Here is a 60,948-nt window from a genome sequence, read left to right as displayed (position 1 = left end):
ACTGCTTCATTACTCAGCTGTACGCTTCTGTCGTGACTGCTTCATTACACAGATGTACGTTACTGTCATGATTGCTTCATCAGACAGATGTACGCTTCTGTCGTGAGGGCTTCATTACTCAGCTGTACGCTACTGTCATTACTGCTTCATTACACAAATGTACGGTCATGACAGATGTACGCTACTGTCATGACTGCTTCATTACACAGATGTACACTGTCATGATTGCTTCATTACACAGCTGTGCACTCTTGTCAAAAAAGCTCAACTAAACCTCACTGTATCACCGACATGAGACTTGTTGCACAGCTGTTTTTTCTGTGTGTTAAGTCACCAATGCCGATTCCCTATGCACCTCAATGTAATAAATTTCCTGCTTTTGAAAAGAAGCTTGATCATTATCACAAGGCTACTGGTAGGGGTGAGTGAGTGATTGTCATATGTTGGGCAGTGTATCAGTTGTATTTCCATTACCTTCATGTTACATCATTATCACAATAGGGACACCACAAAAGGGCTTCATATCTTGTACCCTTGTGGGTACTCAAGAGCGAGACACACCACCACAGGCATACTGACCATCGGTGCCTGAAAGCCAGTGTGGAATTAAGGCTTCACTTTCCTTTAGGCTTGTACATAGCACCACCACCCTCTTGATGTGACTCAGTGTGCAGTCTCAAACTTGTGTTATGGAAAGAGGTCAGAATCAACATATCCCAAAAGATCACTGCCCTCAACATACACCATGTTTCGAGTCCAGACTTGATTTGTCATTGGCTGCCTCACGAGTTGGAATACTGCTCAGTGCAGTGTTGTAAAATAAATACAGATTTTCAGTGTCACTCCACAGAAAACAAAACAAGAAACAACTTTGAAAGTCAATTTTATTGGTGGCCTGACAGGTACCTGACCAATATACGAGTCTTTCAGCACAGAATTCATTAAAAGTTGATTATGTTACATACCCTATGCTTCTCATCATGTACACAATGAGGGTGCTCCCTCATACAACCAGGTCATTCATAATCCCCCCCACCCCCAACCCTGTCACAACTCCATCTGAACATGTCTTGCTGACCTTGGGAATCGATGTCAAGGTCAATTGTCTTGCTTGAAAGTCTGACAAGGATACAGTACAAGTTTTCAATTTACATTTGAACATTTGATATGTTTTATAAATGAATTGTACGTAAGGCTTGTACCCTGTGACAGCATGACAGTTACACCCGTTCACACATACTGCACATAATGCCATAGCAACTACCTGCACACCCTACTCTCTGACTTAAACTGGCCCAATGCATTGTTGCGGTCGAAACCAACCAATGATGTAGGTAGGGAGACTAGAATGATGGGATGAGTATTATCAAAAGTTTAAAAGACTTACAGTAAATGAATGAACCTTGCTATGTGAAATGCCAAAGAAATTACACATCAAAGATACATTTGATTCTATGCTTTAATTTGTTTAAAATGCAAGCACTCAGTAATGGCATTTCAATTAAAAACCCTGCTACTACTTTTGATTTAAAACATAAACTGGTATGTGAACGTTTAGTTTAGGGTCATGATGAAATTGGCCAACAAAAATAAATTACAACAAACAATACTCTGACAACAAAATGTCATGGCTAAGCCGTTTAAATAATTCACCACAAATAAGTGTACAACTATCTTGTCTTAAGTAATATAAACATGCTAAAACACCACAGAGTGTGGGTAAAACTTTGCTGACCATTCTCATCTAAAGGGCTCGACACTGAGGCCATGTTCAAACCATAGAGGGGGGTGGTAGGTTTGACAATAAAACAGAATAGAATAGCTCACTTTCAATGAGCAGCCCCTGAGTCAATAAGATAATCTTCAAATATTGGACAACTATGTACATATATTACATCATAACTCATAGTTAATCAGACCTTATGGGCCCATAGACAGTGAACAGCTCTCTTCTGTAAAGTGAATGGTTCTGTTTCTTCATGTGTTCAGATTTGCCTTTCTCATGCCTGCAATGTTCTCACCCAAATCTTTGAGCACACATTTCTCTTCGCAGTCCATGGCTTTTCATAGCACTGCAAAAGTCACCTTTCTCATGCACGATATAAGGAAAGCATCTTCAAATCTAACCACTCCAAAATCAGTTACCTTGGAGATAACAGATGTTAGTGCTAACAAAACAAATACTCTCTCTGTATCACATGACCTTTGGACATTCCAGAGTTTGTTCCGCCATTTAGTGCTTTCATTGTTCAACGAAGCATACAGCTTGCGAAATCACAGTCAGTGTATGGTCTTTGGTTGTAGTTGAAGATGTCACAATGACGTTGTCGAAGTCACAGTGACGATGCAAAGGATGTCACAGTCACATAGTTTAAAGCATTTGCCCTGACTGTGAACCTTGACTGAAGCAAACAATCACTGTCTCTTTGAGTGGTACTCTTTAAGTAATTCCCTGAACGAAAGAATACAACTTTTTCCAAAGAAACTACAGAGATTGCTTCGTGTTTGCCATTTGATTTTCACCAAGCTACGTTGCTCGTCATGTCATGGCAACATTTAACTTGGCAGTTAGTCAATCTTCTCAACTTTGGCAACAATCTTATCCTGCCACATCGGCAACACTGCATTATCATCACCAATTTCTTCGAAAACAGCACCTTCTCCAAACTCATCACTGTCACGCTTGAAGTAGTACCTGCAAAGGAACAAATACATGAAATGAAAGAATTTCATGGACAAGAAATTTTATCAAGATGATACCTGATCAGTCAACATGTGTCATAAAACAGTTGAATCCTGTTCTTTCTCTGAGTTTAGTTTAACAATATTCCAGCTATTGGTGGTTTCTTTCTCTGGTTAACTTTTAGTATTCCAGCAAATTTAATGATGTAGGACATATCGGCCTCGCATGTACCTGTGGTATCAAACCTAGGACTTCAGCTTGACAAGCAAAGAAAAAGCTGTATATTTGATTGTTTTGAAATGTTCTAATTATTGTTCAGATATGTTGACTCACTTGAAATTTCCCTTTTTCGTGATAAGTGTCTTGAACTGTGAAAGTGTAATGCATCGACCCGGAAACACGTGGCGGTACGGAATAGGCTCCTGTCCGAAGTATATGCCCACAATTGTCTCGCTGGACGAAGCTGCAGAGGTACTAGTGTTCATACTTGTGTTGGGTGCAGGTGGGGGCTTCCTGTAGGTCTTTGGTCTCCTGAAAGCAATAAGACTTCATAAGAATATTGCTTGAGGCCTGATTCAAACTTTATGGTTCTTCATGACACATCTACATGTTTCTTAAAGCAAAATGCAAAAAATGCTTATAAACTTTACATTCCTTTCATGGACTCACATTTGCTAACATCAAAGTCATCACAGACAAAGCCTATAACATTACTCCCTAGTCTTGTTTCATTGTTTTATTCTTGAATGTACAATTCTGTTTGTACGTACTCGAAAGTCTGGCTCCCTCCTGAGATGTCAAGGTCACTGGGAACAGTTTTGGCGGAAGGCATAGTGCGCATCTGGGATGCACTCTGGGATACAACAACTTTGCTCTTATCTCGGGACGTGACACCAGCGAAAGATCTACAAAAGATAAAATAAGTTTAATATCATCTGCTAAAATATATTGTTCTAGGGGCAGATAACTATAACAGTGTTGTCTCCCTTCCACTAGTAAACATTAGTGTACTAATAGCGAGACTGACAAGCCAAATATAAAATCTTACTGATTTTATTCCTAATAATGCATCTTATAATGATTACTACACTGAGAAAACCGGTATTCTAGCAATGTGTGACACTCACTTTGATTTGACTGGGCCTGCAGAGGAAGACCGAACTGTGCCCTCTGCACGTTTGCCACTGCCTGCCATGGCAGATGTCCGTGATTGGTCCTCTAACCGGCGACGAGCCTCTTCCAGCTGAGTAGTTGGGTTCGGGGGTGGGGGAAGTGGCATGGATGAGTCCTGCGCAAATGGTTGATTGGGCAAGATCTGTGCAGACTGGCCAATCGGAGTCCATGACAGCAAAGAGCTTCTTTCAACAGAAGCAGACCGACTTGTTCCATGTCCAACCTTCTTGGAACTAAAATGAACATTTAAAATTTCTTTCACAAAAGTGTCAACACATTTATACGAACATGTAACTCATAACTCTAAAAATATGCTACTAAACTGGAAAAATATACTTCATTTTCTGCAGACTCACCTTTGTTTGTGTGTTTGCAATGAGGCACCAGCTGATTGGTTGAGGCGATGACGTGCATTCTTGTGTGATGACCCCTTATCTACCTCCAGATGACTCATGCCAGGTTCCTGCTGACGTTCAGAGTCCATCATCCACTGCATAACCCTGCAAGAGAGATGCCAACATTTATTGACATGCACATTATTGGACACTACAATTTCAGTATTTACAGCACTGTCATTATGACCTCGTATATACCCTTGAAATCTTGAATAACCTGTATATACACCAATACAGTTACAGTAGACTTAGCCACTGGGTGGGTTATTGAAAAAAGCACCATGGTGTCCTATCCACATGGAAATGTCCATACTTGTAACACAGTTTAAGTAAGTATGACCTAGTATGTACCCTGGAAGTATCAAATAACCTGTATATACACCAATACAGTTACAGTTGAGTCACCTATTGGGTGGGTTTTTGACAAAAGCAGCATTTCTGTCCAAGTGGCTATGGCGCCATGTTGGTGATCACACTCAACACAAGAACTATCAGCTCCACTCATTTGTGAAAAGAACCTGATGGTGACAACTGCTGTATACTGCTTAGTTATCCAACACAAATGGAATAAAGAACAAGACACTGACAGATTCAAGTAGAAAAGAAATACAGGTGTTCAGTGCTATATGGAATATCAATCTTTGAAAAGCAGAAAACTTTATCGTGCCATCTCTTTCTATGCTCTTTGCCATTTGTTGTTTGTCAATAATATATGACAAGAATAAAGCAATTCAGTGTTTGAACATCTAACATAAACTTGGTACTGCCATTTGAAAAAGTAACTGAAAGATTCATGAAGGCTGTAAAAACTCCTTATATCACTCAACCAAAGCTGTCAGTACCTACTTAATATGAAGAACATTCAAGGTACATAGGTGCATTCAGCATGGCATGTTTGGATTACAGACAAAAGAAACTTTCATGCATATTTCAAATGAGGCCTAGAATATAACTGTTACATTTGTCAAAACTGATTAATGACATGCCTTTGAGCCATTGTTAAGAACAAATAAAAATTCTGAAGGTTTTATTATAGGATGTTGCCTGCTTTAATGTTCTTGCTTGTAACTTTTATTGCACAATTTGAACCAAACCAACAATCCAAAAAGTACATAATCTTTAAACATTTGGAACAAAACTAAAAGCTTTTCTGATAACCTCTTTAGAAAAAAATGAGGCATTAAATACAATTAAAAAACTGATGCTAATTTATCTTTTCCTTCAGGTCTGCTCTTCAGCGTTTTAAGTGAAAGGATCTTGTAATCTATTTGAATTTCAACTGATCCTAAACCTTTCCACTAACATGAATCAATGCTTTTAATCTGTCCCCAATTAGGGTTCTTCGTTTGATGTACACAACGTCTCTGAAAATTACTCATAACAGAAATGATCAGGAGAGCGCAACTGAACAAGACCCCATTTTATGCTTTGAAATCAACAGATGAGATTTGTCAGTTGCCCAACAAACTAACACTTTGATATTGCTAACTATCAAAGCTGAAAAATGGATTTTTAGAGCAAAATATCCCCATTAAGTTCACAAATAAAATTAAAAAAATATAAATGGATAATAGAATCTTTGAGCAGCGCGGGACATTTCAGTCTGATATCGGTTCTGGCTTCCTTGATGTGTCTTAGATCTCCTCTCATTAGCTTTTGTGTTGAATTTCAAAAGAGGTATTCACAGAAGCCGCACTCATCAAAGCATCGGCAATTCATCACGTTATTTGGAGCATCATTTCAACCAATAAATCTTCATTAATTATTCTTTTTCCACTCAAAACAAGTATGGCTTTGCAAGCGGTCAAAAGAGTTGCTTTGTAATCCTAGCACCGTCAAAGACAACGACAGCAGTTATATGTTTTACACAATCAAAAAAACATGAAAGTCAGCTCTTTGAAGTCAGTGGCTTCATGTCAAACAATTTGAGCTGTTTGGAAAGAAAATGGCCAATGGTTGACCCTCGTCAGCAATATCAATTACTAAAGCTGAACGGAGCTTATCTACAAAGTACAGCCTCAGACACAGTAATACCGACACCCCTTTGAAGTAGCAATTTATCCTATTTCTAACAACAAAAACAAATTATTAAAACAGAAAAACTAGGAACACATAAAAGGCTGGCCCTATAGAAGTAAATTGATAGAAACGTTTCAAGCTTTCTCTACTCTCTCTGGGATTCATTTCAATATGCTCACTTATTTCAGTTATGAGTCAAACTTGAAAACATAATTACATGGTAATCACTCTCTTTTGACATAATAGACGATTGAGGAGTTCTATTTCTTTATTCTAATCAAGTTGGTTGGCTCACATAGCTTTTGTTACAGCAATCATGAAAGAAGTTGGGCTAGGTAATTCAAGTCTACATTATTCGTACTATTATGCACACAACTACTTTCATGATGATCCTACTCTTATTGCCTATTGAAATAGATTCTTATTTCATTTTTCAATTGTCCCCCCACCCCCTCCCAAGATCAGCTGATAACATAAAATGTCCATTTGCAAAAATTATCATTGTCAAACAATACAGTGCTCATATCATCTGTGCTGTCAGTTTCGCAACTGTGCGACTGTTGAGTCAAAACAAATGATATGCAGATATCATATCCAGAACAGATTATCTATTCCTAACCTCCATTCAACTAGGAAGAAACTTATAATGTTAGTATCTGCTAATCTTTACTAGAAAATGCTTTACGTATAATGTTAGTATTTGCTAATCTTTACTAGAAAATGCTTTACCAATCAAACTTGACATACATAGTTGCTCATGTTTTAATTTACACATCAAAGTTTGTTGGTTGCATAAAGGAAGCATGGACTATTGGAAATGTATCTTATGGTTGGCAACTTAACTTAAAAGCTAATTTACACTTACCCATGGAAACATTTCATATCTGTCTAACCTTAAAATTTGCAAATTGGAACATATACAACTTAAAAAAGTTTAAATGTCTAAATATGGCCACTATTCATTCAGTCCTGCAACTGATGTGCTGTTTAAACAAACTAAAACTACCATTTTCTGTTTCTTGAACACACAAACTTATCATCCTACCCATCGTACAATAGTGAAAGGATACCTTAAGTCAGTCTTGCTGCCAACACATGGCATATTTTGTGTTATTCAAACAAATTAAATGCTATTGTCCTACCAATCATACAATACTGAAGAGTTAAATTAAGTCAGTCTTTCAGCTGACACAAAATTTATTTTGTGGGTTTTTTTTAAAAAACAAATTAAATGCTATTGTCCTACCAATCATACAATGCTGACGGGTTAAGCATGCCCCAAAAAAGTCCAGTTTGCAGCTGCCATGTGTGTAACCTGTCGCTGGCACATTGCAGGATCATGTAACACCCAGTATTCAATAGCTTTAAGGACTGCAAGATTATAGCACACATGTGGTTAGCTTATCTCATCCATTGTTTATGTTGTAGTTCGTAAACAGAGACTAACCTTTCTCAAGACAAACACATGAGGCAGGGTGTGTACAATTATATATAAAACAAGCACACAGGGAATGCACCAGACATAAGAAATACTTCTATGTAGATTCCCTCTTTCAAAGGTCCAACAATTTTTGCTTTTAACGACTGTTTTCCTCTACTCTGAAAGTCTGCAAAGCTTGTTGTAGGGAGCCAGAAAAAGCAGCGTGGAGCTATCATAAAAGTGATACTGTTGGGGGGTGTCCATGGGGGGGGACCCAGGAATGGGGAAACAGATGTGGGGGGAGACTAGGCACAGAGAAGGTGCATACTATCAAATCTGTAGCACCAGCATCGGGCCACTTTGATGTGAGGCCGTAGCCCCTAGAGACCACAACCTGGGGAGGAATGGGATAGGAAGTCTGGAAGTGTGTGGCACACTTGTATATTCAATACCTCAAAGCTGAACTGGGGTGTGTGGGGCACACTGGTACAGTCAACACCTCAATTCTGAGGTGGGGTGTGGGACACAGTGCTATGTTTGTGAACCAAAAAGTTGGATTTTGAAGTTGGTGAAAGACTTGAAAATTCAATGTCAGTTGATGTTGGGTGGCAAACTTTGTTATTATTTGTTATAAGTTTGAAATAATTTCACTTCAGGTAAATGTTAAATGTGTAAATTAGCACTGGACTAATCCACATTCTCTACATTCTATTCTATGCAAGTCTACATTCTATAGAAGTCCACATTCAAATATATATTTAAGAGCAGGAACAACACAATCATACTGATGGACAAACCATTACAAAGATACACTGCCTGATGCTAGTAGAATAGAAGGAATGGATGTCAGATACTTCTATACATACTTTCTACCAATATGCTTGCCCCTCCCGGGGCAGGGAGAAAGGACCCCTGAGAATAACCCCTACCCCCCCAATGTGAGGGAGGTGAAATGGGAGGCACACTTCCCATGACATCACTCTAATCTTCCATGGTGCAAGCTTTATCAGCTCACAAACATTATCAGACAACATCAAAGGCTGGGAGCAGTTTTGTAATCTAATAGCATTAATTGGTTGGTTCAGGGCAATTAATTCTTTCTTCTAAGGTTCCACTGATCATCTTGTTCTCAGATGTTGTAAGAGTGACCCCATGTGCAAAGAACTCTCACTTGCTACACAATTACAGACATTGAAACACCAGAGATGTGGGCTCCCCCATTATGAATCATCCTAGATCAAAGTCCTCGGTTACCACAGGAGCCATAGGCATACAGGGAGAAAAGGGGAAACAACTCTGCACAAAATGCTTCCCCCATCACTGGAGATCCCTTTGTAGATGTCACTGTAACTTCCTTGTGTTTACATCTTCTGAAGGACATGCGGGAAAGATTAACTGTTATCAAGGAATTCTAACAAATGAGTTGTGTTACAAAGAGTTTTCTTACTGGAAAATTCTGTCTGATGAAACCAGATAAGGATTACTGTGATCTTTGTGAAATACATGGAAGCTTGATAGTCTGAGATAGCACGATGCATACATTACCAAATATTGATCACCATTTGTAACTGTGAAATATTACCCTCATCCTCACTGTCTACAATTAACAGTTTTCTTTGCATAGTGTGAACAGATCCTCAGAATTCTTCCTTGAATACACAACATAACCCTTCATTACCCATTAGGTCCATTCAACAAAAAATCTTTTGATGGATGAGAGAATATTTACAATTTGGCCTAAATCATTAATTGTAAAAAATTCTTTGGTCATGTTTTCGATGAAGTTGGGCCATCAACATAAATAATGTAAAACTACCTCCTTGAGAATAACACGAGCCATTAACCTTGGTATATAGTAATTAATATCTTCTCACATCAAACCAATGTTGTGATGGAACATCATGGCTAATTTACAGCTCAAATCTCATTTTCTTTGATGTTAAACAAGCTTAGACTAACACAGAGGTGAAATGGGAGCTAATTTGGTGTTCTGAACTGATCGACCACGCCATAATGATTACATCTTAACTAATTATAGGCAAGGTACATGATCACAGCTGACTTCACATGACCCACAGTCCTCTAATCTGAGGATGCCTAGACTAAACACTGCTGGTTCGCGTCTAGTGTTACTAACAAATGATTTGTGTTTTTTAACTGAGAACTGTAAAATTTGGCTGGCTGAAGCAGAATATGAGACCAAGGAATCTATGGGAAGCAGTGAAATGTGTGTGATACAAGATCCCAGAGCCAGATCAATATTGCTCAGGCAGGGGAATACAATCACAATGTGTAACTGTGTAGCACATTAGCACAACTTGCACCTGATCTCTGCCACAGTCTAAAGTGGGGAGTAGGGAAAGGCTACATGAACATGTAATATCTGTTGTATTTCATATCAATGCACATGATATATGTCAATATACATATTCTCTTATTGCAATGGAGGAGAACCAACAGCATCACAGAATTTCTGTCAGGGGTGTATTTTTATGCTGTTTGCATATGTAACAGAATATTTCTGTCCGCACCAAAATGATTCCTGGAATGCTGTATCATTTATTGAGCAAATATAAATCATGGCTTGTGGATCCTGGTAGACCCCAGGAATAAAAGGAATGTGTTACACACTGATCAATTTTCATCGTTAAGACAAAGAAGGACAGAGACCTTTATGAGTAAAGGTGAGGTCACCATGGTGCAAGATCAGCGATAAGACAGCTAATGTACTTTCCTAAGTGAGGCTAAACACATACAAACCATTTTAGAGAGACAGATTTTTCTATTAACTGCCCATTTGCCAATTTATCTGCCAAACAGAAAATCGTGAAAATCACATTGTCTCTGAAACAAATTCTGTAAATAAATTACTTGAAATGCATTAAAACAACTTACTTTTCAGCGTTAGGTCCAGTCACTATTGGCATACGTAGTAAGGAATCCTTGTCGAACACCATGCTTATTCCACTGTCAATATGACTACTTGCATCAGAGCCTTTTCTAGTTGCACAACTCTTTTTAGATGACCTTCCGCGAGTCTCTATCTCACGATGATGGAACTCTGAGAAGCTCCGAGAACCGTTATTGGGGAAATCACTACCTATACATGCCATACTGTATTTCTGCGCCTCATACTCCATTTGTTGTTTACTGGTCCGTAACTCCCGAGGAGGATGGTGATGATGGTGATGGTGATGTATATGACGATGTGTTCCTTTGTTACAACTCTCATCGCCAACGCCACTATCACATGATGCAACAAAGTCACGATTTTCCCGCTTCCGGCTACGATGCCCGGACACACCACCAGCTGGGAGAGTCTTATTTAACCGAAGCCTGTCAGGTGATTTGTTCCTAGGTGAATGTCTACCTGGTGAGCGGCTTGGTGTATGGTGGTTTGAGTTTGCCCAAATCCGAGAACAGTGTTGATCTAATATACTCTCAGCTGTCTCCTCCTCCACAGTAGACGTAGACATCATTGGAATGATGGAGGTGGCGGTCGTATTCTTCATCATTGAAGTTCCTGCCGTTTCGTCCGCCTAAAGAGGGACAAAAAGTTTTGAAACAATGCCTTACTTTTGCAGAATTTTTCTTCACCATATAAGAAGTTAATACAATTAAAATAAGAGTTTACCATTTCAGATGCATGGAATTAATCTCAAAGCAAGATGGATAATGAATTCTGGAAAATAACTGCAATAAAAATCAAAGATGGCTGCTGACTGTTACACACCTCACTCAAGCACCTCAACTTTTCATCGACCTTGGCTCCTGCCTCCCGTTCTTCAAGGACACACTGCATCCTCTCAATCAACATTTGTGCAAACTGTTGAGGGTCAGTCTCTGCAATGTTGCGATCTTTGGGAGCCCTTTCTGTCCGCTGAAGTGAAATAAAAGATCATATAATATCATTTTCATGAAATCATCAGTACTAGATAACATTACTCTTACTGCATTCCGTTATTTTTATTCATTTCGAGGCATTAATAAACCAAACATTGATTATTTCCAGTCAGAGTGAACCATGCTTATACTATATATTATTCATTCAACGGTCACATGTGAACAAAACAGATAACATTTACAAAAACAAATTATACATTTAGTGTGAACTCTCAACTTACTGGGATAAACTGTGAATGAAGCATGAGGTTCGGCTCTCGGTTCTGTTGTGCCATAGTCTTCATAGCTTTACGCTGACGCTTTACATTGTAGTGAGATGCATCACTGAAAAATAAAAGTTGATGTTTAAAGAGAGATGGCTTAGTCAATCATATTTAAGTCTGATATTGCCTTGCTTAGCTAACTGTGGGGCAAAATTGGTGCTTGCTGTTCAACCTCCTCGATAAAACACACTGACAAAAGCGAACAGTCACATTTGGTGCAAATAATGGAATTGGACACAAACGGTAGTCTGGTTGAACACTTATATTTTTTCTAATTAGTTAATCAGGCAACCATCAATCAAAGAAAGGTTATTTGTTAACATATTACTGGTATGGAAAGTATGTGAATGTTTTTGATGAGAACATAATTCTTTGTGGCTATTCTTGGCTGTGGTCTTTCAATCGTCATGCATTGAATGAATATGGCATTTTGCCATTTTCAGTGATACTTCAGCAATATTGTTAAAGGGCTTCCCATGTTGCACCATGTGGGGAGTCAAACACTGTGACAAATGAATGCTTAAACACCAGTGTACCCCATCCCTCCAGCAAAGAAAAGAAATGCATCACCATCGTACGCAAACGAGAGATGACGACACAAAAAATGTTTTAGAATTGAGCCAATGACAAGAAACAGTATTTTTTATGTCAAGCTGACAGGTTAAACAATTCATCCCCATACTCCACCCCAGCAACATGGTATTTCACAAGTTCAAGGACACACTGAAACCCAACAGTACCATGTATGCTCCACTGAAGCAGCCAAGGTCAGTGACCTCACATGCACACACTATGTTGTCCACCCTGCCCTGTACTTCATCCCCTCATCACTATCAGCCAGTTCTGCTAACCATCAATACAACATTTAAGCTGCTGCAATAAAAGTAATGCCATCCCTATCATCAAAGCAGACTTTTCTTTGATTGCTGCTGTCCACAAAGGTAATGGAGACAAGCCTTGGAGTAATTAGCGATAATGCCTTCCTCAATGTTTATCAATTAAGTGTCTAGCTTAATCCTCCATTGTTTACAGAGTTTTATTACAGGTGCAAAGGGATACAATAGACTGCTGGGGTGTTTTATGCCCCTTATTCCCTATGGTGACTAGAGGCATTCTTTTGATGAAGTAATAGAAGGCAGCAATAAAAGTTCCTCATATTTCCATTTGGATTGTTATATAATTCAAGATGAAAAGAGGGTGTTGTTTAATAACTCATATCAATAGTTGCCATGAACACAAACACGAATACATGAAATGCTTGCTTTACTTAAATGTTTAAATCTCTGGAGTATTCGCTGGTCCAAATCTTTCAACTATCTCTTTACTGTCATAAGCCCTCATTAATAATCTTTGACAGTGTTGGTGCTCCATCTTTGCAATAAGAATGAAAGAAACATGTAGCTAAGCATTAATAACAACTAATACTGATTTTTTTAATCCAGACAAGCATTAATAAGATGTTATAGACAATACTTCTGTAAATGACTAAATTCCAATATTAACAGAGCCTCAGTGCGGGAATCCTTTGTTTTATTTGACACTGTGCAAAACAAACAGTGGTACTAAACTACAAGTACCAGAAAGCCTCAATATTACGCCCTTCCTTGCCTTAGGTTGCAATAATGCTCAATTCATGCAATCCAATCTTCAAACCTAAAATGTATTAGTCAGTTTCTATTTATTCTTAATATGGCCTAGAGCTAATTCCTGGGTTGGTCACCTTTCACTTGTATGACCAGAGCCAGTATTTCCTTGACTTAGGGGCAATATCCACTATATCTCCCTGACTGGGGGGCTATATCTCCAGCAGCCCTGAGTCAGAACAACTGGACAGCCAGCTAACAGTTTCAAGCTTCACTGGAGGTGCCCTTATTGTCCCTTGCTACCATTCAACCCAACTGAGACAGACCCTCTACACAAAGAAAGTCAGCCTGAGGCAAGCCTTCTTAACCTGGAGCAGTCTACCGGGCTAAGTTGGCTGCCCCATATCTTTTGTTACCAGTTTTCTCTCCCAAGCTTGCTTTGCAGGTCCTATCCAGCTCCTATGAATGGAACGAGTCCACAACTCAATGATCAGGGCCTTGTACTAACAGCCAATATGGCTTCCATTTTGAATCCTCTCTCCTCCCCTGGAGATGGTGGACCTTCTATTTGTTTCATCTATCAATCTCAGGATCCAGAACACAGGGCAGGTGCCCTTAAGGTTGTTGTAAACCATGAAAGAGCCTCTAGTCCATCAAATCATGAGACCGAGACAATTATTCTTATACAGTTGAAACTAGTTTCCTTTATGAAATGATAAGGTGTGAAGCAAAAAATATGAATAAATAACCTAAATGTTTAAATAATTAAAAAATCATCTGAAGATCATCACCTATCACTGTATTTAAAACACGTCCATATTAAAGGGAACAGACACGATCATGTTATATCATCATATAACTGTCATTGGGTCATCTTCCACCTGAATTTTAAAGTCAATAGTAGCAATATGTTTAAGACTGAGCACATCAAATGTCCCCCTCCTCACTCCTCATCACATTATCTAGACTGTCAGTGTAATGAAACACTAGTACGGGTCATATCTCCTGACCTCCCCACATTCCTGGATGGACTAGTCGGTTGTGTGAAGATTTGACCAAGTCCACTCCCACAGAGGGGGAGAAACACTTGCATCAGATTTTTTACATTCTTAGCAGAGCATCAAAAGGCTAAGATACAGATAAGCAAACAACTGCAAAAACGCTTGATGGTAGAGCTAGTAGTTTGAAGACAGGGACCTCTCCACAACAATCTGGAAATATTCTTCAAACAGTTGATAGAAATCACCACAAATTGCCAAGTCATGTTATCAGTTTGTGATGGTGAGGGCCCACCTGATTCATCAAAACTATGCCCTTGCGACTCACTGATCAAATGCCGAAGTAAACAAGGAGACCCCTTTCCCATAGCATTCACAAAAGAACATACCTGTCTTTTAGCAATTGATTGCACAAATGTTATGCTGACAAAGTTGCATATCTTTGACAAATTTATCTTTTTGATATGAGCAAATTAACTGAATTTCACAAGATATTAATCACATCAAAACATCTTTTGAAATTTGAGACAAAAACTAATCATTTTTCAAACTGTTTTTCATATTTCCCTTCTTCGAATTCATCCTCCTTTCATTTTGCCGCTCTTTTTTCTTCAGGAGATTGACAAAGAGACACATGGTTTTGTCATCATCTACATTGAGTCTTTGACTGAAGCTGATTTTGAACCATAATGCTTTTCATTTGATTTTTTCAGAAAATCATCTGACAACAAACGGAGAACGCGCACTTCAATGCCAGGATCACTCACCAGTCCGTTGTTTTCAACAACATATTACAAAGAAAGATGAGGCCAGGATGAAGTTAACAAGTTAATGGAAACTTGGATTGGATAAACCTCCAAGGCAAATTAGTCTACTACTTGAAAGCTACTGCTGAACTCTGTTCTCAAGTCATGCTCTTAGACAAACCACAAGAAATCTCATAAAGAAAGACAGCACAAAGAGACATTTACAAGCATTTGTGTTCCATGAAAAGATCAAACCAAAGGAAAGTTTAGCTGAGCAAGAATAAGAAGCAGCAGAGTCAGACATGATATATAGGCCTGAGTTAGAGGACAGTGTTCGCCATACTGCTATCAACACAATCTCTCTGTTGTGGGCCAATCACAGGCCTGCACTGGACCAGGTAGAGCTTTTGAAGATCAAAGCACCATACTATTCATTAGATAAAAAGCTTTCCGCTATGGAAGTGGCTAGGCCTTTTATAAACAAGGCATAAATTGCTTGATGGGGGCTGGCCCAGGCGTTTGAAGTTTGCATGTGTGTTAGGCTCGACTGATTGTCAATGGCAAATTGATCGCCAAAGAGGGTAACATAATGGGGTGCTTCCCAGTGCCTCTGCTTCAAAGACTGTCAGACAAAAGCCTGCTCACATGTGGATACGGATCGTAATCACCCGCCATAGTAATTTAATTACTACAAAGAAACATATAACATGAGTTGTGCTCGTGTTCAGGAGTGGGTTTTCGGTAAAGAACACCTTTTGGATTCATGAACAAAAGGCTACTGAGAAACAGATATGCTGGATGGTAGAAAATACCACAGCTAAAGTTTTTAATTCTGCATAAGGGAGACACGACATATCTGTTTCTGTATCATGTAGGTTTCTGGTTCGGGATATAGGAAACCTCTAAATGCTTGTGTAGCAAACATCAAATAAGTCATGAAAATATGGCATTACATCAATAAATCAAGTTTTGCATTTCAAAGATATCTGTCTGTATCTAGAACATTTCATCTTCATGAAACGACAAAACATATCTTTTTATCAAACATGAAATTCTAAGCTGATTACGTGTTTGTTTCTCTGTAACAATGAAGAATGTTATGGAAGGTTTATGCACATCCCTTGTTCTTACTTCAAACGAAGCTGTCCTCTGGGGTTACAATTAATGGGACATAAAATTGCAAAAAATTTACCTTTAGTTGATACCTTAGTATAATGTTATTCACCATATTTCAATATTATTATTCCTCTGAGAATCTTTAACTGAGAAACATGAATAATGGGATATGTCCTAACAAGGTGATTTTCAAAGCCGATGATAAAAAGAAAAAATCATCTTAAATTCTATTTTCATAAAGTAAACATAAATCATCATGATTAAATACATGCAATAACTTTGTCATTTAATATCCCAGTTTAATAAGTCTCATGACTTATAAGTTCTTAAGAGAGAAAAACACTAAATTGAGCGAAGCAGTTATTCTTGTCAAAATTGGCTTTTCTCCTAACAAATTTACAGTCAAGATGTATGAAAGATGAATTTCTATGAACCTTCAATGCAAAATCCCTCAACTGTTGAATTGTCATTGGGGCTTCCCGTAGCACATGGGAATGAATTCATCTAGTCTGTTCCGCTCGAATGATCAAACACCGACTAGTAAACTAATATCACCCAGCCTTCCACCTCTGCTTCTGATCATTCAACCGCGACATGATTACTGGAGGCCCAGACCATATTTTGTGTTCAACAATGGTTGAATGTGGACATAAAAGTTTGAAGATAAACTAGCACCTCTTTGTTATCCTGGTCAGGCCATCTGTCTGATGTATTCAAAGCACCCATGCAACCATGGGCAACAGTGTACCCAACCTCTTACAAGTCACCTCTGATGAATAATTTTTCATGTTTAATGGCAAAAAGCAAATCTTTGATAGAGAATTCTACTCTTTATGTAAGACTCAGTCTGTGTCATACCTGACTAGGTTCGAGCTTTTAGAGAGGAGTTAAAAGAGCATCCTTAATGTTTCCATGATATATTATTTATTATTCTTTATGTACACTTGAAAGAGAAGACACAGGATCATGGCTGTCTACGATTGATTCCTGCTCATCAAATATCAAACATCCTTCAGACAACAGCAGTGAAAAGATTCATTGCCTTCCAAATCTCAAACATCTGTTCAAATGATAAAAAAGAGAACTCTTTGAAGATGCAAGCGATAATACTCTTTTCAGTCAGAAGATGAAATGACAGAGGTTTTGAAAATATACCATAACAATCTTTCATCTTATTTTTTCAAAAGATTACCAATTTTTTGTACTTATTTGATGTTGATAACAACTTACAATCCATCTTGCTATTTCATAATTCATCAAAATAACAATGTCAGCTATAATCATTTTGAACTTGAGATTAGGCCACACCAATTTTATTTCTTGTTTTACAGATTTTTGTCAACTGAAAACCTAAACACAGGTTGGAAAAAAAAATAATAATGCATTTCCAATCAAAGTATTCTTTCTAAATACACAAAGTATTTTACTTTTGGCAATTTAGTAAGTGAATATAGGTAAAGAGGAAACAATCTTAGAAGTATTTTCTTGTGAGTTTACATTTTTAACCAACAAAAACATTAGGATTTTACTTTTTCAGCGGGGTAAATGTATTTATTTATTTTTTCTTGGTCTTGAAAAAATATGGCAGGTGGATCTGTAAAACAAATATTTTTGGTCTGGTCTGGCCTGTTAATATGTTGAACACAAGCCACAGAGAGACATTAACACAGGTAAATGGCAGCAGGGTAAATAACAAAGTCTGGGTGAAAATGTCTAGTAATCACCAATATTTCAGTGAGTGAGTGAGTGAGTGAGTGAGGAAGAAAGCCAGCAAACATCTATGAATGTATGCAAGAGAGTGTGGAGAACACTTAAATGAAAACAGGTGTCGGGTGATGGGATTTTTTTTAACACGTGTACCCCTCAATCACCTCTATGAAACTGACTAGTGGTTGACGGCATAAGTACTAATCAGCAACATGGGGATAATCAGACAGAATCAAGAGAGCTGGCACCGGAGGCAGTCGTTCACCCATACATGGCTGAATCAGTCCCATTATCCACCTGATCCACTATGATATAATGTGTGACTGAACCATATCTTGCTCTAAGACAATATTGTTATTTTTGTTACTCACATGCTGCTGTCTGTAACTGACATGGTGTCGTCAGTGAGGGCGTCACTTGAGAGAGACTGCAGTTCGCTATCTTGAGCTGAGGCAGGTGCGTATGACACATGGTTTGGGTAGGACGAATGGCGAGAATTACAATACAGAGGGTACCTGCAAAACACGGATATTCTTACACTGAATCAAAATATATAAATACATGTAACAAATGACAAATTTCTCCTCAAAGCATGTGTAACAGCTAAGTGATTACTTGTTTAAATTTAAATTTCACTTCGAGTTGCAGCGAATGTAGTATTCTTACTATGAATGTAACTAATATGAAAGGGGAAGGGAAACACTATAAACAGAAAGGCCAAACAGGCCAACTTTTGATCCCTTTGCAGTCTAATTCGTTATGAATGTGAATTTAAAAATCTCCATTGTCAAGATAATGATCATTCTACTGTCACATGGATGAAGTTCCGTGTTTTCAAAATACTTATATCTCAATTCATGCAAATAATGAAGTTTATAAAAAAGTGCCAAAGCTGTTGATCAACACTTTATGCCAGTCAGCATGGGTGATCAAAGGAGCGCAGCTGTTTGATCATGTGAACAGGACAAAAGCATCTGCCTATATTATTGACAAGACTTCATCATGTGGAACTTGAGAACCAGTTAAGCCTACTAGCGCTGCATATGATCATAAGCTAGGAATTAGTAACTATTGATGAATATCTGACATAAAAGATCAAAAACACACTTCAAAAAGTAATGTATTATGATTAAAATATAAATGTTGTGGACTGAACTGATCAATATTCATACTGCAAGCTTGTGCTTCAGTGCTTTCAAGATCACAAGAGAATGGAGGCCGTTTTGAATCAAAATTCAGTTTCCAGGGACATTTTATTGGAAAGTTGCAAACATAAAGCTGTTTATCTTAAAGCTTCACAGATCACGTTCTGCTGCCTTAACCAACAGTTGTTCATATGCAGCCATCCAGCTGACTGACCGTACACCTTCAAGACGAACGAGCAATTCATACCCGAACCGTTACTGGAGATAATACAGTACTTAATTAACACTCGTGGTAGTTTATTATACAAACATCAATGTTATCATGTTAAACAGTTTCCTTGTGAAAATGTTTCCATCCTATGTAGTTATTTATCTCGAAACATAGGGTGCAGCAAAGATGTAAACCAATTCAGAAATTCTTAAGCAGTGCTCATGCTTGGAAATATTATCAGAGACATGCATGGTCTGCTGCAGGTGGTGGTGGAAATAGCAAGGACATTTGCTCACTTGGCTGATTTTAAAGTCAAATATATTATGGGACAGCTGTAACAGTTCATGTGTGGCATACCCAATCAAAAGGTGAATATCCATGTCAGGATTGTGTGATTTGGGAGCAGGGATGGGATATCCCTGTCCTGCAGGTAAGAATTCATATTGTCTGCACTTAGAGCAGGGATGGGATACATAGAGAGAATGGCAAGGAGGGAATGACAAAATATAACATGTAAATCAGTAACAGACGAGAACAATGCAGTGTGAAAAAAAACCACAAACAAACACAGACGGTTGGAGATACAAAAACACCTAGTTGGTGCAGGTGGCACAAGTTAAAAGAGGGCATATTACACGTTGTGGGATGGGACATAGAATATTGCAAATTTGGAATTTGGTAGGTGGGGACAATACGAATCTCTGAAGGGTTGAGTAGCAAGATACACTGAATAGAACCCTGAGGTGTGACAGCTGGATTGGGTGGGCTGAGGAAAGGCATGACTGGGGGCAGTGGGGCAATAAGGCAGCTACCATTGCCTGATTGCTCAAATTATGTAACAACATATAACGATAATGGCAAAAACATCAATAAGAACCTTACTTATATGAATATCATAAAGTAAAATGAATGCACAGAACAACAGTAAACAGTGTGGACGTTGATGGTGCTCGTGGCTTGAATACTGAAGCTAGCATATTGAAATGAAGAAATAAAACTTCAATCATGTGTTAGTGCTTTGCAGCCTAAGAGAAAAGTAGCAAAAAGCTTTAACATTAAACTGAACAATCAGCACATGTGAAGTAAGTGCATTTGGCAAGAGACTTAAATCGAGTCTACTCACTGCTGTTTAGATGAAGGGCTACAAGAAAGAGGAGCGAGATTTATATACTTGCTATACCCTCTTGTACATCAATTACGAGAACACAAGAACTGCTGCTGAAGTTATTGACCATGAATATTTGGGTTTTTTTCGGCAGTGCTCACATTTTATAAAAACAAATCCATCATATTCATGATACCTGATGATTTTGTTCTAGTTCAGATGATTATTCTGACCAAACGAAGTTATATTTCATTACATATATAGAGCTTTAAACAATTTTCCTAATTTAAAAGTTGAGGAGTAAGGTTTCAGAGAGTTGAAGTTACGTGTGTTTTAATATTTCGTCAGCACTACAGCAGGAAATGTAGAATGTTGTACAATGTTCCACTATGGATGGAAGGAGGAAAACATTACTAGACAGAGCTTTTAAATGGAGATTACTCGATCAGCTTAACTTCAATGTCACCTAGACTGAACACTCACCCTGATATTGTTTCTGTCCTCTTAGCACCAGATGAATCACTTCGGTATGACTTGTGTGAGAGAACCTTATGAAACAAGGGTGGCCCCATAGAGGTGAATTTGCTGGCATCTGTATCTAGTTCCTTGTCCTCAGGTAACGATGGCAGCGGACCTGGCTGGGACATCGGTCGGGCACTGTTAGAGCCGCTGGAGTGACTGGACTTTGGACTATCACCGTATGACTGAACATATTGCACATAAAAATCAGAGTTCAAAAACGCAGGATATGTCACATTTCTCATATATGATTCAACTTCAGTAGCAGCTGTGTCATATATATACTGATCCACTGCCATTTTCTTGTTGATTTTGTCCGAAATTTCTTGTTTCGTTTCTTTCAATAAACACCTCACACCATCATTGCGTACGAAATGCTTGTAGATGGCTTTGACCAGAGAAGGGATATTGGTGCTCTGCGCACTCTTGCGCTTGAGTCCCTGACAAGCGAACCAGAAGTCAACTTCCAGCGCACCACCACCCTCCTTATCCAGGTACTCTTTGAAGAGCTGGACGCCATCACTGTCACTCAGGAGGTGGTTCAAGTTCTCAGCCCATTTCAGGTGGGGTGGGGTGCTGTTCTCGGTAAAGGGAGGGGAATTGGCAGCACTACCTTCTGGCTCGTAGCCATTTGGAGCTTCCATCTCTTCATGGTCCAGTTTTTGTGAAGAGGTACAGCTTGATTTCTCAAGGTTTGATTTTCGCGGCGTTGCAGCTGGGGAATGGCTTACCTCCCCTTTGTTCGAGGCGGCACTTTTGGTACTTTTAGTGGACGATTGACTCCTGTTACTCTTGTTGGACAAATGACTTTTGTGGGAGCCTGAGCTTTGTGTGGACATACCCCCATTTGACTGAAGCTCATTCTCCTCCCCGGGGACTGGGGGTCGTGGGGCAGATTCCGTGAAGTTGTTACCGCCGGAGTCATTGAGAAATTCATACACTTTGCTTGTCATCCTCGCTGGGACTCAGCATCTCCCATGAGGCCCGAGTTTGTCGTGCTGCCACAATGTCTTAGAGCCACATCTGAAATGACAAGATGAATCATTACGTTCCTGCAGTATCGTTGTCGACTTCTGACAGCTTTCAAATCAAATATGACCGATTGTAAAATTGCTTGAGACTCAGAATGACCCCAAGCATTTTCCCTAAAAAATATTTCAATTGTTCAAATTAATCCACTAAATCTGATAGCAAGACATCATCTATTTCACAAGATAATAACGTGAATATCAAATGAATTAAACTTCAAAATCTAATATGACAGTGTCCCCCAAAAATGTTATTCTTCTATTGATCAACACATACTTTGCTCAGGTCTAAGCCAAGTCCACACTCAACATCACCATCGAGTAAGAATGTCTATTTTGGCACAGGCAAAGCTATTTTTTATGTTAGCAAAGGATGAAGCTGACGATGGTCGTGTAGTCACCTTCTCTCAATCAATGCTCAGTCCTGCTATCAAGCAAACAAGCTGATTGGTCACCGCTAACACAGTTCAAGCTTGCTTTTAGCTTCAGATACCATGTTTGTGTGGATGATTTTGGATTTTTGACCAAAACTCTGAGACAACTAAGCAAATAAAAGGAAACCTTTGAAATTCTATTCGTGATGAACTCTGTGTCAACTGACCATGATCTCATTGCCAACTCTTTACTAGACAATGACACGAAATAAATTCGGTATTCATGACTGAGACAAAGGAATTTTATTAATAAACAATAAAATGGCATACAAAGATTCTTTGCTACAAAACTTAAACATAAGTTATATACCTATAGTGATTCAATAACTTCTTTACCTATCACATGCATGCACATGCTCTTTCAATGTTCACTAATTTAACAGCAAATACTTGTCTCACCAACAAACAGGCTGGTTATTTCTGATTGACTATTCCCAGCGGCAATGTATGATTCTAAAATACCATCCTAATGGAATTGCTTTAAATCTTTGTGAAGCACTGCACTTGTGTATCCAGTTGATCTCTTTAAGCCCCGGTTTCACGCGAGTAAACTAACCTTTTTTGAAACAATAAACTCCAACAATACTAAAATCATCCTGACCTCAGACAAGGCAGCCTTTTTCTGATAGTAGAGGGACATGGTTCAACTCAAGGCTGTTTGGATACTACTGACTTCGTGGCTCCACAAACCATTTGATTTATGCTCTAATAGAACTTGCGATCTCAACTAAGAACAGTTAAGAACCCTGAAATCTTTGAGACGAGAGGCCTAGCCTTTAAAAGAAAGTCCTACCAAAGTGAATACCATCAGTAAAAGACGATGTAAAAGACTTCCACCAACCCTACAAGCTTGACCCAAGAAACATTACATTAAAATCTAAGCTAAAAGGGTTAGGTTAGGTTTGTAGCCATTCTCCCTTTGACGTTGTCAGTTCCCAAAGATACATGTGGAGAGAGGCTTTAGGAATATGCTTGCAGTTTGGGCTTTGATGTAAGGAAGAATGTTCTCTACTGTAATGAGAGGGCTCAGTCACCCAAAGCACTTCAAAGAATCTCCAGTATCAAGATCTGTGCTCGGGAATCCTACATACAGCCATATGTTTGCAGCCTTGCCCACATCCTACCAGAAAAAACACAGGCCAACTAAGACGAGTGAACCTCGTGACCTCGGACAAAGGGAGGGAAATCCATCTCTTTCACTGCCATGAAAAGAGGGCATAATTTTGGCTCCCCTTCTTAGTGGCCTTAACTGACATAGGGAGATCTTTTGACAAAAAAGACATGTTGTATACATTCTCATGACAGTAAACTGAAAGCAAATGTTTCTGAAACATGTTCCTTCCATGTAATTGATGCAACACAGACTTTCAACACTTCACAAGATAATTTGCACTTAGGAGTGGTTCAAAATCATCAAAGTATGCTCGGGCTTGATAAGGATTTTTTACAACCATAAAGCAGCCATATTAATTTCCTATCCAACCATGAAACACTTTGACAAAATCTTCCACTGGTGCAAAACAGTCAAGATGAAGAGACTAACAGCTTGCAATGAAAATTAAGGCCATTTGAACTGCTCTGAATTAATTCCAGGTTTTTCAACATTTATCAATACAATGATTCACACATTTTCCATATTTTTACCATGCATACATCTTAATCAGTTCATGAACAATAAAACATCTACGACAAATATGCATCTCAAACATACATCAATAACACAAATTCAGTGACTGTTAGTCTGAGGCTAGTCAAAATCTAGTATAAGTTGTTGTAGCCAAAATCTATAATTCACATTAAACAGTGTGAAATGAAAAGTGGACTAGTTTGTGTAGTTCACTGCGACTGAATGCCTGCAGTGTCACTTTCTTTAAACAAAAGCAAGGCTGACTGACATGTATTTAACCATAATAGCAAGTATTCAGCACCTGACACAGAATTAGCATAGGACAATATTCCACCAAAATGTTAGCGGTAATATATTTATGCCTGTAACCCTGGAGAGGCATCTGTTTGCCACAGAGGTTTAAGCTCAAGAAATGGCACCGATCGATGGTGCCTGTCCCTGCAAACCCCAGCTAACCAGTAACACTACCCATGTCTTCACCAGACACACACATTATTCAATCAGGACTATTCCACTTACTAGCTGCCAACATGCAACCTGTACTCATTAATAGCAGATTTTGTCCTGTTCCATGGAATAACACACGGCAGAGCTAATACAATCTGCTACAAAGCATAACACCACTCTCAGTCTCCTATAGGATATCGATCCCATATTCCATGGTCAGGACAATTAACTTTGTCACTGGTGACCTGTCAACTCTTCCTCAAGGATGTAGCATGCTCCACAGCGATTAGTCTTAGCATTATCTTAGTGTGTATGTCATCTCTTACTGTCACAACACAAGGAGGATATAGCAATTTATAGCATGTGTACATCCAGTGCATGATCATGGACTGTTTACATATAATAACATACCAGTATTCACATCCCAAATCTCCTTACCTTGCACAATATCCTCCCAGGGCATTCTCAAGCATTTCAATCCTATTTTTCAAAAATAGATTTCCACGTAGAAGACAATACGTGACAAACTGACCTTTACAACCGGCAGAAATAATTAATTTCTCTGTGCAAAGTCTACACAAACAATTGAATAGTGAGACAATGGATTTCACACCAAATAAGGAATATAACTTCTGCATGCCTTCCTATGACTAACTAGTGTATGGGTTGATGGAATACAGAGATATGTGAACAAATATAGCTGTATCTGTTCTCACTTGACCAGCCTGCTCACACACACAAGGAATAATACATCAAAGTGCATCCTACGTCCAGTGTGTTAAAATCCAATCACCAGGTCATGTTAATCAAAAGATTACCGACACACTAGTCTTTGATGTCTTGTTACAATTGTTAATATTCCTTTATTCCGCCAGCAGGAGCATCATGTGACAAGTTAACACATGGTCAGTGGATAACGGATGTATCAACCTACACAAAGATCAAGACTATCAAGTTCTCATTACCGACTTGCTATCTCAAATTATACAGATATCTCTGACAAAGATTCACATTCATAAAGGCAATCTTAATGTGTTCTACCTTTTTTGTTTTTCATACATTAATTCCCTACACAGATCGTTCTTTGATATTCAAGACACTAAACTTTATGAACTTTGCTTGTTTTGAAAGGAGAATTTGATATCTGTCTCTTTATGCAGATGCCTGGTCTTGTTGAAGTACGAGAGATTCAGGCCGTCATCTGAATTCATTTCATTTGTTTAGTCCAAGAGATGAAATCCAAGCTAACTTCAAAGGGTCCTACACATTTATTTATACATACATACATAAATCAGATTGAGGTTATTTCCTCAGATGCTTACAAACCAAGTATACCATTCAGCTGCAAGAGTATGTCTATTCATGGACAAGGAACTAAAAAAAACCCCAATGGCCCAGTATATTGAATTATTTTCTCATTGTATTCGTAAATGCAAAACAATCCATATTAGATCCATTCTAATAACTTCTGCAATATTCACACAAATCAATTATTTTTGTTTTGTCTGGGAGAATACAAACTATACAACAGAACATCTGCAGAAAATGACAACCACTGTGACAATATTTGTCATGCATTACGTATTTCTATCTTGCCCCCAAAATACTTATCCTGTTCAGGATGAATTTGAACATTTACAGTAAATGCATTTGTGAACGAACACATGACAAAATATTTGAAAAGGTTAGGAGAAATCTACACATATCGGTGGTTTTAAAAGCATATGCAAGTCAAGGCAGACAAACAATACCAGTGGCCACTCATTAAGGATGCTAAGACTTGATTATCAATTACAATGTAGTTTTACATGCCAGTGTCTGAAAACCACAGACAACAGGAAGTGGAAGTGGGGAGGATGTGGCCACCTAATTGTGTTCATTGAAACACTAAAGGTGTGTCACTGCAGAAGTATGTGTGTCACACTTGTGAACTTGCTGAACTTGTGGACAATGAGACGAGATGTGTGAAACGTGATGATGTGCAGTTTCACTGTGGTATAACTCATATATCACTGCATTCTCTTCCCACAGTGGTTACTTGTCACATCTTCCTACGTAACCTCTGTTCTAATATGACCTTTTCATGGTGCAAGTGTTCAAGACTCATGATTGGAGGCAATCAGATTTAGAAGTGCAATCAGTGATCTTGTTTCAAAAGCAATCATTCGAAAGATCTCGGTAACTTCCGGATGCATCGTGAAAACTAGAACCTCTTCCCGACTGTGATGCTCAAATGTTTCTTGTAGGCAGAACTCAGTCATGTCATTTTTGTTTCTCCACATTGCTTGCATTTGTCAAGTTGAATCTAAGTCGATAAAACACATGTTCTAATTGGACAGAAAAGGGGAGATAAATCTGCTGCCATTTTTTGCCGCTAGGGGATTTTATGAGAACCGAGATATATGGCCGTATTAGAACAGAGGTTCATAGGAAGATATGACAAGTAACCTCTGTGGGAAGAGCATGATATCACTGTGGTGCATAGGGTTTCTATGTGGTATAACCCATACCACTTTGGTGCATAGTCTCCCTGTGGTATAACCCATATCACTCTGGTGCATAGTCTCCCTGTGGTATAACCCATATCACTCTGGTGCATAGTCTCCCTGTGGTATAACCCATATCACTCTGGTGCATAGTCTCCCTGTGGTATAACCCATATCACTCTGGTGCATAGTCTCCCTGTGGTATAACCCATTTCAGTATGATGCATAGTGTCTCATTGTGGAATATAGTGTTTCTCTGTGGTGTAAGTCACATCACTGTGGTATAACCACAAAGGTGTAAGCTGTGTTACTTTGCCATAAAGCCTCATCAGCATGTATTGCCTTACTATGATATGATTTGTGTCACAATGTTACTATATTGTAATATGTCTCACTTTGGTACATAGTGTCTTGTTATGGTATAGAGGTGGAAACTAGCAAAGCATGTGTCACTGTGATATAATGTCACAGATATTACCTGTGCCAGCATGGCATGACCAGTCACTTGGAACCTGTCAGAGTATTACAACATTGAAAAAAAACCCCAACTACCAGGACTAAAACAATCCAGTGATAACTACATGAGTTCTGCACAATCAAGATTTGATCACAGGTCAAACCAGCCAGAGTAAAACTACATAGTAATTGATACTTGACCTATAATGACAAGGATGAATTGCTGAAGATTCTAAACCATATGTTCACAGGAGTTAAAACACTAGAAGAAGTGAGTCAATGGCCTTTTTCACACAACCAGTGTGTGTTGTGTGTCACTGATATATGCATGCCGCATGGCTGCGGTGTAACATCCAGTGAATGTCAATGATAGGTACATGCATTGTTATGGCTACAGTATAATATATACTGTGATACTGTGCATCAGTCATAGATGCAAGGTGATTGGCTATGACATAAGAGTGCACGAAAGGTATAGGTGAAACTATACGTCGGTCTGTGGTACATAACTAAACGTGCCATTAAGTCGTTTATATAACACTGAAATTATGTAACTGGTGATCTACCAATTCTAAGCAGAAGAATGTTAGGAAACTTATATTAATTTAAATATGTTTTAATTTATTGTAAACTAACACCAGCACTAACAAGAATAATAATTAAATTCCCACATACAAGGACAAAATGAAATGTATTGTTGGGACCGCAAGCTGATACACTGTAATACTACCCCCTACCCTGCTGTCTTTCAGTGTGCTAGGAACAGGAGATAAATGATGAATACAATATCTCTCCCAGATGCTACACTATTTTCAATTTCACATCTACCCAGTTGGTTTGTTGCGGGGAGATGGGAGGGTTATTACGTTCCACCACAAGATCAAAGTGATCTGCCAATACAATGAAAGACTGAAACAATTTAACATAATTTCAGCTTTTGTTCAGCTGTGAACAAATGCTGATGCACAGTGCAATAAACATTGCCATATTTCAATTATTTAGTCATATGGATTATGATGTGGTTGCACCATTCACATCACACTGCATTTAACCAGGATGCAATTGAAAAAGTTCCTTTGATGATGGTCCATTTTTTGCAGCATCCCCTCTGTGCAACATCTGGGTTTCCTATTTCAATTAAACGAATATAAAACCTTATTGTAATAGTCACGGTGATTAAACAATACTTCATTTATTTTTCACATCTGAAAGATCAAAGGGGCTTAGTGTATGCTCGGAAACCAGTTGCAGAATAATTGCACGTTGGTACTTGAATATGATTTAACAAATTGTTTGAATATTACCACCAAGGCAATGAATCCATCACAATGTTATTTGAGCATTGATAAACATTGCACTTAGATCAGATGATACTTTCAAGCATATTGCTGAAGGGGGATATCACATTATACAGTCAGTATTGGTAATACTTCCATATTTACAACTTTGCTTGTTCTGCGCCACTAGAATTACCACATGCAATCAAAATAGATACAGTCACCTTTCATCTTGGACCGTGTCAGTGTACTGCAGAACATAAATGACTATTTTTATCAGGTGGAGAAACAATCCTAAACTTAAATGAAAAATACAACAATTAGGAATTATTAAATAGGGGACTAAATACTTTGGGTAATCTTATGGTTACCTGATTATCTACCTTCGAAATATACATTTTAGTTATAAACCCTCAACTTTACTAATGGCTAATTGATTATCCATCTTAGACATTTACATTTTTAGTGACTTCACATTTAATGCTGTTTGTGTTAGAAGTTCAAATAAGCTATATCACCATCAAACACAGATAGAGATAGACCACCTTTCCGTATCAGCTGTCTTAACTCTGTTACTTGTCCACCCTGAAAAGGAAATGTAACAAATATACACCAACTAGGGTATAAAGACAGTACCTAGATTGTTTGACAAGGGTTTCACTTGCAGCCCCGGGTAATATGGGTGTATATTGCACTGGCTGTAGAAAATGTATCACATTGTGAATAAGACTTGCCAGTGTGATCTATGTGTGTGGTCTCTGTACTTGTGTTGGGAGCTATGATAGGTGGGGGTCAGAACAGAGAAAGATTACTTCTCTGACATACTGGCAACACTACAAACACAGCATCCACTTTCAAGAACAGTTGTATAACAGTCATGGACGATAAATTCTAAGATGTTGCTGTTCACCAGCCTGAGCTAACAAGCTCAATAAAAAATAAACCAAAACAATCATCTCGCTGAGGTTAAACAGGCCATCAGGCATGGCAATACCAGGGTGATTTCTGTTAACTACTATGATGCTAGCTTCTGTCTACACATTACAAAAAATGCTTGTGTGACCTACTAAGGTTGTGGCAACAGTCCCGACCCCTAGGATGCATGCCTGACCTAGCTGAATTTTATCTTGCCTACTCCCTGTTACATTGACTCATTAATCTTTATAAACTACGCTGACTGTATCAGAAAATATACAGCATCGTTCCCTCAAGCAAAGGCAACAAAGCGGGTCGTGTATAGGAGTTAAGTCTAGGTGATTTGGCAATGCCCTCACGATCGCAAATCGTGCTCTTTCTAACCCGATCATAGAAACAGACACACTTTCAGGCTGGAAAAGGGGATCGTATGACGATATTTCAAACCCAAAGCGAGCTATCTCTCCACTGCCACAACTAGCTGGCGCTACGGCCGAGAAATTTTACGGCTACTACCTCCGTTTCTGTGCTTTACGATCCCCTCCTTCTCCTTTGACTAAACTCGAGGCCACCGGCACCTCTGAGTTTCACAGCAAATCGTTTTCGCAAGCCGATCACCCCGGCTCAAAGCTAGCATGGCTTCACCACAAAATGTTTTTCATTTTCACATTTCAACAGAGTATCAAACCAAATATACAGGAAAGAATATAAACCGTCGATACAAATCGCATACCTTGGAAGAGAGCAAGACTTATCGGCCAAAACAGATCAAAGTGTGAAGCTAAGACCGACTCCGTGCGTCCGCCATTACACTCAATGCAAATGGCGTCGCCCAGTGTTCAGACCAACGCCACACACATACTCGAGACTTATTCCCAAGTAGAATCTATAAATGCCATTAAATAAATAAACCGTACCATTAACCTACCATGTAATAATTATAAAGGCGTGTTCATTAGAACCGCTCGGGAGGACGACTATCGCCCCACGGACTATTTGTATCATTATACATTGACAATAAACGCATTGATATTTTGTCACTATCAAATACTGATAATTCTAAAAATTAGGCAATAAGTAGACATTTCACAAATAATCAAGAGGTGAGGATTGAATTACCCTATGATACATAATACTTGCGACCGTAGATCAGGTAGTTATGTGATAGAAAGTATATATCCAAAGATATTCGAAGTGTAGAAATATCAACACTGCTTCATAATATACAGTTAGCGGCAACTGTTACAATAGAGTACCAAAAGGAGTTGACCAAGTGCGTAAAACACAAACACTATTAGTAATAGCTGTGCTCACGCTTAGAAACTCCCTGTTTCCAAAAATATATATACAACAAGCACATGACAATTTACCGAGATTCATAATCAATAACTGAGCTTCGTTGCAGGAATAAACTCTTATATATAACAAGACATGTTAAAGACTGCGATAACAGCTTATAAAGCCCAGTGATAACTTACCATATATACATTGTAAACAATAGAAGGATAAAGCACATGTAATTGAAGCAGGTGTATCTACGGTATCCAATAGAGTCCACCTGGGCAATCACGGCACACAATCAGTGTAGATACGAGCAACACTCATTAGCTGTGGGTGAGGCGATGTACTCCAAAATCCAAATCACACATGAACTATAGAACGTCTTCGATGTGGTAATCACTGCTAGAAAATCCAATGAACGACTTTGGCGAAAAGCAAGCTTTCCACATATACGATTCCGTGGTCCCGCTTGTCCGTGCTCGACGCTACATGAAGCATTAGGACCTGCATATGGCGACCGACCTAAAGCTCACAGCATGGCTTACCTTATCCACTCACATTGTAGACAAAGGGGAACCCGGCCTCAAAACATCCATGGGAAGGAACAAAAACGCTGATAGAGATTTGAAAAGTTTGAATCTATAAGATCAAAGCCACATGCCCGCCGCCGACAATCCCCATACACCGTGACGTCACAGCCTTTAGAAGAACCGCACCAATCAGCGCGGAGATAAAATCAACATTGAGAAAAATGCCCTGAGCGAGTCCAAGCGGCGAAGGGGTGTAAGTTTGTTTCCCAAATACTTATTATGATTCACGTTCATCAGAAAATCAGTTGTATGAGTTACATTTTATGTACAACAGTACATTTATCAATTACATGCAAGATTTCGTCTACCACATTTATAATAATGGATTTTCAAACAAATATGGCATGACCTGTCATCCCTTGAGACGTTGTTACAATTTGATAGCTTCCGATAGCAACACGGAGTTGGGAGAGTTTGGAGTCTTACAGATTCACCGTCAATGTTTTCGCTATTTTAGTCCCCTCAAGCGTACTCAAGATATATTTTTTGCCATGCCACCATAGATATATGTCTATAACATCATGAAAAAAAGAAATCCGTCAACGTATACTGTATTTCATGGGAGAAAAGATGGTAATTCGTTCGGTATTGGAGATAATACCCTTGCCCTTATAAATTACACATGTTTGCCGAAAGTCCCTTTGATGTACGGTCACTACATTAGACACAGCTGTAAATCAAGCTTGTGGTGACGCCGCCGAAACAGACCAGGCTGGATAGAACGCCTTCAGCACTAGTGAACTGGTTGTCACAAACATATTGAATCGTGTTCGGTATTTACCTCAGACGGGAGAGTCCTGCTCCTAAAGAGAAGACACTTTTTGAAGACTTTTAACTTTCGGGGCACCTCGGTGTATGAAATCTAACAATTTTCATCGCGGCCGATTTATCACGCTGGCAATATGCCACGAAATGTTTCACTCCGCGTCCCTTTCATCTGCTGGGGACAGATGTTTGTACTATCGGCATAGCACAAAGACAAGGTCGAGTAATTAGTGAATACACAAAGGGATCTCAACATCAAAGGGAGCCGAGGTGTGGTCTATTGTTATGGTCGGAGCGCCGCTTGATGGCTGATTGGGGGAAAGGCACGAGTTGTGGGGTGTAAAGTAGGCGTGGCCCAGCGCGGAACTCCAAGCGGCTCGGCTATAACAAGTTTGGCTTTAATCTTTCAATACCTGTCATCTCGCTGTGCTTATTTTTTACACTTTCGCTTAATTAATTAACTAATTCATCAAAACCAACCCGCGGCGTCTTTGATGTAGTCGGTGGCTCATGCGGCTCGCTTCGCTTCAGAGAATTACAAACTTCCTACCTAAGAGCGGTTATAGAATATGGACGATTAGATGACTCGAAAAATAGACGGTGACAAATTGGCGCGGATTGTCAACACAGTCAATGGCGTAATGTTGTTAGAGTGTTTAATCTCGATTTATGCTACTTTAAATTTTACTTGATCCTCCAGGTCTTTTGATCTTTTCATTTGAAGCTGTTGATCAGGGTTCTTAATATCGGATTAAGTTTTATGTGTTTATTTGATGTTATAAACATAAAACCAGGTTTGTTTGGTCATATTCCAGAATATGTTTGATATGGAAGATCAAAACAATCCCTGTTGTCTTGGACAAATGCCACTCAAAAAGTTATCCTTCTTGTCATCTGTGAAAAAATATAATAGGATTAACTCCTACCTCTGTAAATCAAAAAGTAAATCCGAGGCTTTCACTATTTCACCTGAAATAATCCGATATATGAACAGATTATGTGTAGTCGAATGTGTAACAGCAGGAACATCAAACGACGTTGGCAACGTTGTCGTGTATCCCAGAAACCACTCAAAGCGTCCATAAAATCTCTCCCCTTAACGTCATGCGAAGTAATGTATAGCGCTCGGCATGCGGATTCAGGAAAGTCGTGAGGCGGCAAACATCAAAGGAATGACGCACCTGCCGGCAGCACCTGTCCTATCACAGGGGGTTAATATTTCCATACGTGGATTGGGAAGTGTATTGCAATGGGGCCAATCTCTCTATCACGCCAATGTGAAGTGTTGGATTTCTTACATATTTGGAGAGCCAATGTATAACTTACCACCTTAATTAATACTTAATTACCTTGAATTTCATTACGACAATAAATCATCTGAAATATAATACCACCCCAATTGTAAAGATATGTTTATGATGGATACGTTTCATTTTTATTACATTACATTGTAATGCAAATTTCAATAAAGGATTGAGTCACATTTTTATGGTCACCAAACTAAACATTTCCAGTGAGTTCATAAAGAAATATAATAAGCGTTAATAAACACAGAACTTTTGAAATATAGTATTATCTATGCATGTATATAGATCTAATGTACAGTTTACATAGTCTCCTGTCTGTAAATTGTTATCATCGCCGGTAATGGACATATGTCGATCACAATAATCATCACTCTTATCAAATACACAACGTCCGTCCGTTATTTATCGGACTAATCAATGGTGTTTACTTAATAAATAAAGAACTGTAAAACGAGAATGGCATTTTAAAAGATTACGAACAATAAATTTACCTGAGAGTCACTGCGACAGGAAAATACTCCGTATCTCCAATGATTGCTGTGCGTTTGTGACGAGAAAACATTAAAGTATCTAGAGTTACGTCCCCTTATCGTGATACCGGTGACTAAAAGGCGTTTCTTTGGTCGATCATAATGCATGGCCAATTAAGCATCAAAGGGCTTCCTCAAAGGCTGCTGTCGATCGGATTTCAAAGATTAAAGCAGTAATGTAACAAGCTCGTATAGATAAAATGGAATAAATTGCACGCCACCATATATAATATTTCGTTTTAAGTTATTCTTCAGATCTTAGCCCTGAGTTTCAATTTGTTAGAGAGGGATAACTTCATTAATTAGGCCTGGGAAATAAGGAGATTTTATTTCAAACAAAATGATCACAAGATCGCCCCTGTTCAGGTACAGACAGCGACAGTAATTGTAAAGCATGAGCGATTAAAAGAGCAAAAGCATTTATTTCAAAGGGGACATAACATTGCCTAATCTACGTTATGAAATTAAGGAACTTTTCTTCTTCAAATGACATGGGACTTTGTTTCTACGGAGTTCTTTCATTTCTCTGTCTGATTTAATGGCGGAGATGAGCCTGGAGCGTGCGCTTTGAGGAATGAGACAGGGTTGGGGGAAGTCTGTGGTGGATAAGCTGTAATTTGGAATGAAGAGAACGCTATTTAAGAGGCTGTAATGAAACACCAGATCTACACATGAATATTTCAACGGTCTTCTAGAAATAATAGTTTGAGATAAAAGTGTTGTCGGAGTATTTATATAAATGAGTTTCGATCAGTGTTGTATTTAATCTTTTTAAAAACTGTTTACTGGCATTATTTAAGAGCCTGAAGTCAAACTGATCTGAAATTAAAGCCAGCTAGGAGAGAGCGTCAACATCACATTGTTTACAAGACTACATGGCCGCGCAACTCTTTGAATTTAAAGAAATGATATTTATTAATGATATATAAAGTCTATGCTGCTTAAACAGTCTTTTGTTTGTCGACTTTGTTCTGCACCTAGTTCCAAATCTGCACCTAGTTCCAAATGTATACACATATGTATCACTTCCTAATACGGCAATATGTGGATTGATGTGGCAACGGAACCTAATCCCTTTTGTCTATCTTCTGAAGAAGGTGCATGTCGTTTATCTATGAATATAAAAACAAATCTACAAGAATTGCTTTTACCTAATTGTAGTCGATTACACTTAACGTTCTTGCGCAATGATTATATAAGCGACAACCCGGATATATCCGGGGTGTTGGGATATTTCATGCAAAGGTTGTCAAGGGCGTTTTGCATTCGGTTCCTTTATACAGGTGCATTTCAGTGGAAGGTGCGTTAGTGCCGGAGTCCAATAACAGGTCATCTACGCAGGTGATACTCGTATGTTCTTACTGAGAAAATGTAATTCTTGATATAATTTACGTTACAATTGATGACTTTGGCAAGTGGCATTGTAGGTTCATCTCTGTAGATTAAGCTTATGCAGACGTACTTGTATATGATATACCTGTACTTGTATATGATATACCTGTATATCGCGGGAGCTCAGGGGCTTGTATATATATGTATGTATGTACTGTTTCTCACGGGGTCTTAGCTTTATAGATAAAATATATTAAAAACATGTATGTATATATGTGTGTGTGTGTGTGTGTGTGTGTGTGTGTGTGTATGTATTTTTGTATGCGCCAAATTAACTAAAGCTAAAGTAGATAAATCACACAGGTGATGTGTATCTATGATCATTACATCAACACATAATAGGCGCATATTGCCAAGGAGTTAGACATTTTATGCCAGAGCTCTTGCATTTCATAATTAAAGTAACTGTCCCAAAATCTGAGATACGCTTGGGGTTTTGGCTTTGTTTTGTGATGGGAGTATTAATATTTCAAAGTTAGATTATGTTTGTTGTTTAACGCCGCACTAATCGATATTTCAGCTACACAAAGTCAGTCTGTGAAAAATCGAATCTGGATCAGACAATACAGTGACTGACATCATGAACATCGACATGCGAAATTTGAATGCGACGATATATATCCACCAAGTCAGTGGTCTTGATCACCCGATCGCGTTGGTTACTGTAAGCTTGGTTTGCTGAAGACAAATTTTAACCCGGATGTTCCCGAATTATTTCAGAGTTAAAATGGTCGGAACCAGACGGATAAAACATCTTTGATGTTTTTCATTTTGCGTTTCATTTAAAGTTGGTCGTAAGATCAACTCCTTGGTCCGTCGCAGATTCGATTATTCACAAACCGCTGTGATATAGCTTTGGTACTGATGATTGTGGCGTAAAACAACATACTTAAGGCAACATAAACGTTTTTAGAGACTGTTAATAATAATGACCAGTGTCTTGAATTATCTTGCTGTACCAGTGGACAATGCCTGACGGCTTACAGTGCGTCACCGTTTCCTGTACCTGTTCGTTACTGATACTGTCAATCACTGGTTTGTCTGAACCACTTAGGAATACTGCCGACTGCAACATAAAGCAAAAACACATGATATATTATTTGTGGTTTGGGTTGGTTGTTAAGACGCGCTCAGCAGTATTTCAGCAATAAGGCGGAGGTCTGTAAAAGATGAATCTTGGTGAATCCCGTGATTCACATCAAGAGCATCGCCAGCGGTGCTTGAGTGGGTAAGATGACATTGTGTGCTAGCGATCAGGTGTCCCTCTCTCTGAGAGTGTGGGTTCGAATCACCGACGGGACTCGCCCCCAATACGTGCCAGAATCTGTACTTTACTGAGAAAATGTAACACCAAATGTACCGTATTAAAGGGAAGTATTGTTACAACTATTTACGTGGTATTGTTAACTATTTACGTGTTAGTCCGAAAATTGAGCCCTTCGTATAGGAAACAAAGAAAAAAGTTTAGAAGTTTTAACACCTTGACCGACGTCAATGTGTGAGTATAAATGCTCCGCTTCACACCTTCACACACGTGTGAAGGGAACAACACAAAGAGAACACCTGCATGTGGAGGAGGAGTCAGGTACTTTGGTCGATGCTCATGACATCGACCTTCGGATTGTCGCGCCAGACTCAAGGCAAGCGATAGGTTCTCTTGTGGCTGTATGTAGATTTAGTACAATGATAATGACGAGGACTGTCTTTGCATTAGTAAGTGAGTTGAAGGTATACGCAGCATGGGCGTTGTTTCACCCATATAGCGACGACTGCATTCGTGAGAACCTGGCAGATGCAATGGACTACTTTACCTGTTACATGCAAAACCAAATACTTACACTTTATGAATACTTTAGGGGTATTTTACGAAACTGTGTGCTCAATCTTCAAAACATGAGAGCATTTCCCAAAATATCCACGATCCATTGATTTTCTTGCGCAGTATAACTACTTGGAAATTTATAGACTAACGTTTAGTCTCTGAATATATCATTTTGACTGTAACAAATTAACGCATTTAAATTGAAAAGGAGACCAGAGATACACTTGGGAAAATCTAGACTTGCTTCATTTAGGGCTATAGCATTGCAAGGGGGGCTTGGCTGACGGAAACCTTGTGAGCACGCTTCCTAACCTCTTGCCCGATCCATTCCCACCTTGAAACGGAGGGTTTAATGTGAAGCACCAGTGGAGTAGCAAGTACTCGGTGATGCCAAACATTTCACCTCTTGATTTACCCATCCCGCATATGAAATTTCTGTATCGTCAAATTGGTAACTGTTCATACAAATGGCAAATGTTTATGTCAACACTTTAATTAAGTTAATTGTTATTTATACGCATAATGGACTATCATCCCTCTTTGGTAAAGGTTATGTCTTCATATATGTCTAGGTATTTATATAAGCACACTGACTCATTCCGTGACGTCAGTGAATTCGCTTTATGATATGACTTACCAATGCATATTTCACTTAATTGCCTCGAGGAGTAAATGTGTAATTTGGGGAAATTATTTTTCCATATCAAGAACAAATATCGTGTACACCGACCAAATACGTTCAAATAGCGTCACTAATATGATTTTATCAATCTTCAGGACTAAGGAAACACAACATTCCGTTATATATTTGGATTCGCTTTGAATTTTTGCAAACTGCACAAATCATTTCATTTAAATAGTTTACTTCAGAGAAGGTTTCTCACGAGCGAACATCCAACTTGCCTCATTGCTTACATCAAAGATAATAAAAGTAAGAATCTACTTGAAAAGTTTCATATCGCTCCGGGATAAAATCATAAACTCTAGCTTCTAAAGATAAAAGGACGTCATCAGTTAAAAAACGACATAAAAGCAAGTGGGCTCTCGAGGCACGGTGATAAACGTGCGTTACGGTATGAGTGTCGAGCTAACTCGCCTGGGCGCGCTTTTCATACCCAGGACTTGTTTCAGGCAATAACCTTAAGTATCTGGGGTCTGGGGTCAACTAGTCGGGGCGAGGTGACGTGGAGGTTTTAGGGTCCCTCGTGTTGTGGATTAATACCCGCTGTGGTGACTGTAAACTTCTCGTGTGTATGTCCACTTGAAATGTAAACTATTATTTTATGCACGGGATTATGACGGGGTCATGCCCAAATCGACTAAAGGGATACATACCCCGTGAGGCGCTCCCCATCCCACCCCAGGGGGTGGTCCAGACACCCTATCCTTCTTCGCTCTTGCCCACACTCGAACGTGTACAAGTCATAATTTCGTCCATTTAATCGCCCGCCACGTGATCAGTATGTTGCTGACACTTTATTAGTTAGAGAAATCTAAAACAGCAAGCTGATAATAAGTGTATTGTGTTCGCTTATACCCAAATGTTATTTTTAAGTGTATTCATTGTTCCTTTATAGAGTGAATGAGTATGGTTTAACGCACCTTTTAGCAACATTCCAGCAAATCACGGTGGGGGACGCCAGAAATGGGCTTCACACATTGTAACCATGTAGGAAATCGAACCAGTGGCTTCGGTGTGACGAGCGAACGCGTTAACCGCTAGGCTACCCAACCATCCCTCCTGGACAGAGGTGGTATGATCGAATTACTGGAATAACACACTACTTCGCATGTCCATGCAGTTGAGTTGAGTTTTACGTCATATCGACATTTTTTTCAGCCTTGTAGTGACGAGACCAAGTCTGCATGAATAGCAAATCACACCGTGAAGTGTAACGTTTTGAAAGAAGAAACTGCGTATTTTGCGGTGATATGGCGCAAGACTACTGTTAAACAAAGCTACACTAGCAAAGTACACTGCTTACGTCGCCGTGCTAATCAGTCCTCTATTTATACTCGCCTTATGTGGGTTAGGTTAGTGGGTAAGCGTTCGCTCGCCACGCTATGTCCGGGGTGCGATTTAGCATATGTGTTCAGTGTGTGAAGCCTATTCCTGGTGTCCCCCGCCCTGATATTGCTGGGATGACGAAACTTAACTCATTCACTTCCCTTAACGTTGGGTACAAAGCTTTTGGTTTGATGCGTCCATGGATCAAACCGACGACATTATATACGAGCAGCAATCCTGTCCACCGAACTAGAGTGGCGGTTGTAATTACAACGCTCTGTTTCATAAACACAGAACGTATCGCTACAAAGCAGATCAAACGAGTAAAAGCAGACCAACAAACAATTAATTTGCGGCCTTAGATCTACAGTGGCGGAACACAACGCCACATTTTATCAACAAAGCGCCAATTATCGTTTCAGTGCTGTTTAGCGGTATAGAACACTAACAATAGAATCAACTCGGAAATTACTATTAATGCAATGTTTGCCTCCGAAGCTTTTACTACAACCTATTAGTAAACGGTAGTACAATGACCACCTTTTCAGGCGACGTATAAACGGCGTGATCTAGCGGATAATACGCGTGGTACGCTCATTAAATGCACGTGTGATATTAAATCATCCACACAAACGAACACCACGGCACCAAGCTTACAAAATAGTCAAGTATAAACAGCTCAGAAAATCCTGGATGTAGCCCGACACCCCCGAGAACAATTACAAAGCCATTTCAGTGCAAATGGATTGCTTGTACACTGTAGGAGATGCATACAGCACGAGGACAAAGACACAGATAAATATTCCCGTTTTGATTAAAAACATCAAGAAACACGGTAGACGAGATCAAACGACTGTATCACCTGCCCGCGTCTGTGTGATGTGTATCGTCACGAATAATCGGCCCATAGATAAAGTGTAATCGTCGCCCACATCAAAGGCAAAGCCTGTAGACACAGCGTTGCTTTATGATAAGATAAGCGCTTCGTATAGTATTGAGTCTGGTGTGTACGTTCCACGGAGTGTGTACTGACTTGAAATACGAACTGGCTGATTTAAATATACATTAAACACATTTAAAGATCGATTGCACGGTACACGCCAGGACATGGGGTGTGTGACCTCTACGTGACGTGCTATTGGCGTCTGCATACATACAGATTGCAAGGGGATACATACAGGAGGGGGTATGAAGGGTGGGTTGGGGGTACAGATTGCAAGGGGATATATACGGAGGATGGGTGGGGATAAAGACTGCAGGGTGATATATAAGGAGGATGGGTGGGGATACAGATTTCAGGGTGATATATACGGAAGATGGGTGGGGATAAAGACTGCAGGGTGATATAATATGGGAGGGTGGGTAGGGGACATAGGTTGCAAGGGGATAAATACGGGAGGGAGGGTTGGGGTACAGATTGCAGGGTGATATATACGGGAGGGTGGGTGGTGATATTGATTGCAGGGTGATATATACTGGTGGGTGGTCATACAGATTGCAGGGTGATATATACTGGTGGGTGGTCATACGGACCGTAGCGGAATATATACTGGAGGGTGGGTGGGGATACAGATTGCAGGGGGATATATGTAAGGATGGGTGATGATACAAGATTGCACAGGATATATATTCGAGGATGTGGGTGGGAATACAGATTGATGGTTGGGGATACAGATTGAGGGCAGCTATATGATAGAGGGTGAGTTGGTTACAGATTAAAGAGAGAATACTCGGAAGTCTGGGAATGTAATACACCTACGTGGCACATTTCATGCCGGATATGGGTACAATGTGAAACCAGTCCTCCGACGGGATATTGTTCGAATATCGCTAAAAGCTGTGTAAAAACCCCAAGCCACTCACTCAGCCACGCCATATATTGTTCAAACTCAGGCACTCATATATCAAACACAACCACCGTAATGCTCTATGCATGACACTGTGTCTTGTAGAGATAATACACACACGCACGCACGCACGCACGCACGCACACATATATCAACAGGATATGCATGGCATGGTCAATCTGAACACACCCAGACAGTCCATGATTAGCACGCATTACGTCAATACAGGAAGTAGCAGCAAATGGCCCACAGTAGTGGCGATAAGAGAACCATCAATGTTTGCATGCTGCAAACAGCTGCTTAGGTCAGCTTTCAAGAAACACAGTTATATCTCCGAAAGGAGTTACTACAACACTGTACTTCACATCGTTCGTGAGATCGTGTCCATTTACCGATTTGGTTGTTTTCATAAAAGCTGAAGATTGAATAATCGCCATTATTACATAGGATAATAAGTCGAAAACTTGCATGTGACAATTTGGCAGCCCCAGTACATTCATTCACGTTGTTGAAACACCAGATCCTGGGTAAGAAACGTAAGATTAAGGCCAGTCTGACAGCAACAGATTTTCTAAGCAACGGATATACGTCAGAATTTTAGAGCAGGCAACATTTACGTGTAAAATCTAGACTGTCTTCAAGGCCGCTAAGTCCCGCCGTCGATTAACCAGTATAAAAAATCTCCATATATTACCTTAATTAGGAATGGCGATAAGAAAGAATGCGTAATCGAATATGTCAGGGCCTAATCTCTCCTAACCCCCTCCCACGCTGATCAGACGAATACACCGGGAGACAGTGACATCATGACGTGGACTAGGAGCGACACCACGGACACCGCTATCTGCCACCAGTGATGACTCCCAGCCAGAGGGCATCTTAGGTGGTCAAGAGTCTACATGCAGGCATGTCAGATTAGTTTGAATACACGGTCTTTGTTGTAAGATTTATTCAAATAATCACATTTGTTCGGAAGGATTTGTGTAACTGGCGTACAAGAGCTCTTAATAACAAAACAAGGACCCACTTGCCGAGGACGACCAGGACCGAAACAAAGCCAGTTTAAGAGTATTTAACGTTAGGACAGCTTTGTGAAGCAGTGCCCTGATGACTATTGGGCCTTTACTGTAAAGTGCATTTGGCGTCATGAGTGTTTGGAAAGCTAGATAGCATGTGCCCATGACAGTGCAGTGCTTAGACAGGCAAAGATAGATTTACTTCTCTGGTTTCAATTGAAGAGTTGATATCTGCAAGTGGTCGCTTCAGTTACTTTTACTGTGCGTGTCCTATACCTTGCTTCAAATAAAGTTTGTACAATTGTCGACTGGAAATGGCGATTAGGATGTCACATGACTTCGACATCTGCAGTGAAGCAAGTACTCGCATAGAACATATCTTTCTTTATAGTTGGGAATTCTGCACAGGTTTTAAATAAAATGTTGAAATATATCACGGGTGCCTGTAAATAATCGAGGATGATACAGACGAACTAGTGACTAATGTTAAGAGCAGCATCTGACGTTGAAGAATTTAGGGGTAAGCCAACTGTGACAAGCAATGACCCACGTTACAGAAGTTGAATTCTCGGTCCATTTTGGTTTCCGCTTACAGCGTAACATCACTTCCGTGGCTGGTGTAATTGCCAATACAAAAGCAACTGTTTCCCTTATTATTCTTGGTCAAAAGAACACTTTGTACAAAGTGCTCTCAAGAGGAGCCGACAAAAGTTTGCTGATCTGGAAAATCCCCACCTAAGACCACAGGGCGATGCACTCGGTGTCTCTGTACCCAAGCCGTATTACTTGATGTATTCAGCGCAATATTACTGTCATGCCCACTGTGTCGTGATGTGCTCAGGTAATATTATGCTTTACTCACTTGTGATGACCAAGCTATATCAGTCATATCTACCACCTATATCAACACAGACTGTCGACACATGACGTCACACTAGCGTTGCCGTCACCACATCGGATCTACCTTTCCTTGATCAGCAAATGAACTGCATATTAACACTGTGTAGGCGACTAAGGTTCAGTCTTTGCCATACGTACACCTGTACAGACACAATGATCTGTCCCGATGTAAGGTTGTAAGCCGCCCGTCGCACCTGCATATGATTATCTCGCCACGGCGGGCATGTAAATAACAGCAAAGCTATATTTACAGTTTCTAAATGTTTGCAGATCTAGATGTCATGGTTAGTTCATCTAAACCAACAACGTTAGTATTGTAGTGTTAGCATTTGTTCTTTCGTGCGGGAATTATATTCCTGGTATCAGAATGACTTATGGTAGTATATATAACAACACAAGGAGGATATTTTGTATCAATTGTTAGCGATACCGAATTCTGTTATCGTTGCTGGTGTTGTAATGACCTGCGTTATAGTAGTCGTATCTCAGAGAACACACCATGATGATTTCACGTTGAGACTACAACAGAATGTTAGGGAGAAAGGTTTTAGGGTAGAATGTTTCAGACAAAACGCAAAGTCGTAAGGGAAACGTACAGAAACGGAAAGAAACCTCTCGTTTTTAATGTATCTTTTTGAAACACTGTCATATTTTGAATGTCATTCTGGATGAACAGGTATTTCATTTACATCTTGTTGACAAAGCTTCCTTTCAAATCGTACTTCATCTTCCGGTTCGTATATTTTGGTGAATCAGAATGAAATGATACAACGCTGTTTACCCTGGTTAGAACTGATTTTCAAGAAGTTACGCTTGTCGTAAGTAGTGAGTCGATTAACGGGATTGGGTGGTTAGGCTCGCTGACATGGTCTACAGATGTCATTCCAGTTGTATAGATCGATTCTCATGCTGTTGATCACTGGAGGTTTTGGTACAGGCTCGTTTATTTACCATACAACTGTAATAGTGTTGTGTGCGGCGTAAAACGCATTGAACGTGACTGATGGGTGCATTTTATCATCATCACTCATATTTGATAAAAAACAACGCTTTTAGACACTCGAGCAGGAATGTGTGGAAGCATGATTCTTATAAGGTGACCAGCGCTATCTTCACCCATGAAGCTTCACTCTGTCAATTAGAGAAGAGAGTATATTGGGTGTGGAATTTGACGTTGACGTAGTCGTCCGTTAGTGACGCCCCGTGGGTGTTCAGTGCGGGAAAGGATTGCTCACCAAGGTACGGCATGAGTGTTTTGCTGTTGGAGGAAACGTTGCCTAACACGTTGTGCAAATGGAGCAAGGCTGGTGTAGTGATATCCCTATAGTACTGACCTGTCATGGCCAGTCTAGAGGGCATATCTGTCACACGCACGCACGCACGCAAGCACGCACGCACACATGGTCACAGAAGTCGACAGTGAAGTTCTGTTCGGCAGGAAACATGACCTAGCTTAGCCCACCACTGCGTTTCCGATACCTCTGTCGCATGAGACGCGGGCGTCGTGGACGCAAATAGCACATGTACAGAAGCTTTCCTATTTTCTCTGGGCCTGTACTCTTACACCACTTTCAGTTTACGACCGATTACTTATTGCCACGGTCCTGACAAGAGTTGTTGCCCTTGGGCGACCATAGCGGGGCCGATCATCCACGTTGCGTGTCTGCTGGTATCTGTCCCGCAATTTGCAGGTGACAGTTTGACAAACATGCAGCGTTTGGGCAACAGTATTCTGACGTGCGCCCACCTGCAACATGTCCATGGCATATGGACGTAACCGCGCGTGGCAAACGTTACATGATCAATTCTGTTACTTCCGCAATGAATGAATGTGCGTAGTAAGGTGTTCTCATCAGCGTTGGTTCCAAGAAAACACAATGCATCTGATCATAACCGATTCTCTGTGACAATGGTAAATCTGATATGTCACATATGCACGCGGTGGAGGTCACGTGCTTCACAACTGTCACAGTGTTGTGTGCAGGAGTTTCATCAGAAACTCCCTTGCGACGTAATTCACGTACTAACATTACTATCACGTAGTTTCGCAAAGGAAACACATTTCTCATACCTTTATGCATAGTATATATTCAATGGCAGAAAGGTCCATTTGGGGAGATTTCAATGACGGGTATTGTTCTGTATGCAAATTAGGGAGTTATCCATATAAGGAACTCTCTTTATGCTTATATCAGCTAGGTATTTCCATGCATGCCTCGTTAAAACGCTATGTAATAAGACCTACACAAACTGTAGTGTAACATGACACTGTTTTCCACTATTACTAAAGAGACATAAGGTTAACCACAGACACACCATCATTATATAATAACGTGTTTACCTTCTATCCCGGGTGTACCCACGTACCAAAGCCAAGCAGTTGTACATATGTCCTCTGGTATAACCATTCACTCCAGTCACTCAACTGTAAGGTAAGACGGGTTACCAGTGTTCGGCGACAACAAAGCAGTTGTGTCATTAGATGTGTTGGTACCTGTTGTGCGAATGGCGTTAGATAAGAAGCGCTTCCTTTGATGTGTCCTGTAGGCACATTAGCATTTATTGTAACAATTATGACTTTACATCAGGGTTTACCGTGTGTAGTTGATGGATCTACATCGTTAAGATAAGTATAAAGCTAGCAGCGGCCATGTCCCCCAGTGCTGTAGTCGACTGATAACGCCTCCCAGCCACGGGATCATGCATGGATCCGTTTTATCTCGCTCGTGTGTTCTCTGTGATCTCATTGAAATGAGAGGACTGTTTCAAAAAAGGGTTTAGTCCGTAACAACCACTGAATGGACGCTTATTCCTTTTGACTTGCACTTCCCGACCTCAGTTAATTATGTGTCTCATTGGTTTGTCTTTGACTATATATATTAACTGCTCACTTAGAATGTTAGATCTGTACACAGTTAATGTAATGTAACTGCATACTCAAGGTTCATAAGCAATGCACATATATGAGTGAATTTGTCGTTTTTGTGTATCCAGGTCTTCTGTCTTGTTTTATGTGATAAATGTGCTGGAGAGGTATTAATAAAAGCAAGTTATGCTTGTTTATCAAACCAGATTCGTAGAAATCTGGAAATGTAGAAATATCTTTATACACATGTGTGAGATACAAAAGATAAATAGATTTATTGAATTTATAGCCTTTGATGTAAATTTCTATCTATTTTGTTCTATTCTTTTTTTGAATAATTATATTTGTGGCATTATATGCCAAAATGCGGGACCTAAGGTAACCGTATATGGGGCATACGGGTAATTGAATAGAAAGTATACATGTAATTCTATTCTTTTAAAATAATATTTCCAACATGTTGTATTTTCAGACGTTTTATTTTCTGAAAACAACACTTGTTTTTACCTGTTTTTACCTGTTTTTACCTGTCTCGAAGATGGGCCTAAACTGGGCACCTCTTGTTTTCCGTCATGCTGCCTAGACTGGACAGATGTATGTTTTATTCATGAACATGCCAACCTGACACAGTAATACATGTTTTCCTTCCTTTTCTAGGTTTTATTATTTTTACACCTGGGCAACATTACGAGCACTTAATTTAATAACCGATATAAAATCTCCCTACTTAAAAATGTCCTAACGACCCGACCTTCCCTCACATTGTGGATTTAGATTTTATTGAACCGTCATTTCATATCATGTCCATTCTCAGCTATTGTTAGGTCTATATAATCATCGCCGTTATCGGAGATTAAGATTAAAGGGAGTAAACATTTAATTTTAATGTTATGATCTCCATATTTCGAGACATGTATATATAAGGACCAGACTGTATCATATTCTGAGAAAATTAAGTACTTGAAGGAAATTGATCTATATCAGAATTGTAAAAGCATGTGTGCATTACATATTTCTCGGTTTTCGAATTGGGTTTTAAGCCAACGTTCTAGATTGCAAATAGTGTTGATAAAATTTATTTATTTTGGTGTAATTTCTAAATATTATTGTTATAGCTTGTGTTCTAAATAGTAAATGGTTAATATTGTGATGTTGAAATGAAAATGTTTTTTGGTGTGACTTTGTGTTGATGATGACTGTGTGTGCGCGTGCGTACGTGTGCGCGTGTACACGTAATCTCCTCATTATAGGGCTGAAAATACCGATGCGACGTTAAATGTTAACTCACATATTCTGAGAAGTGAGTCATTACAATGCTCATTCAGTGACTGTTCTCTCAGGTACAAGGGCTACCATCTGTCCTGAAACTAGTGCAAATCAACAAGGACATTTTAAAAGTGCCGTAATATTTCATATGCGTGAATAAAACCATAATTTCCTGGACGTATGTCATTATGTAAGCAGACGTTTCTGTTTTCATTGTGTGCACTTTTCAACGTTATAGCTCTTACTGCAGATAGATACGATTTGTATTAAGCCTCAATTTGGAACTATTCGCGTAAATAAAGCGCACATGCGTGTGTTTTGCGTATGCAGGTGAAATGGAATCAAGCAAACGCAATCTGCAATGCGCGTGATACTCATGTCCAGTAGCACCATGAGCAGGTTTCGAAAGTTAACGTTCTATGATATAAACCTACCATAGTTATACGGATAATGCACCATAGTGACATTGTTAGACTCTAAAGCTAAGTATGCTGAACACCATTGTTGTTGTGTCTATGTGAGATCAAATCAGTGAGTACGAACTGAGCCGTTATCAAGTGTACCATTTGTGAGTAATTGTCAGCACAGTGGGAACCGCGAATCTTCCTTAGTGCCAGTGTGCTTAATACTTTTGTCCAGTAGCACTTGGAGCAGGTCTCGAACGTCGACTTATGGTTCGATGATACAAATCTGCAATACTTTTACGGATAATGCATACACACAAACCCGCGAACGCAGTGATCAAGGGGTAACTGTCACAGTCTGCTATATCAGAACGACCAACCAGTGATGACTCCAGTAAACCTCTCATGAAATGTCGCGATCTGGATCGATCTTGAGTTTTAATATGTCACCAAACATTTGACGGTTCCGCGTACATTGCCTAGCCACACAAAGCAGTATCTCACACAAACAAATCTGCTTGGTCTGTACAAGAGGAACTAAGTTTGTCTAACAACCATATTGTTTGACTTGACAATCTACTATCTGTTAACAATGTGTTCACGGTTGTAATGGATTCAGCGTTACACGCACCGCCTGATAACAGAACAGAGAGCGTTAGAGCTGACAAAAAATTAGAAATGGATACCTTATTATATGTAGAAAAGTAAAATAAAATATATAGCCACAATTTATCTGGAATATTGGTTAGAGCTGCGTAAAAAAGGAAACCAAACTAAATATATATGTACATATATATTTTTGTATATATTCTACAAAACAAAAAATCTACACGCGCCCAGACCACGGTTTAAGGTCTGACTGGGGTGAATCAGTCTGGACTTGCCAATTTATTCGAGACTTGAGATTGATTCCATGTAGGTGGATTGGAGTGAACTGGTTCCTAAATCATACAGGGCTCTATATATACACACATTTTGTATGTTATGCGTATTATGCCTTTATTATTTAAATATATTCGGTATGGTTTGTGAGACACAAAATGAAAGAGCAGAGAACGGGGGTAAGAGGTACACTTAACATACAACGTCGAGGTCATCATCCAAGAGTATTACCATGTCAACATGTGCGAGTATTACCAGGTTCAGGAAATGAGTCTACAAGGGGGACGCGCGTTAGGGAGAGAGATAACGCGCATCGTGACAAGCGTCACCCTTCACAACCCACATGACATAATACATAAAAGATGGTCGACTCTGTGTAGCTAAGCTGTGTTGTCATTTACCTGCATGAAATGTGTACGAAAATGAACCGTAAATGTTGAGTGCATTGTGTTTCATATAAATATTATAACGGCGTGTAACAGCTATGTCAGGGGTGATAAATAACTTGTTTTTCACATATTTTTTTTGCGATTTTAACGGAGGTATATTCACGTTTGCACCTCTTTGCTAACATCAGCACATTACTATCCGCACATTAGCTTTTAAACAATGGCAATAAAATTCGCACTGAGCGTAGTTTCAGGACATCTTGTTAATGCATATGTCCGCATCACGTTAGACAAACTTTCTTCGTAGCAAGTTCAGTCGAATCGGTAGCATTTACTAACAAAGTGTAATCACGAATATGACATATGTTCCATGATTTTGTAGCCAGCCTTTGCCATTACACATACAATTAGGTATGGTTTTGCGTAGTGTAGATCATCAAACGCCCACTTTTGCTAACAGTGTAAGGTAATATAATCGAAGACAAATTTTACCTCCTCAAAAAGCACAAACTGAAGAGAGCACACTAACGTATCACAGATATGGTGTCCAACGTTCAGCAGAGGTGTTCTTCCAGGATGGACTTCTCGGTGGTTTAGAATGCATGCTTCATAGTACTGTATACAAAACACAGCTGCATCGTCTTCAATCGATATTATACATCAAACACTTGTTTTTAGAGGAAATCAGTTAATATCAATGCCGATTAATCATTTTGAAGGATTTATTTTTAACAATACATTTTCTGGTGGCTTTGCATTGTTCCTTCACGTCTTCCCTGTTTGTTTATGATCTCAGGTAATGATCGTCAACAGCTGTAGTGTTCAGTCGATCGTGACTATCGGCAAACGTGCTATTTTCAAGAGTAATCGATACATCAATGCCTATTAATCATTCTGATTTAGGCCCTGATATGGTTTCTAGCGATTCAAAAATACATTTCAGGTTATTATTCCGAAAACTACATATTTTATGTCGACCAAAGGAACGCGTCCCGAAAACTGCATATTTTCTGTCGACTAAAGGAACGCGTAAATTGCTTTAACCAAACATTCATCAAACATCCAATAAACGATAGGTGCGTCATACTGTCTAAGTGGAATTTAAACTTAAGCATTTGAAACATAACTGTTACAATGTGTATCTGAGATCAAATTAGTGAGTATTAATTCAGCCATTATGAAGTGTATCATCTGTGATATCCGCAAAGTGGGAACCCTAAGTCCGCGCAGTTAGCCGTCCGTGGTTCGGTTCCTGGTGGCATGGTACCAGACGATGTTTAACGAGGATGTAGGTTCTGTAACTGGCCTTATATACACATGAAAAGAAGTACCGCAACCTATGGGGTTCTATTCCAGGTCGATTTTAGGCAATTTCGGATTTCGGACGTTTCTGTTGAACACACAACCATAAGTGTTTGAATGAGTGTGTATAATTGGAATATAATTAACTGGAAATACCTATGAAACCTATATCTGTTTTACACGACGTCAACACCTGCGAGTTTCTCCAAGTTTCAGGAAACGAGTTGGCAAGGGAAGGAGGGGCAACGCGCACTGTGACAAACGTCGCCAACGCGCACCTATGACATTGTACATAAAAGATGGTTTCCCCACTGTCACCAATCGGTGTTGACATTTACCTGTATGAACATGAACCTTTTATGTTTACTGCATGTTATTTCATTCAAAATATTCTTGGGCGTTTGCAGGGTTTGCGAGTGTACTTAGGGTGGTTGCGTGCGAAAGTGTGTGTTTGGGGTGCTCGCGTGCATATGGGTGTGTTTAGGAGTTGCCTGGTGCATACATGTGTGTTTAGGAGTTGTTGCATGCGTACGCGTGTGTTTGGGGTAGCTGCGAGCGTAAGTGTGTGTTGCGTTCGTGTGTGTTTGGGGGTGTTGCGTTCGTATTTACACGTGTTTGGGGTGGCTGCGTGTGTACGTGCGTGAGCGCTTGCGACTGGGTGTATTGTTGTAGTAGGGGGAACCCCATCCAACCGCGATCTGTCACTCCAAAGGAAGATCATAATTTATTCCCTACCCTCCAAGGCCCATCTTAACAAAGTGCAATGTGTGTCAGACGGTCACCTCTGTCGGTCTGTTTGTGGGACATAAATACCCAGCCTCACAGTACTTCTTAATCTAAATGTTTGTGGAGTATCGATGATTAGCTGTGACATTCCCCCGACCAGAGCAAGCCGATTCGTGTCAATAAACTGTCCCCTTCAGTACAGGGAAGTCTCTGTGATTCATTTAATCTGTTTGAAGTGAAGGTACAGGAGCCGACCGCCAGCGGCGGACACGTACAGCTATCGCCTGCCGCACGATAACGCGCACGTGGGGACGGCAACCTACGTCTTTCATGTTCGACCCTGTTCCCCTTCTCTGTATCCCCCTGAAACCATGTCCCGATTAAACTCCCCGTCCCACCCCTCAGATCTCCACTCCTCAACCTCTCCCTGGCCATCAATGGCAAGTTGCTAAGGGCGGGTTAACAATATGAAGGTTTAAATGAATACATATCATATTTGTCAAAAGATAAACGTCTTTGAGGAGGCAGAAATCAAATAAGACAGCTCGGTGTCAATTTCAAAAGTAAACACCGGCGATGAAACTAGACAATAGCGCTGGCTGTGTGTTTCCCTCGGGGTGCTGATATATACATGCCAAGGAGCACACAGATCGCAGGGCTGTAGCGCCGCTCGGATTTCAAAAACAAATAGTTTAGATTAAATATGGAAAGGTTAGAATTCAGATAAAACGATTTCTTATTGTGTTTGTTTTCCCAGATAAAGGTAATTTTAAAGCAAGACGGTTGTAGTTCGGTCCCCGACCACCCTCTACTATTATGGGATTTAGGGTCTGTGAGAGACTGAGCGAAAGGTTATCGAACATAGATTGAGAGAGTGAGTCTAGTTTTACGCCACACTCAGCAATATTCCAGCCATACGGCGGCGGGCTGAAAATAATCGAACATAGACCAGACAATCCAATGTTCAACAGCATGAGCATCGATCTGTGCAACTGGGAACGCATGACATGTGTCAACCAAGTCAGCCAGCCTGGCCACCCGATCCCGTTAGTCGCCTCTTACGGCAAGCACGGCCGCTTTTTGTGGCAAGCACGGGCCGATGAAGATCAGGGCCCCGTTTCACAAAACTCTCGTAAGGCTAAGGTCTCGTAACTTTTCTCGTAGCCTTTGCACCTCCTATGTTACAGTATGCCAGGTACAGATGCTACGAGAAAAGTTACGAGACCTTAGCCTTTCGAGAGCTTTGTGAAATGAGGCCCTGCTCTACCCCGGATCTTCACAGGTCACCTAGGGCACACTTTAAGGTGGCCAGTGGCGTGAGCTATCAGTCATGGTACGATTACACAATTATCAATTAAATCATGCGCTTGAGCCTCCCTTGTAAATCCTTACCCTGATGTAATGGTATGGTGATACATGTGGCACAGCACGATACTCGGCCACTCATCCACGAGTGGATGTATCATTACGTTACAATAACAGGCATATTCATTGAACCTATTTTTCCCTGTTGAATTACACTATTTCTTCCACTGGTTTGTTTTGATTTGCCCGTGTTTATTATTATGATACGTTTACCCTCCGTTAGTATTTGACATTACTTGATTCGTACACAGTGTCAAATCAAATGAGGGTAACACAGGAAGTAATAACCGAAATAGTCACGGTATAACGGAATGAAGCAAGTGGGACTCGAATGGGAACAATGAATGTGTTATCATTATAACCGAAACAGTCAGACAGAATCGGTCAAATGGTATCATAAAAAACGAATTAGTCACGGATTAACCCGAGTGGTAACGGAATGAACCGAGTGGACCCTACACGTCATACGGCATATGCTGCCTCTGTAGGTATGAGTTGTTTTCGATCAGCGTCTCCATGCACACAGACACCTCTGTGAATACGTGTTCAACGTCCAGCATCCTCTGATTCTGTCCCCTTTTAACGTGTTCAAATCATATCACTTACTTCTGTAAGTTTAACAATCGGTCGCAACTTTGTAGTTTTCTAGAAGGTTACACATCAAAGACTAGCATTACAGAATACGCATCACCAGCCTCTTGTCATGCTTTGGGGAGGTTGTGCGTCAAAAAGGGGGTTCTGTGATATTGCTGTAGTTTTCTTTCCTTTAATGTCAAACTCTGTCTTGTGATCTAGCGCTTTGTGACTCTCGTTCAGGGTGCTTGAAGGGCACAGCATTCTATGGAAGCGCCCGAGGGTCAATTATATTCCTATATCAGTTTACTCTGCATGTCTGCCATCAGTAGCTACTGATCAACGTTTATACTGTTTATACGCAGTAACCGGTTTGGGTTTCATATAAAGAGCAAACCTAGGGGCCAGATTCCAAGACAGCATTGACTGTTAAGTCTATACATCATTTGCATACAAACCAAAACAAAACATTGTGTCGCTGTCAGTTTGTGAGTCATTCAACCAAGCTGTAGCCCCGTAATGCCTAACGGTGGTACATAGGCAAGGGGAGATAATCCATGTATTGCTTGCACGATGCACCAAAGATCATTTCATGCTGAACTAAACACATATATGTGGAAAATCCATTTATATATAACGGTGGCCCATGTGGACATTGGGTTACGATAATCATCAGCTGGACGTAAATTGGATGGGTAGTTATTTACAAGCCGTGGTAATACACGGGGAATCACTGGATAGTGGGGTCAGACTTGGTTATTTGCAAGCCGCGGTTATACAGGGGGAATCACTGGATAGTCTGGCCCAGACTTGGTTATTTACAAGCCGTGGTAATACAGGGGGAATCACTGGATAGTGGGGTCAGACTTGGTTATTTACAAGCCGCGGTTATACAGGGGGAATCACTGGATAGTCTGGTCCAGACTTGGTTATTTACAAGCCGTGGTAATACACGGGGAATCACTGGATAGTGGGGTCAGACTTGGTTATTTGCAAGCCGTGGTAATACACGGGGAATCACTGGATAGTGGGGTCAGACTTGGTTATTTGCAAGCCGTGGTAATACACGGGGAATCACTGGATAGTGGGGTCAGACTTGCTTATTTACAAGCCGTGGTAATACACGGGGAATCACTGGATAGTGGGGTCAGACTTGGTTATTTACAAGCCGCGGTAATACACGGGGAATCACTGGATAGTGGGGTCAGACTTGGTTATTTGCAAGCCGCGGTTATACAGGGGGAATCACTGGATAGTCTGGTCCAGACTTGGTTATTTACAAGCCGTGGTTATACACGGGGAATTACTGGATAGTGGGGTCAGACTTGGTTATTTGCAAGCCGCGGTTATACAGGGGGAATCACTGGATAGTCTGGTCCAGACTTGGTTATTTACAAGCCGTGGTTATACAGGGGGAATTACTGGATAGTGGGGTCAGACTTGGTTATTTGCAAGCCGCGGTTATACAGGGGGAATCACTGGATAGTCTGGTCCAGACTTGGTTGTTTACAAGCCGTGGTAATACACGGGGAATCACTGGATAGTGGGGTCAGACTTGGTTATTTACAAGCCGCGGCTATACAGGGGGAATCACTGGATAGTCTGGTCCAGACTTGGTTATTTACAAGCCATGGTTATACAGGGGGAATCACTGGATAGTGTGGTCCAGACTTGGTTATTTGCAAGCCGCGGTTATACGGGGGAAATCACTGGATAGTCTAGTCTAGACCTGCTTATTTTCAAGCCGTGGTTTTACAGCGGGAATCACAGTATAGTCTAGTCCAGACTTGCTTATTTACAAGCCGTGGTAATACAGGGGAAATCACTAGATAGTATAGTCTAGACTTGGTTATTTACAAGCCGTGGTTATACAGGGGCAATCACAGGGTAGTCTGATCCTGACAGCAGCATTTATCGACCGTCATGCAGTCAGAATACAGCAGCGTATGACAAACAATATCGGACATGGTTGTGTATAGACTCCGTGTATTTAGACAGGGACTTATTAACAGAGCGAACAGTTAGATACACGCTCAGTTGCATTCTTCTGTGGACAGTGACATACGGCGACATGGTTCAGCAGGCCCTAATCAGTATGTTCACACTCCGCTCCACCCTCCGACCTACTCATTGTCTGGCCATTCTTGCTGCAGGACAACGCTATTGACGAGCCAAGAGTCCCATCTGCCCAGCTGAGGATGGAATTATTTCACTGTCATGCTCTGGAAAATGTTGATCTCGGATCGAACTTCCTTTATCTGTGTTGTCTTAAAGGTGGACTAGAAGCCAACAACCTGTCCGGGCAAATCTTGTCATTTCAACAAAAGGGACTCTCTATAATCATTACAATAAATCTGTTCTCAAAGCAAAATCCATTGCACAGTTCCGGCAGATGTTTATGAATCACATTTAATGGGGGTAGCCTAGCGGTTAAAGCACTTACTCGACACGCCAAAGACCTGGGATCGATTCCCAAAATAGGTAAACTCACTTTGATGATGTCATGTGTTTGAGAAAAAGGCGAGAGCATTATGCCCCAAACACATGCAAAGGCAACACAATTGTTCACCTGAAAAAAACACATGGGTCTATACTGTAGATTGAAAGTGGAGAACTGCGTCGGGCAGCAGTGTGATCATAGAAGTGTCGGAAATGAATTTCATGTCTAAAACGTTTTGAAGCCGTTATTTATCTTTATCTTTTAAGACACTGAATGGTGTAACCTTTATCAAACAGGTCTGACCAAGAATCGCGTGACGATCTTGGAACTATTGTGCAGACCCCATGCTCCATTGTCCCTTAAGAGTTGGAAGATGGAAGGCTGACTACGAACATTTCAGGGTATATGGTATGCTGACAAATTTGAGGGTTACCACAACCCATGCCTGCCATAAAGGCGACTGTTCTTGTCGTAAGAGGCGACTAACGGGATCAGGTGACCAGGCTCGCTGACTTGGTTGGCACATGTCAATCGTTCCCAGTTGCGCAGATCGATGCTTATGCTGTTGATCACTGGGCCATCTGGTCTCGATTATTTACAGACCGCCGCCGTATGACTGGAATATTGCTGATTGCGGCGTAAAACTAAGCTCACTCACTATAACACATCATCGATTTCATGTTCATTGCTAGTCCCGTAATTGGCAGGTAACACGGTCGAATTATTGCTTCTTCAAGCAATGCGAGCCCCATGGAAGTTGCATGTCTACATAATACTTCAAGTTAACCGATTTCGGTTAATAAAGACGGCCTTCTCCAATTGATTTCACATACATCCAATATCAGGGTGACCTCGACCTTCACGCGCCGCAGGTGCTAGCGGTAGGACATACACTCCCGTTTCGCGAACACCTGGTGCTATCTTTGTCAACGTATAAAGATTCTCAAATATTATCTCTGAATTTGTCGCCCTCCTTTGGTAGTGGTTATGTTTCCTTTCATTATACATTGTGTTCCCGCAGTGAAAAGAAGAGACAGAGCTTGTTCATCGAATGAATGGAGATCTCATTGCTTTAAATCCGATAAAGATCATACATAGGAAATACAATGTGCATTATACTCGCCTGAGGATGGCTGGATGCATTTTTTTCTGAATATATGATATTTGTGATACGGACACAAACTCCATATTTTTACATCCCATGGCGGATGTCATTCGGAAGATAAGGTCACATGGTCTTCCTCACAACGTCCGAGACGTCATGTGGTGACTTCCACCGGAAGTGACTTTCAATTAGTACTTCCTTCTTCTGTGTGTCGCTTCCTACACGTTGTGTCAGCTTCAAAAGAATACGGGTGGGATGGACAAAAGTCACGTTTCGCTTGCACAACACAAACATCGTCAATCTACCCTTTTAACCATCAAATAGCATAATTTCCATAAACGTCCCATATTCACACCATACAAAAAAGTTCAAAGATGAAATACGCATCGCTTGTGTTAAGCGCCGTTCTGGCTGCAAACCACTTATCAATCTCCGAATTGAAACTGTCTATTTTCAATAAAACATGCTTCGCACATCAAACGCACATTATTTCGCTCTTTGAGTGTGTTGTCCCAAATGACTGAATATTCACACTTCGTTAGAATACATACATCGCTTTATCACACAAAGTGTACATCTACAATGCGAGCTCTGACACTCAATCACCTATATCAAAGCGTGCTACAAATGAAACAGAATAGTTAAATGGAGTATGATAATAATAAAACATTTTTTGCAATACCATCCTACATCAAAATGTGTTTGAAATTCATAAAAATACATATCAAAGAGGGGAAAAAAACTAGATACTGCTTTTATATTTATGTAGAATAAAACGGGATGAATATTTTTCCACATTCACATACATCCACATTGTATACCTATACCATGCACCACCTTGAAGAAATCGAATGATTTTCTTCAAAGAAATCCCGTCCCAAGCCTTTTGATAGTATATTAATGGTGTGAAAACGGCGTTATCAAAGTTTTGTCATTAAGCGGAACGTAGAATTACCCTGGGTTGTTCTTTGAAGTTAATACTGGGCGTCAGCTTGCACGGATTATTCCCTTTGTGTAGGACAAGGCATGCTGGGATATGGTGATCAAACCTGAATCAAACGATCCATCAGACAGACAGTTGCTTTGATGTACCGACAGATCAATTTGACGGGGACGTGCCTCACCGGAGTCTCATGCGATACCAGTAACATGTATATTGAATGTTGCAGATATGACATCGGTGATTCTGGTGATATTTTGCCTGAGTAGTGTTGTGTTGCTGCACAAATGGGCGGAGAAGTTAATGCAAACAGGTGTATAAAGGAGGAGAAGTGATGTTGATGATGTCATGGGCATATGTTGCTTAATCGAGTGGACCAGGCAAACCTGTGATTGACATTGTGAGCACCGATCCATGTAATTTCGAGTCGAATAGATGCAAACAACAACATAGATTCAACTCGGTGTACATCATAACAAACATACATAGTGACGATGGTAGCCTAGTGGTTATAGCGTCGTCACCCCGATATGAAGACCCAGGTTCGAGTCCTCGCATGGTGCGATGTATGAAGTCCGTTTCTGGCGTCCCTCGCTAGGATACTGTTAAAGGTGGCTTAAAGTATGACTCAAAAACGAACGTATGAACATAGTGTAGCGCCACATGTTACAGTTACGTGACGTGATTGCTAAATATGCACACATCTGAAGAATATTGATCTTTATTATAATAGTTTTATTCTAGAAAGAACGTATCCCATAAAGATCAATTCTATGTTCAAAAGTAACAGGATTTGGGAAGGAAAGAAAGTTACATTTATGTCATATCGCTGGATACACAATGTTTTATATACTCATACCTATAGCCGGTATACACGTATACCAAACTTACAAAACTCCATGTTACAAAGGCAACAGATAATCTACTTTGATCTTTGGGCAAGCCCGGAGTTAATCCTTTATGCCAAACAGCTGGGTTCGCTTCCCACCAAGGGTACAATGGTACTGTTCTGTTCTTTTCTGCATAAATACTGCTAAAAATGGCATTAAAACGTTTACTCGGTGAAGCTAAATGCCGATTGTAGGAAACAAGTACCACGAAACATCAATGGTATAAAATGTCGATTAAACATTCCCTCGCTAGATTTGCCCTCATGATTTAATTGCCTCGTGTGAATGTGTGGTGTGTTTGGAATGCAATGTTGGTGCTACTGCGTGTTATCCCACGGTATCCAGCCCCTCAGATGACGGCACACTCAACACTGCTGTGAGGAAATATTTGCCGTACGTGGAACAGTAGTTAGGTCCGTATGGGAAAACGACATCAACACTTACACACTCACAAATATTTGTTTGCATGTTTGTATGGGATCTTATCAGATTAAGATTTGTAGAAGAACTCGCCAGAATGTCAGGGTTCTTAATCCCTCTCTGCTCAACACGAGTCGGTATTTCGGTCTTGCGTGCTTTTTAAATACTGATATCAAGGGGACGTGATTCCTCACTCCCCGCTAGCCACATCAACCGTCAGTGTAAATTCATCCCCCTCAATTTAGGCAGAAACGCTGTGATAACACGGCGTGACTTTGAATCGTTTTGTAGTGCAACAGCGAAATACTTCGATCTAAACAGTTTACGGTTTATTGATTGAAAGACCATAGTTGAAAATCTTATTTACAAAGAGATAAATATATAAATATTAATAATATTATATTATATTATTTATTTCATAGTTTCTGCACATCTGGAAAATGTTCTCTTATGCAATTATAAGAGATATACTAAATCATACTAAAGTATTGTATTGCTCTTTGTGTGTGTAGAAAGAACCAAAGAGATTTTCATACGTGAATACATACCGAATCCTTACAATTTTCTCCCAACCCCAGCATGAAACAAAAAGCACCTAATTAAGATCAATTAATCAAAATCCCTCATCACCATCATCCATGAAGGTCATCCGACACGTGTAATTAAGTCGAAAACGCTTTGATACAACTACACTGTGAGCCACTCAATTAATATTTTATTTCATGAATATATGATTAATGTATTCAAAGGCAATCGGGCGGCCATTCGAAACCAGACTCGCTGTATCAAAGATAAAGCTGATTTTTACTTCTGCTTGAGTGACACTTACGTAAATTAAACTACAGAACGTTGTACTTGCCCCCTTTACCCTCCCCCCCATCTCATTTGAACAAGAGAAGGTTCATTACCTCTGCGGCCCGCCCCTCCCCTCCCCTCTATCTCCCATGACTACCTGGCCACGCCGGGACTTCAGTAGCAGCTGCAAGGAACGGTCTGCGACAGGTTCAAACGGACCAATCAAATTCATAACGTGAGAGAAACAGGTGCTGCGATTGGTCGGATTGTTTGGAGCAGAAATAGAAATAAATGAATTATTAATTCATATTAATTGTCGCCACATGCCTTAATGGAGAAGGCAGGTGTCTTGTGATGATTTCTTTTCTCGAACAAGTGATATGTATCCCAAAAAAGATACATACATGCATGTTCACTATATACTAAGCTTTCAAATGCATGTGGCCACGATGCGTTAAAGTAGACTGCATCGCAGTTATTCTGGTCAACAGAATGTTCGAAATAAATGGTATTAATTTAGTATAATTTTGTTAAAATCTTTACTTCACAATAATCACTTTAATAATTAAGAATCACTTCAAGAATCACGCCATGGGGTAAAAAGAAGAGTTTATGTTCACTTTAAAGAAAATTCAAAATTAAAGAAACCGTCGATATGGTCTCGCTTCAATATTTCATCGGCATTATACAACAATATGGAGGGGGAGAAGGAGGATAATCTGAATGTGGTGATGATGATGATGATGACGATGATGGAAAATTATCACATCTCACTGAATAGCGTTTGTTTGATGCAATCATTCTTTTGTCATCAAGTGACAAATTCTAGCCGATACATTTAATAATCTGTTGTGAAACACATTATAAACGGCTACAGTACAATGGCGGACAATGAAGTGCTCAATCAGCGCCGAAAGTTGAAAAGTTCAAGACGCCGTGCGCTCCCTCCGTAATTGCGAATACCATTTTCAAGTGATGTCCTGAACATCAGTCTCCGCTCCATCTTTTACCGTCAACCTTTCGGTTTGTCACGAAATGACAAGAATGATCGCGAACATTGCCTTAATCTATATTTGTCGGCCGAATTTCACTTTGACAAACCCCCATTAGTAACAAAGTGCGATTAATTTCTAACGCAGAGACTCAGAACAGTGGGCATGTCCTGGAGGTACACGTATACTCTTATAGATAAAAGTAACAGCAGCTATAGGGTTATGCTTAGTTCTGAGTACATCCAGGGGATTATGGTGGTCAATCCGGCTCGACCTGTGCCACTGTACACAAACATGAATTATACAGCATGTAATAGTATTAACTTCAAACGCTGACTTACAACACTCCCTAATGCAAAACCGAATATCCTGGACTGTTTTCTCCTACCAGGCCAGCACCTGCGGCTAGGGGCGTGCATAAATCCTCGCTGAGAACTCCGGGAATGTTGAGAGTTATTCGTGACGCATCATATCATAAC

General features: G+C 40.0%; 1 protein-coding gene across 6 annotated transcripts; it reads right to left on the bottom strand.

Moving 5' to 3' along the window:
• Window positions 1-867: 867 nt before the first annotated feature.
• Window positions 868-31,669, bottom strand: LOC137284988 (axin-1-like). 6 transcript variants are annotated; one of them, XM_067817083.1, is made up of 12 exons: window positions 31,496-31,669; window positions 20,951-22,009; window positions 20,486-20,503; window positions 18,378-18,521; window positions 11,815-11,917; window positions 11,424-11,570; window positions 10,586-11,229; window positions 4,213-4,356; window positions 3,811-4,089; window positions 3,454-3,588; window positions 3,017-3,214; window positions 868-2,695 (listed from the first exon to the last, which is right to left on the bottom strand). In XM_067817083.1, exons 2-12 carry the CDS (start codon window positions 21,937-21,939, stop codon window positions 2,569-2,571), a joined length of 2,928 nt encoding a protein of 975 aa, XP_067673184.1. In that variant the 5' UTR covers window positions 21,940-22,009; window positions 31,496-31,669; the 3' UTR covers window positions 868-2,568. The 6 variants fall into 6 exon arrangements, with proteins under 6 accessions (XP_067673184.1, XP_067673181.1, XP_067673182.1 ...); XM_067817080.1 differs by having other exon boundaries at window positions 31,483-31,660; XM_067817081.1 differs by having other exon boundaries at window positions 31,135-31,637.
• Window positions 31,670-60,948: the final 29,279 nt, after the last annotated feature.

The sequence above is a fragment of the Haliotis asinina genome, chromosome 5 (assembly GCF_037392515.1).
Source record: "Haliotis asinina isolate JCU_RB_2024 chromosome 5, JCU_Hal_asi_v2, whole genome shotgun sequence".
Classification (NCBI taxonomy): Eukaryota; Metazoa; Mollusca; class Gastropoda; order Lepetellida; family Haliotidae; genus Haliotis; species Haliotis asinina.
Note: the sequence above shows the minus strand (reverse complement) of the source record. Positions and strands in the feature narration are given on the sequence as shown.

Coding starts and splice junctions, on each gene's coding strand:
- LOC137284988 (XM_067817083.1), bottom strand. CDS start 21,939: ATGACAAGCAAAGTGTATGAATTTCTCAATGACTCCGGCGGTAACAAC. Junction 4,090..4,212: donor TTGCAAACACACAAACAAAG/GTGAGTCTGCAG, acceptor TGTTCATTTTAG/TTCCAAGAAGGTTGGACATG. Junction 2,696..3,016: donor ACGAAAAAGGGAAATTTCAA/GTGAGTCAACAT, acceptor GTTCCTTTGCAG/GTACTACTTCAAGCGTGACA.